A 72,089-nucleotide genomic window follows, 5' to 3' on the forward strand; every position below is an offset into this window, starting at 1 on the left:
ATGGGTCTCCACTTAACACCTAATTGTTAAAGGATTTTTTTCTACTACCTCAATCCTCACACCATCAGAAAAATCATCTAAGATGCTTTGGGTCAAACTTTCTTGTGATTATAATAAAGAAATATTAAAAATAGTAACCTCAAAGGCAAGGGAAGTAAAAGCAAAAAATAAATAAATGGGATTATATCAAACTAAAAAGCTTCTGCACAGCAAAAGAAACCAACAACAAGACAAAGAGGCAACCAATTGAATGGAAGAAGATATTTGCAAACAATGCCTCTGATAAGGGGCTAATGTCCAAAATATACAATGAACTCATACAACTCAATAACAACAGCAAAACAAATAATCTAATTAAAAAGTGGGCAGAGGACCTGAACAGACACTTCTCCTGAGAAGGCATGCAAATGGCAAACAGACATATGAAAAGATGCTTGACTATACTAGCTATTAGGGAAATGCAAACCAAAACCACAATAAGATACCACCTCATACCTATTAGAATGGCTATTATTAACAAGATAAGTAATAACAAGTGTTGGAGAGGTTGTGGGGAAAAGGAACCTTCATACACTGTACCAATGTAAATTGGTACAGCCACTATTGAAAACAATATGGAGGTTCCTCAAAAAATTAAGACTATAATTACCATATGACCCAGAAAATCCTCTTCTGGGTATCTACCCTCGAAATTTGAAAACATTTATCTGTACATATATATGTACCTTGGTGTTCATAGCAGCATTATTCATGGTGGTCAAGACATGAAAACAACTGAAGTACCCTTTGATAGATAATTGGATAAAGAAGAAGTGGTACACATATATAGTGAAATATTACTCAGCCATAAGAACGGATGAAATACTGCCATTTGTGACAACATGAATGGGTTTTGAGATTATCATGCTAAGAAAAATAAGTGAAAAAAAATTGAAAAGCATATAATTTAACTCATATGTGGAATATAAAACTGAAAGCAACAAATAAATAAGACAAACAGAGAATCATGGACGTGAATGACAGTTTAGTTGTTACCAGAGAGAGAGGGAGGCGAGAGGTGGATAAGGTAAAGGAGGTCAAAAACATCTAAGTTGGAAATGTTTTTATAGAAGTTGCCATATTGAAGGTGATAACTAATAGATAGAATTACCAGAGATTTGTCTCCTGGAGGCAGTATATGGTTGGGTTTTGTTTTTTGCTCCATTCTGTAACTCTGTGTCTTTTTATTGGTGAGTTCAGTCCACTTACATTTAGGGGAATTATTGAAATGAGATCTTCTTATGGCCATTTTATCTTTTGCTTTATGGTAGCTTGGTCTTTCCATGATTCCTTGCCCTCGTGTTTCTGTTTTTTTTTATTTTGGTTGGATTTTGTGGGTTTTCCTTCTTGTCCTTGTTTTGTTACGTACTTTGGTTCTGAGTCTTTGGCATGTGGTTACCATTACGAATATGCAAAGTATAGTTATATATTTATACAGTCATCCCTTTTCTTCCGCACTTACCTTATCTCCATTCCCCTTTGGGAATCTGGATCTCTGAATTCCCTTTTTCATGCATTGTTTTCTCAATTGGTCCCTATGTATGCTGAACATTCATTACTATCTTGCTATAGCAATTCTCTTCTTATTTTTTAAGCTTTAATGCCCTGTTCTTAATAAGGATTGCACTCCTCTGCTTCTATTTGCCTGATAGTCACTTTACTCCTAATTGTGTATTTTGTTGTTGTTGTTGTTACTATTTTACTTTAGGTGAGCTGACGCTTTTCAGTATTTCCTTAGTGCAGGCCTCGTAGTGGAGAATTCCTTCAATTTTTGTATGTCTGGAAAGGTCTTAATTTCTCCTTCATCTAAAGGAGAACTTAGCTGGGTACATTATTCTTGGCTGGTAGTTCCTTTCATTTAATATTTTGATTATTTGATTCCACTCCTTTCTGGCTTCTAAGGTTTGTGCTGAGAAGTCTGAGGATAATCTAATGGGTTTTCCTTTATAGGTTACCGTCTTCTTTTCTCTGGCTGCCTTGAGAATTCTGTCTCTGTCATTGATTTTTGATAATTTTAATACAATGTGTCTTGGTGAAGGCCTTTTTGTGTTGAGATAATTGAGTGTTCTATTGTCTTCTCGAATTCCAAGCTCTAGTTCATTCTTTAGATTTGGGAAATTCTTGTTCACTATTTGTCTGAAAATGCTTTCTCATCCCAGATTCTTTACCTCCCATTCGAGAATTCCCATTATTCTTATATCTCCTCTCCTGAAGGTATCAGCAAGTTTTTGAATTTCTCTTTTATTATTTTCATTCTTCGTTTTCTCTCTTCTTCCTTCTGATTTATTTCTAAATTTCTGTCTTCCATATCACTGATCCTTTTTTCTATTTAGTCTACTCTATTTCCCAAGCTTGTTAGTACATTTTTCAACTCCTGCAGTGTGTTCTTTATCTCCAGAAGGTCTATTTGGTTCTTTTTGAGGGTTTCAATCTCCTTGCTAAAGAACTCATTCTGCTCATCTAGTGGTTTTTTCAATTCTTGAAATTGTTGATATGATTCATTTCGGATCTCACTGAGTTTTTTCAGAAGTACCATCCTTAATTCTCTGTCATTAAAGTTGCACATTTCTATGTCTGTAAGCTTATTTTCTGGAGATTTTTCTCTTTCTTTCAGAGATGCCTTGTCACCTTGGTTGTTCATGGTGTTTAATGGGCTATTTCTCTGCCTGGGCATTAATGGGAGTGTCTTCTGCTTTTTTTTTTTTTTCCCCAGAAAGAAGATTTATTATATAATGGTCCCTAACCTGTTGCAAAGAAGGTGTTTTTCTTTTGGTTCCCAGTAGGTGGCATCTAAGCGTCTTGGATCTCTGCTTTATACAAAGTGTTAATAATGTCTGTTTCTTATAGATGTTTAATCATGCTCGCTACCCTCAATCTCAGTTCCTGTCAGTATTAGCGACAGTTTCATTAGCATTTGCTCAGATTCTCTTGGGGTTCTGTAGTGTTCCATCTTGGAAGATATGGGGGGAGGGGCCCTCTGGGGCAGGGGGGATGGGGGCTGTAGCTCATCCTTGGTTTTGCAGCCGCGGCTGGTAAAAGTCAACTATTATTTCTTTGCCATCCCCGCTTTTCTGCCATCCCCGTTTCTTTGCCTTCTGCCCTGATGACTGGGCACTGCCGCCAGCCACAGGGAGCTCACAGCTCTACCAGACATGACTGTTCAGGGAACTCACCACACCTTCTCCCTTCTCCCTCCTCCTACAGGTAGCTTCAGCTGCAAGAGGCAGATTCTGTTTCTCCCAGTCCACCACCCGACACCCGGGATTCTGACCTGTAGTAGCTCTTATGCTATGTTGACACTAATAGGCATCTTAAGCCTAGAGTCCATGTAGTGCTAGATTGAGATTTTATTCTGTGCCAGGTATGTTGTCGCTATGACCGAAAATTCCTTAATCCTAATTTCATCAAATCAGAACATAGCATCCATGAGCCCATGTACATTTTCCTAAGGATGCTAGGAATCACAGATATTGGAGTTGGTACCAACATTGTGCTCAAGACGCTTGGAATCTTCTGGTTTCATGTACCAGAGATTTATTTTGATACTTGCTTGCTTCAAATGGGGCTCATCCACACATTTTATTGCATAGAATTGGACATCCTGCTGGCCATGGCCCTGGACCATCATGTGGCCATTTGTTATTCACTAGGACTGCCATTCTAATAGCTCAATCCCTAGTACTGATAAAGTGTCGGTTTTAATTTTATTATACAACATTAGTCCCAGGTTAACAGAATCCGTGGTTTGTTTTTGGCCTTCATTATTTCAGGGTTTGACCTCATATTCATCACAATGTCCAATATACAGATATTTATCACAGTTTTTGATTTGCCCCAGAAGGAGGCTAGGTTGAAAGTATTTAATACTTGCACTGCTTACATCTATGTCTTCCTTTAGCTCTACCGCCTTGCCATCTCTTCACTCAAAGGTTTGGTTCTCATATCCCTCCTTATATCCATATCCTCTTTTCTAGCATTAAGTGCTGGTCCCTCCATTTCTCAATCCAATTGTCTACGGTGCAAAAACCAAGCAGATCTGCATTCCTGTGGTAAAAATGTTTTGTTTATAAAATTCACTGTGATTAATACTTCCATGCTTTTCTCTCTATGCAATAGTAAGAACTGTTTGAAACAAAATAAACACCATAATATTAATGTTATTTCAGATGCTTGAATTTTTATTTAATTGCTTTGTAAAATTTGTGAAACAAAGTAAACAACATAATACTAATGTTATTTCAGATGCTTGAGTTTTTATTTAATTGTTTTGTGAAATTTACAAGGATAATCATTAATTTTCAGATTAACATATGATGGATAGATATAGAGGATATTATGCTAAGTAAAATAAGCTAGACAGAGAAAGACAAATACCATATGATTTCACTTATATTCGGAATCTAAAACAAACAAAACAAACAGGCTTATAGAAACAGAAACCAAAGGGATGGTTGCCAGAGGAGAGGGAGATCGGAGTACCAGTGAAAAAATGAAGAGGAATATAGTTAGTAATATTATCTCAAGTTTGCATGGAGACAGATGATTACTAGAGTTAGTGGGGTCATCTTACTGTAAGGTACAGAAATGTCAAATCACTGAGTATACACCTGAAACTAATATAACCAATATAATATTATATGCAAACTATATTTAAATTATGAGAGATAAGTAAAAAAAGAATGGCCATGGACACTGTGCAAAGTTGTTGAATTTTTTCTGAAAGCTATAATGTATCATCAGAGAGATTTTCTTTATATGAAAGGTATCAAATCGTATACTTTAAACCTATATAATTTTATTAACCAATGTCACCCGAATAAATTTAATTTAAAAAAAGGGGAAAAAAAGAAAGGGACACGTGTGTGTTGAATGTGTGTGTGTGTTGTGTATCTATTTGTGGCAACATATCTTCTCAGTGGTGGTAAAACGTGCTTTTTAATCAATCAAGGCTATTTCACTAATGAAGAGATGGAGCGTTTTGTCTAAGATTAATGACTTGAGAACTTAAAGCTAGTAGATTGTTCCTGAAAACTTCAGCTCACTGAACACTTTGTTAAAGATTATAAAAATGTTCACATGTGCAAACATGTTCATTCTTTCATCTATAACATTAAAATAACTACATATATAAAAATATTGGACTACATGTCACATCAATGGTGGATACCCTGGCAGGTTTTATGAATTGGGCCTTATCAGATGACTACTGAGGATGATTATTTTATCAATCTAGAGGCTACATTGAGGCATATTTTGAGACTGTTTTAAATATCAATATATATTAAATATGATTCGATTGAATTCAATGAAGGGTTGTTGTTCTTAAATAATATTATTTTCTTAGGAACAAAACTAAAATAATGTCAGAGGTAATTACTTAATGTTCTAGCCAGTGTTCAAAAAACTTATGTTAGGGCCAAATAAATAGCTTAGGCTTTGTGGGAAAAGAAGCAATACAAAAATATTGTGTAGGTATTTATATAATAAGAGACTAAATGTATTTCTATGAAATTTTGATGAAATTTATATGTAATAAAAATAATAATCATCATCATAATTATGTAGTTTTTCTATAATGTAGGTCTACTAATTATAAGAATGTAATTCATTTATTTTTCCAAGGAGTGACATTCTGCTTAAATTGCCTAAAAGTTAGATTTTCTCTAATATCAAATTGATTGTAAAAGTTCATCTGTAAAAACTATTCTTAGCTAACGGGTTATAAAAACACAGACAGTAGGCCAGCTTTGGATGGTCCACTGTAATTCTAAGCTTGTTTGGAGAAGTTTGAAAAGTCTAACAATTATTAGTTCTGGCAGTTGTCCTGAAAATATGTGGAAATATAAGACTGACAAGAGACAGAATGTGAAACTAGAAAGTTTTTGCACCATGTTCAATTGTTAGTATTTCATAAAATATCTAAAGTCCAGATTGTTCAATCATTGTGATTTTCAAATTATAAGGACCAGTTCTAAAGTGAGACCTACAAATAGAAGATAGAAAATAACTGAACATTGCAAGGACAAAAGGATAATCAGGACTCTCTTTCCTCCAACATACTTGAACCAGGACAACTATAGAATAAATTCTTGACCATAAAATGGCTTGGAAAACAAAAAAAAATTTGTAAAGAGTAATTTTAATAATTTTTAGAAATTTTGAAATTAACTTTCAAAGGGATAGTAACAGTTTCAAAATGACTAAAAGAACTATTTGTCTGAATTTTCAAAGACACTGGTTATTATTGACATTTTTAACCTTCAACAGTTCGATAGGTGAAATATGATTCTCCTTATAATCAGAATTTAACAAAGACTAAAATATTGTTGCTAGTTTTTCCATTTGTATATCCTATGAAGTACTTTATAATGTTTTTTAACATCGTTTTTTAAAGGTGTTCATTTTTTTTTTCTTGTGTCAACTTCACTGGGCCACAGTGTGCCTAGATATATGATCAAATGTTATTCTGAGTGTTTATGCAATGATGCTTTTTAGGTGAGATTAACATTTAAATTGCTAGACTGAGTAAAGGAGATAGCTCTCCATAATGTGGTGGGCCTGATCTAATCAATGAATAGAATGAAAAAGCTGAGACTTCTCCAAGTAAGAAATCTTCCTGCCTGAGGGCCTTTGAATTTACATTGACCTTTTTTTCCCTTATCTTTGGACTTGAAACATTGGCTCTTCCTGTGTCTTGAGTTTGCTGGCCTTCAGACTAGAACTCCATCATTAGTTCTCCTATTTCTTAGCTTCAAACTCAGACTGGACCATTGGCTCTTTTAGAGCTCCAGCTTGATGACTTACCTACCCTACAGAACTTGGGATTTGCCAGCTTTCATAATTGTGTGAGCCAATACCTTTAATAAATTTTTTTCCTTGCTATATATGTTTCCTACTGGTTCTGTTACTATGGGGAACATTAATAAAATAATTTTTAATAAAAGACTTAATTTAAGAAGTGAAAACTAAAATTAAAAGTTATGATGAGATTATGATATATATCTGTGCCCCGTGTTTAATGATTTTATACCTTTTAGGTGATGAATCGAAGACCAGATTATTGAAGCAAAGAAAAGTGATATTGTTTCTTATGTGCAAGGCCTTAGGCTAACAAACACAATGCTAATTTTCAGATTTTATTTGTAGTGGATATAGTTTTTTTCTAACATAAAAAATTTTGAGTATATCAACAAAGTTGATATTATTAATTAAATGATTTTAGCAAGACTGTAAGATTTAAAATTCATATAAGTATTGTTTTGTAAATCTATGTACTGAAAACATTAAATGAGAATTTAAAACATTACAAAGAGTATAAAACCATAAAACATTTAGGATACATTTATGTATACAATAAAATAAAAGAATTACAAAGATTCTATACTGAAAAGTATAAAATATTTTTGAGAGAAAGACCTAAAAAAATAGAGGCCATACCCCATTCATGGCTTGGAGATCTCAAAATTTTTAGAATGTCAGTTTTTAAATTTATCTAAAGATACAAAGCAGTCCTGAATAAAATTCGAACAAACATTTCTGGTGAGAATGAAGAAGCTAACTCTATATTTTATATAAAAATTCAAAGCAATTAAATACAAAACAATCTTAAATAAAAAATAAATTATGAATATTTGCAATATCTGAAATTACTACTTAGTATAAATTATAATAATTAAGAGTGTGGTATCAGCATGAAGATAAAAAAATAATGAAAAAGAATAGAGAACCTGCAAGTAAACCCACATTTGTACAGTCAGTTAATTTTCAACAAAGGTGCTAAAGCAATTCAATGGACAATCAAAAGTCTTTTCAAGGACCTGTACCTAGGTCACGGAAAATGGTAGACTAGGTAAAAGCAGGGTTCGCCTCCTCCCAGGTCCGCATTGAAATTACAACCAAATTATAAATAATCAATGTAGAGAATCATCTGAAGTCCAGCTGATCATAACACTTATGTCTGACAATATAAAGAAGGAACTACATCAAGCCGATAGAAGGGGCAAAATCATGAATCAGAATGGACCCGTACCTGGGGGTGATGGAGGATCACCGAGAGGGAGAGCAAGGCTGCAGAGGCTCCCCTAAAGGCCAAGAGGGTTCTGGCCTCATTTGGAGCCAGCCCAGGGAAGAGGAAATTTCAATAACTGACTATAAAAACCAGAGGGGATTCTGGCTGTCTGGGTGAGACCGAAGGAGAGAGAAACCTAGAAGCCCCTTTGAAGGACCTGCACACAGATTTTCTGACTTGCAGACACTCACCCGAGTCACCAGTGGTGGATCAGAGGCTAGCGGGGAATCCATACCGAGAAAGTCTGCATTACCTGACGCCAAAATGAGGACTGGAAGAGCAGCCACTATTGTGCCTTAGTCCATCCCCCCTACAGGGCAATCTACAGACCAGGCCAGTTTGACTGTGCAGACTCCTCCCACAAGGCCATTAGGAAGCCTTGGCCTAAGGGGATCAGCTGCCCAACCCAACTTGCAGAATGCCTGGGGGCTTTTGTTGCTGGGTGGCTGCCACTCCCTGCACCTATTCAGGACCAAACATTTGCAGCTGGCAGCCAGCACTGTGAGCACACATTTCTGAGAGTTTCAAGCAGATCACTGCTGCCAACATGAATTTGGACAGATCTCAGGGACCTGTGGGCCAATCCCAAACAGCAGCTGGTCTTGCTGTGATCTAGGACTTCTGCAGGAACACTCGAACAGTTACTGAAGTTTTAGCAAGACTGAAGATGTATTGATCTAACTGCTATTGTCTCCCTGAGACCCAGTCCCATCCTTCCCACAAATTGCCCCAGGTGACCCATTGACTGTGAACCAACACCACCCTGCCCCTCCAAACCCCAGGGATTCCCAGTCCACACAGGCAACAAATTTAGCTAGCACAGAGCAGGCACTGCATGGAAATCAGTTGCAGGCAGACCTCTGCTGCCTGTAAGAGTTACCATATTGCATCCGGTGAGCTAAGGGGTCAATGGGACCTTCCCAGACAGCAGCTGGTCTCACTGTGATCTGTGACTACAGTGGGAATGCCTGGGCACAGAAGTTGCAGAAAAACTGAGGCTAAATTGGCCTAATGGCCCTTGTCAACCAGAAATTCTGCTTCATCTAAGCCACAAAGTGCCTGCAGCCCATTGACAGTTAGCCTCCCATGCCCTGCTTGGCTCTGGGGTTGTGCATTCTGCACAGACAACAGACCTTAGTTAACACAGCAAGCACATTTTTGAGAAAACAGTTTGGGGAAAACACTGCTGCCAATAAGAGCTGCAATATCTCTTGAGGAGATCACAGGGGTCTGTGGGACTGCCCTAGACAGTACCTTGTCTCCATGTGATCTGTGACTACTGCGGGGATACGAAGACACAGAAATTGAAGAAAACTGAGGCTATTGGCCCTTGACTCCCTGAGCTCCTACCCCATTTGATACACAAAGTGCCTGCCTGACTGTTGATAGGCAACTGCCCCTGCTCTGAGCTGGCGCATTCAGGCTCAAGGTGGGCAGCAGCTGACCTTATTACAATTGGAAACTTGTACAGGGAGCCACAGACACAGTGCTAGCATGTAAACTAACACTGCAGTGGCAAGGAGGAATTTACTCAATAGACCCAGGATACTCCCAGGGTCCCTGTGCCACTCGACACACATATCACCTAGATGTTGTTCCAGTTTCAGAGACTTATGGGCAACCGACAGGTATTTTCAGACCTGAAGGAGCACAGGTCCCTCTGCTAAACTACCCTAGGTCAGAAACGAGAGATAACTAGACTGCTGCCTACAGTGTTGCATCTTCTACTTACCTATAGATCCAGCATAGGCAACAACCATCTGTGGATTGCTTTGTAGTTCCCACCAGTTAGCACTGAGCAATCAAAAGCAGCAGCTGACCTTGGCCTACTGGGGATCTCCTCCCAAGGGGCCACAAAACTAACACATCCAGAAGCTGGCATCAGCCCACAACAGAGCAACTCCTGATTAGTCCCATTAACGGTACACACAAAGGGTGGTTGCAACAAGTACACAAACCTGTTCAGGCAAATCCCACTCAGTGTGGTCAGCCCCCACACAGCAACTCTTACCCTGTGGGTGTAGCTAATTCCCACAATTAGTCAGCCTGAGCGTTAGTCACATCCACTGAAGAACTAACAATAATAAAGCCTTGGCGACAACAGAAGATCACCCATTACCCACACAAAGATCATGTCCAAAGCCCTCGGCATTGGGGATCAGGGAGAGTGTGCCACTGAGCCACACAAGACACCTTCCACATTAGGCCATATGACCAAGGCTGAGAGATGAAACAAATATTCCTGACACATAAAAACAAACACAAGAGGCTAATAAAATGAGAAAACAAAGAAACATGCCAGAAATGAAACAACAAGAGAAAACTACATAAAATAAGCTAAATAAATTGGAGGCAAGCAAGCTACCAGGGACAGAATTTAAAATAATGGTTATTAGGATGCTCAACGAACTTTTGAGGAGAACGGATGAATACACTGAGAACCTCAACAGAGAGATAGTAAGCATAAAAAGGATGTAGAAACCATAGAAAAGAACCAGACAGAAATGAAGAATATAATAACCGAAATGAAGGATAAACTAGGATTCAACAGGAGATTGGACAAAGCAGATCGAATCAGTGAACTGGAAGACAAGGTAGCAGAATATACCCAATCAGAAAACAAAAAGAAAAAAGAATTTTAAAAAATGAAGATAGTTTAAGAGAACCTCTGAGACAACATGAAGCGTAAAAACATCTGGAGTACCAGAAGGAGAAGAAAGAGAGCAAGGAATTGAGAATTGGTTTGAAGAAATAATGAAAGAAAATTCCCTAACCTGGCAAAAGAATTAGACATATAAGTTAAGGAAGCACAGAGTCCCAAACAAGAGGAATTCAAACAGACCCACACCAAGACACATCATAATTAAAATGCCAAAGGTCAAAGACAAAGAGAGAATCTGAAAAGCAACAAGAGAAAGGAAGCTAGTTACTTGCAAGGGTACCCCCATAAGAATGTCTGCGGATTTTTTTAATGGACATTTTTCAAGGAACTGGCAAGAAGTATTCAAAGTTATGAAAAACAAGAAACTACAATGATGAATACTCTACCCAGAAAGGCTTTTGATGAAATGGAAGGTGAGATAAAGAGCTCCCAGATGGGGAAAATCTTAAGGAATTCATCACCAACAAGCCATTATTATAAGAAATGTTAAAAGGTCTTCTGTAAAAAGAAAGAGATACAAAGGAAAACAAAAAACAAATACAAATAATAAAATGGCAGTAACTATGTATCTATCAGTAATCACTTTAAATATAAATGAATTAGATGCTCTAATCAAAAGACATAGGGTATATGAATGGATAAGCAAACAAGACCCATGCATACGCTGTCTACAAGAGACCCACTTCAGATCAAATAACACTCACAGACTGAAAGTAAAGGGATGGAAAAAGTTATTTCATGCAAACGGAAATGAAAGAAAATTTGGGATAGCAATACTTATATCAGATAAAATAGACTTTAAAATAAAGTCTATAATAGGAGACTAATAAGGGCATTACATAATGATAAAGGGATCAATAAATCAATAGCACATAACTCTAGTAAACACATATGCACCTAACATGCGAGCACCTACATACATAAAGCAATTATTGGCTGACATAAAAGGAGAGATCAACAGTAATACACTCATAGTAGGAGACTTTAAATCCCATTCATTCCAATGGACAGATCTTCCAGACAAAGAATCAACAAGGAAAAAATGGGCCTAAAACACACACTAGACCAGATGGATTTAATAGAGATTTTCAGAGCTTTTTACCTCAAAGCAGCAAAGTATGCATTCTTCTCAAGCACACATGGAATCTTTTCTAAGATAGACAACATGTTAGGGTACAAAACAAGTATCAATAAATTTAAGAAGATTGAAATCATATCAACTTCTCCTCCAATCACAGTGATATGAAACTAGAAATCAACTATAAGGAAAAAAACTGGAAAATATATGAACACATGGAGGCTAAATAACATGCTGCTAAACAATGAATGGGTTATTAATGAGATCAAGGAAGAAATCAAAAGATACCTAGAGACACATAAAAATAAAAACACAACGACTCAATATCTATAGGACACAGCAAAAACAGTCTTAAGAGGGAAATTCATAGCAATACAAGCCTACCTCAAGAAACAAGAAAAAGCTCAAATCTAACCTTACACTTAAAAAATCTAGGAAAAAAAAAACAGCAAAAGAAGTCCAAAGTGAATAGAAGGAAGGAAATAATAAAGGTTAGAGCAGAAAGAAACGAAATCGAGTCTAGAAAAACAGTACAAAAGATTAATGAAACCAAGAGCTGGTTCTTTGAAAAGACAGATTGACAGACCCTTAGCCAGACTCATCAAGGAAAAAAGAGAGAGCACTCATCTAAATAAAATCAGAAATGAAAGAGGAGAAATAACCATGGACTCCACAGAAATACAGTGGATCATAAGAGAATACTACGAGCAATCATGTGCCAACAAATTGGACAATCTGGAAGAAATGGACACATTCCTAGAAACATATACTCTCCCAAAATTTAGTCAAGAAGAAACAGAAAATCTGAACTGGCTGATTACCACAATGAAATAGAATCAGTAATCAAAAACCTCCCCCAAAACAAAAGTCCTGGACCAGATGGCTTCATAGGCAAATTTTACCAAACATTCAAAGAATTAACACCTTTTCTTCTCAAACTATTCCAAAAAATTCAAGAAGAGAGAAGGCTCCCTAACTGATTTTATGAGGCCACCATTACCTTTATTTGAAAACCAAAGACATTACAAAAAAAGAAAACTATAGGCCAATATATCTTATGAATATTGATGTAAAAATCCTCAACAAAATATTAGCAAACCAAATTCAGCAATACATTAAAAATATCATACACCATGATCAAGTTGGATTTATTTCTGGAATTCAAGGTTGGTACAGTATCCATAAATCAATTAACGTGATACACCACATTAACAAATCGAAAGATAAAAACCATATGATCATATCAACAGATGCAGAAAAAGCATTTGACGAAATCCAACATCCATTTATGATAAAAACTCTCAGCAACGTGGGAATAGAGGGAACATACCTCAACACAATAAAGGCCATACATTGTTGTTGGGATTGCAAATTGGTACAGCCATTATGGAAATCAGTCTGGAGGTTTCTAAAAAAATTAAAAATTGATATACCTTTGACTCAGCAATTGCACTTCTAGGTATTTATCCAAAGAAAACCAAAACAATAATTGGTAAAGATCTATGCACCCCAATATTCATGGCAGCACAATTTACAATGATATGGAAGTAACATAAATGCCAATCAACAGATAATTAAATAAAGAAATTATGATTCAAACATACAATGGAATATTACTCAGCCATTAAAAAAAAATGAGATTCTACCATTTGTGACAACATGGATGGACCTAGAAGTTATTATGCTGAGTGAAATAAGTCAGACACAGAGAGATAAATACCATGTGATTTCAGTTATATATGGAATCTAAGGAACAAAAAGAACAAACTAATCAAAAACAGACTCATAAATATAGAAGACAATTTGGTGACAGACAGAGGGGAGGGGGTGTTGGGGCCTGGGAGAAAGAGGTGAAGGGTTAAAGAAGTACAAATTAGTAGTTGATAGATGCTCATGGAGATGGGGAGCATGGCATAAGGAATGCAGTTAGCATTAATATATTAGCTAGGTGGAAAACCAGAGGAGTGAAGGAGCGATTTGGGGGATCATTTTATAAACTATATAAATGTCTAACCACTGTACTGTATACTTAAAAAAAATGAAAAAAAAAAAAGAAATAGAACTGTAACAACTAGTAAAAATTGGTATGTATATATTTTTATCTTCTATTACATATCATACAAAATAGTAATGAAGTGAAGTATAGAAACTAAATATAAAGCTTCGGCAAAGAAAAAAAAAATAGAATTTCTACATGATTTGGGGTTAGGAAAAGATTTTCTTATGAGGACCAATAAAGCTATAAGATACCATGCTTTTAACAATTTTAACTTCAACAGAAGTATAATTTTGAGAGAATTAATAACCGAGATTATTATTATGTGCTACATATATGTATGTCTGTATTTATGTATATGTGTGTTTGTGTATATTCTGACAAAAGATGTGAACCTAAAATAACATACAAAAAAATTGTGCAACCATCACTACTAATTCCACAACATTTTCATCACCCAATATAAATATTTCATCCTATTAGCAGTCACTCCCCATTCTGTCTTGTCCCCAGTCTACAGTAACCACTAATCAACCCTCTGGCTCAATTCTGGACATTTCATGTAACTGGAATCATATAATACATGCCTGTTATATCTAGCTTCTTTCCAAGAGTATATAGTTTTCAAGGTTCATCCATGTTGTAGCATAAATCAAAACTTCATTTCTGTTTATGCCTGAATGAAATTCCATTGCATAGATGTACCTCAGTCTACTCTAACACATGGCAGGGAAGACTCTGGCCAAATAAGCTTTTTCATAAACCCTCTCTCTTCCCCGTAGTGACTCCCATCTTAATTCGAACAATTACACAAATAATATAGGCATGGCCTGGCCCTTCTATTTTATATTTTCCATATTTTATTTAAACATTTCTTCTCTTGATGAATTTTATCACTCATCCATAATGGGAAAAGCTATTCAACATTCATTGTGAACTCAGTTCTTTTTTTTTTAATGAAATGATTTGTTTTTGTTTTTTTTCTGAAAAATGTGCAGTCTCTTCTAAAAATTTACTGTTTATATTTCCTATTACATTTCACAATAAAATATAATTTCCTATTACATTTCCATTAAAATGCTTATGAAGATAATTATTTTATTTAATATTAGGAGTTCTGAGGAACTATACCTTTACCAAAATAAGGAGTCACATCTTTTCTAAAACATTTTATTCTCCTATTGTTCTAACAGGTTTTAAATAGAATCTAAATTTTTTTTTGTCCCAACATTCAATAACATTATGATTCATTGAGGTTTAAACATTTTTTGTACATATCAAAAGTATCCTGGGAGTTATTCAACAGGTCTAATTTTTAGTTACATTCTATATGAGGAGTAGTGTACAGATTTCAGAGCCCGCTGACCTCACATGTGTCTACTTCATATTCTATCTGAAAAGCATTCATCTTACTTTCCCTGAAAATATTTCATTTCATCTGCTGTTACTTTGGTGGGTGGCAGCAATCTGATATACATTGTTTGTTCATTTTTCTGGTGAAAGTACCCAAACTCTGGCTAATTTCAACCTGCCAACGTGAGGTCACTGAGTGCAGACCTGGGAAAAGATACATACAGTGGTCATGGGCCAGTATGAGCTGGCTCCAGTGAATAATCGCCCTAAAGTTTATACCATTAATTTTCTTAGAATGAATATAATTTTAGAACAGTTTAATGACAAGATGGGGTCAGATAGTCTTTTAAAGCAAAAAGAACAGGTTTATTAAATAGGGCCAGATCTAATGACAAAAACGATGTGACTATAAGTAAGGTCATCATATTGCCCAAGCAGATGTAATTAATGTGTCTTTGAATACTTCTTATACTATGAAGGAAATGGGAGACTATTTTTCCTCTTCTTGATACCAAAGCTTAACGTTCCATTTCTAAGGCACAAACCTTTTTCTTTTCAACTAAGTAAATATTTGCCACGAATAATAGTTCCCAGCTCAGAAGCTAGTATAGATATTGTGACTGGCTCTAATTTTTTTGAAAATACATATTATTTCATCAGAATTAATTTGATGAGAGCTGGTTTGGATACAGGAAAGATTTGTGTCACCAAAATTCATGTGGTAGAAGCTTAGACAATAAAGGTGATTGAGGCTTTAAGGTAAACTTTCCAGTTAGCCCCCTTTATGAGCCTAAGTAAGAAATCAGCGCTTCTCCAACTGGAATTAGATTACAGAAAGATTCCTTTTATTTTTCTATTATCATACCTACACTAACTAGTCTCAATATTTCAAAATGTTTTTATTTTTCTGTATTGGCTCTTTTTTTATGTAAATAAGTGTCACTGACTTGTTTTGTATTGTCCTAGGGCACTGTCTTCTCTTAGGAATATTTAGAAGGGTGATTATTTTGTTCCCAGTCCTAAAGAGAAAGCAGCATTTGAGAATTGCTTTAATATGAAGAACCATAATTAGAAAATGGATCTTCTAAGTTCTGAACCATATTCTACCTCTTTTTTCACCTTTGTCCCAGGTGAACCTAAAAGCTCACTAGAGATTGGTAAAAACCAACCCTCCAGGTGCCTCCTATAGTACAGAACTGTCATCCTTAACTCAAAACGTCAAAAAGATCTCCACTCTATGGCTTTTACATGTATTACCACAGATAATTCCTGGTAAGTCTTTGGGGTTGAGATTCTGCACTGGGTTTGGGGAAATGGAGGATTAGTTTCAAGGAGAACACATATCCTCTTTGCCAGGACATTAAAAAAGCAATAGAATTTTACAGTAGTTGAATGATCAAACACTAGAAAGATTTGTCTCATGCTTTTCAAAATATTTCTAAGTCAATTAATGCACTCTGAATGACACATTTTAAAGCAAGATTGATAAATAGGAGGCCCTCGAGAGAATGATATCTGAACGGATAAATGAATGGAAAGCTTTTTTGTTAACAGGTCAGGAAATTATACATGTTTAAACTGGGAAAGATTCAGGTGAAATAATATCCTTCAAGATATTCAGAAAAATGATCATTTATGTGCAATACTCATCAAATATGTGAAAGCATTTATGGAAAGGAAAGGATAAGTGTCTGTGGATTAGTAGCTGGCATTAATTGACATTTCAATTCATTTTAAGTATCTTTATAAATATTTTAGATGGATTATGTATTCAATCTCAGTAACCTATTATTATATTTTTATCCATTAACTTTATTTTAGCAATGAGGATAATTGAGACATAGAAGTTTTATAACTGGTTGAAGAGCATGCGAAGCTAAATAATAGCATCCTGATTTTAAACTCTTTTGACTGACTTAAGTCCTGTGCATTAACTGCCATGACCCATGGCTGATGTCTATCACTGGAACTTGGAACCGTATTCCATTACTGAGAAATTAAGAGGGAGGCAAGTTGAGCCTCAATAGAAAGAAGACCTATTTGGCATTTGGAACTGTCCTGAAATATGGCAAGTTATCTCAGAAAACATAAGAGTTCTCTACCACTGGAGGCCTTGAGGCCGAGATCAAAGGGTAAGTGTCAGAGATTTTATAGAGGAATGAGATTTCCTAAGATTGTAGGGATGGTGAATTTAGGCCCTAAATTTCCTAAATTTTTTAGATTCTGGGAATCAGCCTGAGTCAGAATTAGAGCTGTAAGTTATACTAACAGTTCAGGATTTATTATATGTCAGACCTATGATTCTTTCTTGGGCCTATAAATTTCAAGGGTTTAAGATATTTTTCTTCCATCTTCTAAACATCTATATAATAGTGCTTCCACTTTGCCTTTCGTCATCCAGTGCTGTAACTCTCAACCTGAGAACATAATTTCTTTATCCGCATCTTTCTCAATTTCCCCTACATCAAGTCAGTGAGTCATATAGATATTGCTTCCTTGATATTCCTCTTATATTGCCAAATTCAAAATATCCTATCTGAACTATCACACATATCTTTTCAACTTAATCTCCATATGCCTAGTTTTCATACCCTTCAAGCTACTTGCAGATTGAATTTTTAAAAGGCAAAATGCATTTAATGTGTAGGAATCATGAATAATGCTAAACTTCCTACAATATAGACAATAACCCCCCACAAAAAAATATTTAACCTAAAATGACAGTTGTGCTGAGATTAAGAAACTCTGCCCTAGAAGAATATCAATTAGGTCTCATGAAGTTGGAAATGTAAATCTATCATGAAGAAAAGTAATATGATATATGTGATATATGGTCCTTTAGACTGAAGACATGCTTTTCTATTTTATTTACCTGCTGATTTACTTGCTTCCTCCTTCTCTTTTTGCTCACCTTCCTCCGATCATTTATATTATATACTTCTGTAGAGCTTCAGCTTCCTTGTTATTCTCCAAGGGTTCTCTAGGTCAAATGTTACTGTGTGTGGCCATGTTTAATTTCTCAAATTAATGTTCCTAGTAAAGCCAGTAGCATACATTTTTGATCCAAATCACAGAGATTGTTGGCAAGTATATAGATCATATGATGTTACAAATGTGGTCCTATATCAGACATGTATCATCTAATAAATGTGTATTATAATGTATGTATTATACCTATTTGGTGAATTAAGAAGGTAGTATAGAGGTTGTTTCCTTCAGAATCTGAAAATGCACAAACTGATTAAAATCTTTGGTAGTACATTTTTATACAACTCAACCTGATTTATTTATACATTGATGTGTGTGTGTATATAAACACACACATACACATGTATATATATATATATATATACACACACATACACACACACAAATACACATGTATACATACATATATGTATGCACGTGTGTGTATGTATATATATATGTGTGTGTGTGATTATACATACATATATATATATGTAGATTATACATACATACATATATATATATGTATGTATAATCTCCTTACTGAATTATAAAATCTGAGAGGACACTATTTTTGTTCTTTTTGGATGGATTATTATGCCATGGAATTTGTATGCAAGTAGATTTACCTATAACAAGTCTTAGTTTTTCATTAATGTAATAGAGTAATTATGGTGATGTCATAAACTGAGGAAAATAAAATAATCTAAATGTTTAAAAATCTTAAGTTGAACGACATAATACACATTAAATACATGATAGATGCTACTTTTTGAATTCTAAGCACTCAGCGCAATGTAGATGCTTCATAAGTATAAAATAAATAAAAGTATCTTTGTTCCCCAACTACTTCTTGCAAACGGTGTATATTTAATTAATGCATATTAAAAATCATTAGAAAATACTTGAAAGATGATGGAGAGGACATGATTGTGATATTTTCTTGTTCTCAATATGTTGATTTAGGCCTTCCTTACTATCTTTAACTGTTTTATACTTTGTTTAAATAGTTTAAGAAAATGATCTTTGCAAATAAGAAAAGAAAATAGTATAATTTGTAAATTAATATTTCTCATGTACTCCAGTGAAAATATTTTCTTGAAGAAAATTAAATACAGTTTGTAGGAAAGCAGCAGTCAGGAAAATTGCAAAGGCCTTTGGGATAAAGCAATGCCACTCATAGCAGGCTCTTGAGGCAAATAGTGTTATGTGTTGAAGCAACCAGTGGAAGGCAGAGACATAAAGAGTGAATCTAATCCTATAAAAAATGATGCATGGAGAAAAAATTTCACCAATACATAAGGCTATAAGTAAAGAAAACATTATATATCATAAAAACTTGTGTTATTACAAATACTTAAGAATAAATAACTGTTCAGGCTCGGGGATATAATAATGGTTATTGATAGGGAGACAAAAAAGATGACATCAATTGGCACTTGAGATCAAATATGAGGTGCACAAATAAGGCATATTGAGAACAAGCTCTGAAAGGAACTGCTAAGGTAAGAGCCATGGATTCAAAAAGAATAAATTTGTTTTCTCAGAATATAAGTAAGAAAAGTTGTAAGACGTGTGGTTGTGTTTTGGGAAAATACAGCAAGTTTAAAAAGTTAGGTTGGAAGTGTGTTGAGAAAGTTTATTATAGAGGGGCCAGACTATGAAGAGACTAGCCTGAGAAAAAAAGTGAGCTGCGAAACTGAAAAATATGTTAAACAAGTCTTCTGATTATAATCAACCAGAATGGTCTACCATTACTGTGAATCCTATATGTCTAGCTGAGGTGGAGTCTAGTTCTGAAATATCATTACCCTTCATCAAACTTTTTTCCCTTGATTCCAATTAGGAGGTTACCCCAAAGCACTGCTGATTAGCAAATACAAAATAAAGGGAATTGGTTTGGCCCATTAGTCATGGACCGGAAAGAAGCCATCCAATCCAATTAATTTTGCTCATTGAAAATGATTAAGACATGAAGAAACAGAATTTGATGGTGGACTCTCAATGACTTTGCAAAAAGAGAAAATTAGGAGTAGTTTGAAAGAAAAGATAAGATGGTATATTCCTACTATAATTAAAGTATATTTTATTAAAAGAAATTAATTAAAAAAAATTTTAATTTATAAAGTTTTGGCAGGTGATGAAAGATGAAACAGCCATACTACTACGTGATTCTACTGGTCAAATCACCACGCTCATATTCAATGGCTCAGTCTTCACGCCCTCTGTACTAACTTTTGTCGGGATTCCTGGCCTGGAGTCAATGCAGTGTTGGATTGAGATTCCATTTTTTATCATGTACCTCAGTGCTGTGATTGGAAATTCCCTAATTTTAGTTATAATCAAATATGAAAACAGCCTCCATAAACCCATGTATATTTTTTTGGCCATGTTAGGGGCGACAGACATTGCACTTAGCACTTGTATTCTTCCCAAAATGTTAGGCATCTTCTGGTTTAATTTGCCAGATATTTCTTTTGAAGCCTGTCTTCTGCAAATGTGGCTTATTCACTCCTTTCAGGCAATTGAATCAGGTGTCCTATTGGCGATGGCCCTAGATTGCTATGTGGCCATCTGTGACTCCTTGAGACATGCCACTCTCTTTTCCCAACAACTCTTGACTTACATTGGAGTTGAGGTGACACTCAGGGCTGCCATTCTTGATAAGTACCATGCCTGGTACTTATCAAATGTCATCTTAAACTCTACCGAACCATAGTTATCTCCCACTCTTATTGTGAGCACATGGCCATTGTGAAACTAGCCACTGAAGATATCTGAGTCAACAAAATATATGGTCTATTTGTTGCCTTCACTGTCTTAGGGTTTGATATAATCTTTATCACTTTGTCCTATGTTCAAATCTTTATCACTATCTTTAAACAGTCCCAGAAGGAGGCACGATTCAAGACTTTTAATACATGCATTACCCACATTTGTGTCTTCCTACAGTTCTACCTCCTTACCTTCTTCTCTTTCTTCACACATAGGTTTGGTTCTCACATACCACCATATGTTCATATCCTTTTATCAAACTTTTACCTTTTAGTCTCACCTTTTCACAATCCCATTGTCTATGGAGTGAAAAACAAACAAATCCGTGACCATGTTCTAAAAATATTTTTCTCCCCCCCAAATCTTGATCATTAGTGGCTACTTATATAGAGATTTTAGGTTGGTTCAATGTAGCAACATGGCTATGGTGAAAAGTTATATCTTCTACAAATATCTTTATCTGAAAAAAAACTTTAAATTTTAGATACTCATAATTCAGGTTGGTATTTAACAAATCATAAATAATTAAAAACTTTAGTTTGCTACTCATATAGGAGTAAAACTTCCTTATGCTGAGATTTCAAATTATTTCCTATTTGAAATTATTCCTCTGTTTTTGGCCTATCTGTTTAAACTTAGAGATTTCTCTCTGGCAACACATAGACATTTTTTTTTTTTAAATTGCAGAAAACTACACAATGCCAGGGAACTTTCAAGGACCATGTCACATACCAATGTTCTCAAACTGCTAACTCAACCCATAGCTGTAATTCTGGCTACATATCATTTTCTGATATTTGTTTGTGAATCTATATTTTTCGACAAATTTGGAATCACATCTATTTTTGTCCACTTTCTCTGAAAAATTGTTTAACATAAAAATCATATAATACCAATAACAGCAACAAAAAAAAAATACAGTGCATACCATAGACTATAAAAATGAATTTGTATAGGAAAGAATGTACAAAAAATATAGATAAAAATTAGGATATTCACAAATATATTTTTTTTGGAAGCAAAAATGTGATCAGTACTTAAATAGAAAACATCTTTCCAGAGGCACACATTTTAATGATTTCACCCAATTGAGTTTTACCCAACTGAAGGTTGAAGTTCCAAAATAGAATACATAAAAGAATAATCTGACTGCGTTTTGTAATTGGCTACTGTAAGTATCTTGAGTACGAGACCTGTGTCTTATTTATACTTGTATCAATAATGTATAAGACAATGCCTGAGACGTCTTAGAATCTCAGTAATAATTACATTGAATAATGAACAATTTAAATGTCTTCCTGATTTTGATCAATGGTATTCGAAAGCAACAAATCTGGAAGTTTTAAGGTTATAATGAATATCATCATACAGAAAATCTACATATTAGAAGGTTTATTACAATATTAGTGAGGTAAACAAAGATGGAGACTTACATATTCCTGAAATAAAGTATAAGCCAAACACAAAACTGGCATACGAGAAACTGACTCCTAAAACAGAGACTTCAGATTTTTCTTCACTCTTTGCCTATCCACTGTCCACATACCTTCATCCTCTTTCAAGATGCTGCATCAATAGAGATCGGGCACCCTGAGATAATCATGCTAAGCAAAATAAGCCAGACAGAAAAAGTTGAAAACCACATGATATCACTTATATGTGGGATATAAACCTAAAAGCAACTAATGAACAGGACAAACAGACTCATGGACATGGACAATAGACTAGTGGTTACCAGAGGGTGGGGAAGGAGGGGATAAGGAGGAGGTAGATGGGGTAAAAGGGGTCAAATATGTGGTGACAGAAAGAAATCTAACTATGGGCAGTGAACATACAATGCAATATATAGATATACACACATACATACATATATATGTGTATGTAATGTATATATACACATACATACATATGCCTTACTGTTAATTGTACACCTGAAACTTACTGGATTTTTTTAACCAATGTGACCATAATAAAAATTAAAAAAATTTTTTTCTCTGATTTCTCAAATTTTCTTTAATCAGCTTTTAAGACTGAGAACCTTTATATGTGGGATATAAACCTAAAAGCAACAAATTAACAGGACCAACAGAGACTTAGGGACATGGACAATGGACTAGTAGTTACCAGAGGGTAGGGGGCAGAGGAGGAGGGGAGAGGTAGATGGGGTCAAATATTGGGGGTAGGGGAAGGGTAAAGTGGATAAAGGGGATCAAATATATGGTAGCTGAAGAAAACTGGACTTTGGGTGGTAATCATACAATAGAAATATAGATGTCCAATTACAATGTACATCTGAAAATTATATAATCGTATTAACCAATGTTACCCCAATAAACAATAAAAAAAGACTGAGAACCAATAAGATGATTTTTAAAAAGAACCAAGTAGACAGAGAGAGACACTTCATTCTCTAATTTTGAACAGATTCATTGTCAAAGAAGAACAAACCCAAGAAAACATCTCACTATAAAAAAAGGAAAAGACAATATCATTTAATATGCAGAGGTAGGAAATAATTTGGGGAAAAAATCTTGTTAAATAAAGCAGTAATAATTCTGAGTCATATGTTTTTGGTTTTCAATAAAATGTATGTAAATAAACATAAACCCTGTAAAGTAAGAAATAAAAATATGGTGACAGAAGGAATAAAACAACATGTTAATGATACGAGACATGAATACATGTTTAAATGAGATAATAAACAATTAACTTATTTTAATTTTGTATTAGATCATTAAATATTTTAGGAAGTTGTGGTATCCATAGTACATAGTAAATAATTGAAGAAGACATCGTCCCCTCAAAAGAAAGAAAAATGGCAAATACATGAACTATTTCCAAGAGGTTATCATACATAAAGAATAAAGAATAGATATAATAATTGTGATATTCCTGAATAAGAAACCAAAAGAAATATAATACATTGATACAAACAGATTAATCTTGAGCGAATTGAGGAACCATATTTCAAAGAATGAATATAAAATGAACCAAAATACATAAATGAAATGAGAAAAACATCTATATTTAAAATATATATATCAACCTAGATTTATGAATAAAAAAAGAAAACACATTCTGCGTGCTTTCAAATAAATAGTTTAATTTATCTTCTGGAGTAAGAAGAAAGGTAAACAAAGACCTTAAAATTTATATATTATGAAACAAAAAATATAATTTTATATAAAGAATATAGGGTATAATACAACTGTACGTTAATGCTATTTAAGCTTATAATTAAAGAAAATAATAGCAAGATGTCTTAATTGAGCAACTATTATTCATATCTAAAATAGAAGGTTAGAAATAGTAAGAGTAGAAAGTTAAGTTCCACTTCTGGGTGCATATTTATCTGAAGAAAACAAGAACAGTAATTCAAAAAGATATATGTACCCAGATTCCGGTTAAGACGGTGTAGTAAGTAAATACTGTGCTTGCCTCCTTTCCCAACCACATCAAAAATACAACTAAAATACAGAACGATCATTATTGAAAATTATTTAAAGTCTAGCTGGACAAAAGTCCTACAACTAAGCACATACAGAAGAAGCCACCTCCCAGCCCAGGGTTCCACTGTTGGGAAGAGAAGTCCCCACAAAATCTGGCTGTGGGAAAACCGGTGGAGATTGTGGCTGAGTGAGGTACAGGGCTGTGGGAGATCCAGGCATTTCTCTTAAAAGGCCCATGCACAGTCTTACCTGCTGATAGACTCACTCACTCTGAGCTTCAGCGCTAGGACATCAGCTCTAAAGGCACCGGGGATATAAGGGGAGAATCTGAATTGTGTGGATTCAGGGTAAGTGTTGGAGGGGCAGTTTTCTCCCAGACAGAAGTACTGGTAGATACCATTGTTTCTTTGTTGAGCCCTCCTCACTCCTGGCATCCTGACGCAAGGAGCCACCATATCTGTGTCTCCAGAAACCTAGTGGTCTCATCCTGGTGATTTCCTGAGAACCGCCTCACCCAAATTGCAGGCCCACCTAAGCCATTTCCAGTGGTGGTTTTTTTCATGTAAATGGCCTGTCTTGGCTGTTGCTGCAGACTTTCCTAAAGTATCTCAAAAGTTTATAAAACCCTAACAATCAGCATCTGGCCTCAGCATGCCCCATACCTCTTGCTCAGTAACAGCAACAGCCAGCCTCGGTTCACCACTTGGCTTCTCGAGGTACCTCCAAGCCCAGCTCAAGTGGTGGCCATCTGTGGATTGCTTGGTGGCCCGTGCCAGATGACCCTGGACAGAGCACAAGCTGTGGTTGGACTTGACCTATAGGGGTGCCCCTCCTAGAAGGCCCTTGGGCCAGCATACCTGGTGGTCACTTTGGACTGAGCCAGACCTTCACCTGGGGCTACATCTGAGGACAACACACCCAGAGGGCAGACTGGGCAAGCACCAGAGCTCTGCTAAAGTGAATCCTGCTCTGTGCAATCAATTCCTGCACAACTCCATGGTAGTCACCAGCCAATCTTTAAAACCAATCAATATGAGGGTAAGTCTTTCCCATTGATGCTCAAAGAGCAACCAAGTCTCAACTACAACAAAAGGGCACACAAGACCCATACAAGGAATATACCTTGAACACCCAGCTCAAGTGACTAAGAAGATTGCACCACCAGGCCCCATAGGACACCTACTACATAAGGCCACTCTACTAAGACTGGGAGACCTAGCAGCTCTACCCACTACATAAAATAAACATAGGGAGGCAGCCAAAATGGGGAGACAAAGAAACATGTACTAAATGAAAGAACAGAACAGAGCTCCAGAAAAAGAACTAAACAAAATAGAGATGAGCAATCTACCAGATGCAGAGTTCAAAACACTGGTTATAAGGGTGCTCAGTGAACTTAGGGGAAGAGTAGATGAACTCAATGAGAACATCAATAAAGAGAGAAAACATAAAAATGGAGATAGAAAACAAAACAAAACAAAACAAAAAACAGTCAGAAATGAAGAATACAAGGACTGAAATGAAGAATACCTTAGGAGGTAGATTAGGTGAAGCAGATGATCAAATCAGTGATGTAGAAGATCAAATCAGTGATGTAGAAGATACGGTAGTAGAAGATACCCAATTAAAACAGCAACAAGAAAAAAGAATAAAAAAAAATGAAGATAGTTTAAGGGGACAACATCAAGTTTACCAAAATTTGCATCACAGGAGTACCAGAAGAAGAGAGAGAGCAAAGAATTAAAAACCTATTTGAAAAAATAATGATGGAAAACTGGAAAACTTTCCTAACTTTGTGAAGGAAATAGATAGACATACAAGCCTAGAAAGTACAGATAATCCCAAACAAGATGAACCCGGAGAGGCCCACACCAAGATACATTGTAATTAAAATACCAAAGGTCAAAAACAAAGAGAGAATCTTAAAAGCAGCAAGAGAAAATTAATTAGTTATCTACAAGGGAGCTCCCATAAGACTGTCAGCTGATTTCTCAACAGAAACTTTGCGGAGCAAAAGTGGTTGGCATGAAATATTTAAAGTGATGAAAAGTAAGATTACTCTACTCAACAAAGCTATCATTTAGAATTTAAGGACAAATAAGGAGCATCTCAGATGAGAAAACCTAAGGGAGTTCATCAACACCAAACCAGTTTTATATAAAACAGTAGAGTCTTCTTTAAGAAAAAGAAAAAAATATTAAAAATATGAATAACAATTTCTTAAATTTAAATGGATTAAGCACTCCAAACAAAAGACAGTGTGGCTGTATGGATAAGAAAACAAGACCCCTACATATGTTGTTTACAGGAGACCCACTTCAGATCAAAAGACACACACAGACTGAAAAGGATGTAAAAAGATATTTTATGGAGGAGCTGAAAAAAATGGCATAGATAATAGAGGCTCTGTTCATCTCTCTGGTGACCAAATCAAAATAGTGATGGCAACAAGGAGCAAGTAGGAAGAAAAAATCTCCTGGGATCTTGATGAACAAGCCATACAACTAGGGAGAAATCCTAAAAAGCACTCTGTAACGGCAGAAAGTAGGATGAGGAAAGGGTGCAGGGACGCTTGGTCTCGAGAGGCTGAGTGAGGCAGACGCTGTCACAGGGTCAAACTCCTCTTAAAGGGGCCACATCTGCAAGTGGATTTTCACTGTGACAGACCTGCTCGCTCTGAGCACCAGTGCCGATTCGTCTGCACTCAGGGGGCACCAGGGACTTACAGGGAGACATTGTCGGAGTGAGGGCCAAGGCAAGACTCTCTCTGTACAGAAGTGTTGGCGGTATCCATTGTTCCCTATTGGGCCCTCCCCGCTCCCAGTGCACGGACACAGCAGCACAATAGCCATGAGATCATCAAACTGGATAACAGAGGTCACTCCACTCAGAGGATTCCCTGAAACCCCACCTACCTGAACTCACTGCCCTACCCAAGCCATATCCAGGTAGATTCTCAGAAAGTCAGGTGCTCCTTGCTGAGCAGCAGCTAGACTTACATTGGAGGCAGGTGGCCTCAGTTTCTGGTGCTGCCTTTTGAGGCAACTATAAGCACAGCATCTGTGGATCACTTGCTGAATCTCAACAGATGGCCCTGGAGGGGTAGAAGCTTGGGCTAAATTTGGCCTGCAGATGAATCCCTCTCAAGCCTGGACACTTACTTCAAAATTCCACACTAATAAGACCAGGAGACTTAGGAGCTTTGCTTAGTACATAGAAACAGACACAGAAAGGCAGCCAAAATGGGAAGACAAAGAAGCAGAAACCGTATGAGAGAACAGAACAGAGATTCAGATATAATGGAGTCAAGTAATCTGACAGATGCAGAGTTCAAAACACTGGTTATAAAGATGCTCAATGAACTTTTGGGAAGTGTAGATAAATTCAGTAAGAATTTCAACAAGGAGATAAAAAACATAAAAATGAAAATGGAAATTATAAAAAGGAACCAGTCTGAAATGAAGAACACATTATCTGAGATGAGAAGTACATTAAATGGAATAAACAAAAGAATAAAGAAAGTGAATAAAGAAAAAGTTCAATTGCCCTATCTAGAGGACGGGAAAACCAAGGACACTCAATCAGAATGGCAAGAGTTAATATGCCAATACTATAAAAATAATTTAAGGAGCATACAGGATACTATTAAGGGTCCAAATATCTGTCTGATCAGTATATTTGAAGAAAATCAAGATGTTTAACAGCTGTTTGAAGAAATAATGATGGAAAACTTCCCTAACTTGGTGAAGGAAATGGACATAAAACCCCAGGAAACTCAGAGAATTCCAAAAATCAGGGATCCAAAGAGGCCCACACCAAGACACATCATAATTAAAATGCCATAAGTTAATTACAAAGAAAGAATATTAAAAGCAGCAAGAGAAAAAGATAGTTACCTATAAGGGAACACTCATAAGACTGGCAGCTGATTTCTCAAAAGAAACTATGCAGGACAGAAGGGCTTGGCAAAAAATATTCGACATGATGAAGATCCAGGATCTACAACCAAGAATATTTTGTCCTGTGAAGCTATCATTTAGAGTTGAAGGACAGATAAAGAGCTTCCCAGACAAAAATAAGCTAAAAGAATTTATCACCACCAACTCAGTAGTACAGGAAATGTTGGAGGGACTTCTTTAAGAAGAAAAAACGTGTATCAAAAACAGGAATAAAGAATGGTAATAACTACATTCCTACCAATAAGTACCTTAAATGGAAAAGAATTAAGTTCTCCAACCAAAAGATAGAGTGGCCAAAAGGATAAGAAAACAAGACACTTACATATGCTGCCTATGAGAGACTCACTTCAGATTAAAAGACACACACACAGACTAAAAGGAAGGGGATGGAAAAAGATATTGCTTTGGTGGAAGGTATTTAAGTCAGACAGAGAAAGATAAACACTATAGGATTTCACTTATATGTGGAATCTAAGGAATACAAAGACAAACTAATCAAAAACAGACTCACAAATATAGTGAACAATTTGGTGATAGAGAGGAGGGAGGTTTGGGGGGCTAGGAGAATGGGGGTCAAGGGTTAAAGAAATACAAATTAGTAGCTGAATGATGGTCATAGGGATGGGGAGTGTGGCATAGGGAATGCAGTTAGCATTAATACATTGGTTTGGTGGAGGTTCAAGGGAGGGAGGGAGCAATTGGGGGAACTTTTAATGAACTATATAAATATCTAACCAATGTATTGTATACTTGAAACTAATTAAAATAAATAAATTTTAAAAATATTTTATGAAAATGGAAACAAACAAATTAATAAAAACTGGGGAAGCAATACTTATATCAGACAAATAAACTTTAAAACAGATGCTATAGCAAGAGACTAAGAAGAACCCTGTAATCAAACTTCTGGATATTTATTCGAACAAACCAAAAACACTACTTCTAAGGGACCTGTGAATCCATATGTTCATTGTAACATTATTTACAATAGCCAAGATACAGAGGGAGGCAACCTGTTGTCCATCAATAGATGAATAGATAAAGAAGAGGTAGTTCATATATACAATGTAATACTTCTCAGCTATAAAAAAAAAAAGAATGAAATCTTGCTGTCTGCAATAACATGGATGAACCTAGAGGATATTGTTTTGAGTGGAGTAAGTCAGACAGAGAAAGACAAATGCCATATGATTTCACTTACATGTGGAATCTAAGGAACAAAATAAACAAACAAAACAGAAACAAACTCACAGATACAGAGAACATTTTGAAGATTGTCATGTGGGAGAGGGTTTGAGAGGGTGGGTGACAAAGGAGGAGGGATTAAGAAGTACAAATTGGTAGTTACAAAATAGTCATGAGGGTTAAAGTATAGCATAAAGAACATTGTCAATAATATTATAATCTAGGTGTCAGATGGGTACTAGATTTATTGGAGTGATCATTTCATAAGATATAAATGTCAAATCACTATGTTGTATACCTGAAACTAATATAACATTGTATGTCAATTGTAATTAAAAAATAAAAAACATTAAAAAGAAAAAAAATACGTACCCCTGTGTTAATTGTAGCATTATTTACAATAGTCAAGATATGGAAACAATCTAAATGTCCATTGATGAATGAATGAAGAAGATGGGGCATATATATACAATGGAAATTACTCGGCCATAATAAAAAATGAATTCTTGTTATTTGCAAGGATGAATCTAGAGGGTATTATGCTAAGTGAAAAAGTCAGACAGAGAAAGACAAATGCTGTATGATTTCTTTTATGTGTGGAATCTAAAAAACAAAACAAATGAACAAACAGAACAAAACAAAACCAGTCTTATAGATACAGAGAAGAGATTGGTGGTTAAAAGAGGGGAGGAGGGGTTAGGGGTGGCCTGGGCAAAATGAATGAAAGGGATCAAAAGGTACAAAGTTTTGGTTATAAAATAAGTCACGGAGATTTAATGTACAGTATAGTGGTGATGGCAGAAGACGGCTCCAGGCTGAACCAGTACTACCTAATGGGACAGACGGTGGACATGGAGAACATCGGCACCAGCACAGGTGCATATACCATCATGATAGTTCATTGCCACCTGAACAGAAAGATCAAGTACTTTGTCATCCAGACCTACCTTCTTTGCATAATGACTATGACCTGTCAGAAGTCTCCTTTTACCTGAACTGAGAATTTGCCTCAGCCAGGACCATGTTTGGGATGACTACAAAGCTGACTATGATAATCCTCAACATCAGTGCCCGGATCTCTCTGCCAAAAGTGGCTTATTGGACAGCCATGGACCGGTTCACTGCCATGTGCTATGCTTTCGTGTTCCCCTCACTGGTAGAGTTGGCCATAGCACATATAGCCCAGGAATCAGACAGACCAGAGCTTCTCCACTGCCCTTCTCTCATCTTCGCACGTACTCCTGGGCATGTTATTTCCTCTTCTCTAAAACAAGGCTCGTGATACCCACCTCAGGGACCTGCTGTGAGGAATAAGAGAGAATGCTCACCAAGCATCTTGCAAAGGTCCCAGCCCCAAACATATCTTAAATATTCAAGGCCAAGTGTGAACACACCTGGAATTAAAGTCCAGAGAAAAAATCACTACAGATTCAAATGCAGAGAGGGAGAAGGAATAGAGCAGAGAGAGGAAATTGCTGCACAGCTGGCTCCTCTAGCTGGAATCAGCCCAGTGTCTTTGGTAGGCTATGTGTTGGGAAGCATGCTAGGTGGGGCAACAGAATGCTCTGGTGGCCTTTTAGTTATTTAATCATTTATTTTTATTGAGTCATAGTTCAGATACCATAAAATTTGTCAATTTAAAGTACACAATTATGTGGGTTTTAGTGTATTATAAAGATTGTACAACCTTCACCAATATCCAGTTCCAGAATATTTTCATCATCTTAAAAGAAACCCATACCCACTGACAATCACTTTCCATTTCTTTCATATCCTCCCACGTCCCCACCCCCAGTCTTAGCAACCACTAATCTACCTTCTGTCTCCATGGATTTGCCTCTCTGAACGTTTATTGTAAATAAAGCATGTGACATGTGCAATACATCCATGTATCATACCAGTACTACATTATTTTTAATGGCTGAGTAATAGTACATTATATGGATATAGCACATTTTGTTTCATTATTCATTGGTTGATGGATTCTTTCTACTTTTTGGGTATTACTGGCCATTATTAAAAAAGCATCACTAAAGCTCCTGCTCGAGATTGTTTCTCATCAATTTCGAATAAGACCAGTCAGCATTCTTATGCATTTTTCTTCAGTCATTTCATTTTGCAGGGGAGAAGGAATGTACAAAGTGAACATTCTGATTTACTCAGGTACCAGAAAAGATATGATGAAACTAGAATGTGGTAAAGAATTCGAGTATATAGTAGGTAATCACATTTAGATGGGATATAAACTAAAAAAGGATGAAGAACAGTGGAAATAGGGTAAGATTAATAGTTTAGATGTACCCCCATCATGTTAAAGTATTGTTGAAACCAGAATGAGAGTGTGTGCGCTGGCGAGAAAACACAAAGGAGACAAAAATCAGCAGATATAGAATGTGTCTTACCTCTGGAAAGAGCATTGGAAATGCTGTTGAGGTGGAAGAAGTGTGATTAAATTACATCTATACTTCCCACAGTAAACAACTAGTGTGTAATATGGGCTTTCATTTATTATGCTTAATTTTGTGTGTGTGTGTGTGTATCTTTCATTATATAATACTTCTGGACAAAGATAAATGTGAATACATTTGGCACTTGGCAAACAAGTTAGTTTAACATAGTATATATAATGTTTTGATATTCAGAGTAAAGCTATCTTCTAACGTGTTATAATTTTTAAACAAATATATATTTCAAGTATTCTACATTTTGAGTTCTATGATTTGAATTTGAGATAAGGCAATGACCATAAAGATACAGCCCCATTTCATACATTCAAGAGTACATCCTATGCATAAATATCAACTTCGGAGATTTTTTAAAATTTAAATTAAAATGCCAGTATCTCCAGTATTCCTGTGTTCTGTTAATTAAGGATTTCTCCATGACAAAATATGTCATCAATAAAGATATTTTGGATATTTTTTTGCAACCTGTTAAAAAAATTACAATGTAAAGAAATGATGTATATAATGTAACTGTTAGAAGGTAACCAATGAAAACTACTAATAATATTTGACTTGGGGTATTAAGATTATAGGTATAGTTTCCCCTCTTCTGCATTAATTTTATACAATAAGAAAATAAAAGCCAAAATGTATATATATTTTTAATTAAACTATATATCAAAGATATTTAAGAGTATAGACATTCCTGTGATCCAAAAATTGTGAGAAAAGTGTAATGATCTCTTCCTCTAGGAAGAATTGTCTTCATCCTATGTCACTACAGATAGGAAATACATCATCTATGCACTGATGTTTTTTTCCATCTATGCTTAGCAGTCTTTGTTATGTACAGAACTTAAAATAAACCGTGTCTTCCCAGCTATGTGTAACATACTCCCTCCTGGGATCGCCGAATACATCTGAAAAATTTTTTAAGTTTCCATGTGATGGCCAAGAATAAAGAAGAGACAATTTTTTCCCCAATTTTCTTTCCCTAAAAAGCATGAGATAAAGCTGATCAGTTTTCTCAGAAATAAATATATTCACATGCTATATAATCCCCCACTTTGAGTTCCATTTCTGTCATGTACATGAGAGCATTCCCAGTCTCTAGTGCTGTGAAACACAACTGCACTAAGAAAAGATGCTTCAACACTACCACCAACTGGCTAGACTAGATATATCAGGTTCCCTGAGAATTAAGTGAGCAGATAGTCTTAAGAAATGATGTATACTCTTTAAGCCCTAAACCTCCTTCTTTGACCTAGGTAGTAAAAAATATCTCTTAGGATTTGTAAGAGGCGTATAAAGTTTGGTCATCAGGGAATAAGATGTTAGAAAACACAAATCTTCCACAGCTGGTACCAGTAAAGAGCAACTTTCTCCTATGTTAGTCACTTCCCACTGCTATTCCTGGATAAATGAGTAAGTGAATAGTTAGAAATGTGTACCAGGTCAAGTGGAGATGAAGTTATATACCCCGAGTACAAACACAAGTACAGCTAATATATGTAGACTCCAGAAACAAAATTCCAAATTATAAAACTAAAGAGTATAAACGTTATTTTGAGAGTCTAACTTGGAACTCTAGGAACTATTATTTAAGAACAGTCATAATTAACTGGAGAATCTGCTTTGTAAGATTGAGAGATTAAAGGCAGCTAGCAGCATGCTATTGAAGAAGTTGGGTAGATTTGAATATGCTATACTTGAAAAAGAATAGATTCTGAGTGACTTGAATCTTTGTGTTATATCTGAAGATATATAATTCCCAAAAGGAATGGTGGTTACCAGGAACATGTTGGCTCAATATGAGGAGATCTTTCTGAAAGTGAGGGTTGTACAATAATTAGACAGACAGACATGGAAAGGCATCAACATAGATATAGTCAGCTGCTGGGAAGCTATGCTAAAGAATTCTGTTTCGGAAGGGTGATTTCATAGAATAGTTTCCAAAATATTCCAAATTTAAAATTATAAGCAGAATTTAGGGTTGTTAGAGGCCGGCGAAGAACTCAGAAAAATATTTAGAGGTGATGGCTTGATTTATGGAGAAATGTTTTAAATGTTTAGGCTAACAACAATACAAAATGTATAAATCAGCTTGATTTAGACTTAGGCAACTAGTCATAAAGGCAATCTCTCTGCTGTCACATAAAAAAATTCATTGGTGCATATTCTTTTCAACAGCAAAATTCAATTATGGGTTATTGCAGGTACTTAGTTACTGAAAAGTGTGAAGCATTCCTAGCAACAGTCTTTGTATTGCAATAAGAATTTCATTCTGGAGTCTTTTCTTTCTGTCTCCGATGCCTCCCAGGGCACTTCTACCTGAATGTACCTATGTGTTTGTTGATTATTCTCCATGCAATATCTTGGACAATTCTTGAAGAATACCACTCATATTTTTCTTGATTCAAATTTCACAGAGCTAAAAAATTAGAACTTTCTGCTTCCCTTCAGCAGTAAGAAGCTCTGATTTCTATATGAGGTGTATCTCTGTCAACACTGCTTCCATATGGAGACCTAGGCTTCCAATCTCATTCACTTAACATTGACCCTAAACACTTCAGCATCTTCCTCACTGCTCTCCTGGTGAAACACACAAGGTCTCTCTTACACCAGGTACTCTTTAACCTTCTTAATTTTATTAACTAATATTTTAAAACTCTCCATGCTCTCTAATGTATGGAAAAGAGACTGTGTGAAGAGCTGTGTTTTTATCTGAGGAATTTACGTATAAGACTTGCTTCCTGAATCAGAATTGCATTAGTAATATAAAAAATTAAGCAGCTGCCATTCTTTATGTTCATGGAGTTAGGGCCCGGCAGCAATGCCATATTTGAAAATTCCTTGGTGAGAAGAAAGTTCAAGGTGAGGATAGGTAGTTATATCAGTGGAGTCAAAACTCTAGAAAAAGCCTTAAATCTATAATTTATCAAAAAGTGTTGGTATATTTTGTAGAAATACCCAGCTCTGACGGTCTAAAGTGAGTCGAAGGAAAAAGGGAGAGGGGAAGTGGTGAGGAGAGAAAAGTGAAGCTCAAGGTATGATAGACTTTGGTGTTTTTCTATCTAAATATCATTCTAATGTTTTCTTTTTTCTTTTATTTATTTATTTTTTTGAGTTCCATGGAAAGGTCAGAAGAAGAAAGACAAGATAGAGTCAGGGAGGAAGAACTCCATGAAGCAGCCTGATTATGTAGCCCCATCACTGGCATGGTGTCCAAATACTCAGATTTCACACTGTGGATATCCCTGAATGTAGGTTGAATGATTTTGCTAAAGTGTATACTGGCAAAATTTTCTGTGGGGCCAGTATGCATTTCCTCATTTATTTAAAAATGATAAGCTGATGAAGTTTATTCTCCTATATCTATCATGCAATAATTGTGTGATAGTTGAGATTAAGACATAGAAAAGTACAGAGAATCACAGTTTGCCAAACTTTGCTCCCTTGCTAAGAAGGATTCTGAACTGCCATGCTTGTTACAAATGGCACCATATTTATGCCTTCTGTGCTGACCTTTATTGGGATCCCTGGACTGGAAAATATACAGAGTTGGATTGGGATTCCATTTCTTGTGATGTACATCATTGCTTTGATGGGAAATTCTCTTCTTTTAATCATTATCAAATCTGAACCCAGTCTCCATGAACCTATGTATATCTTTCTGGCCATGTTGGGAGCCACAGACATTGCACTTAGCACTAGCCTTGTTCCTAAGATGCTTGGAATTTTTTGGTTCCACTTGCCAGAGATCTATTTTGATGTTTGCCTTTTCCAGATGTGGCTCATCCACACATTCCAGGGCATTGAATCAGGAGTCCTGCTGGCCATGGCTCTTGACCGCTATATTGCAATCTGTTATCCTCTGAAGCACACTACAATATTCACTCAACAACTAGTCATTAATATTGGAGTTGGGGTGACATTGAGGCCTGCCATTCTGGTAATCCCATGCCTATTGCTCATAAAATGTCGTCTAAAACTTTACCGAACAAAGTTAATATCCCACACTTACTGTGAACACATGGCCCTTGTGAAGCTTGCCACTGAAGATGTTTACATCAATAAATTCTATGGTCTCCTTGGAGCTTTTACTGTTGGTGGCCTTGACTTCATTTTGATCACCCTCTCCTATATACGAATATTTATCACTGTGTTCCACTTGCCCCAGAAAAAGGCACGTCTTAAGGCATTTAATACATGTATTCCCCACATATGTATCTTCTTCCAGTTCTATCTCCTTGCTTTTATTTCCTTTTTTACTCACAGATCTGGATCTTATATCCCATCACATATACATATCATGTTGTCCAACCTTTACTTACTGGTTCCTCCTTTCCTCAACCCCTTTGTCTATGGGGTGAAGACCAAGCACATTCGAGATAAGGTAGTAAAAATGCTCTGTTCCAAAGATTAGGCTTAATATTTGATGGAAATATTTCCTCTTATAGATTTAATAGCTCATCTATTATTAGGCTTATGTCATCTGGAAATCCAGTTAATGGTTTTGAATACCATCATGCTTAAGTGAATAAATTAATAACACGTAAATGATTGTGTTAAAAATGTCCACAGATTATTGATCTTAAGTCAGAAGCAGAAGAAATTGAAGGAAATAGAAGAGCAAATAAAGTGCTGAACGACTAAATGCTTGGCTATAGGAAGAGTCAGACACAGGACTCTCCTTATCACCTGAGGCCGGGTCTGGTGAAATAGACAAATGTAAAGATCTTTCTGGAGATCACAGTGGAAAATAATACTTATATTGATTCTTTTATACTTAGAGCACTAAGATCAACCTCCTTTATGTAAAATACAATTCTCTCCACATTCTTTTTCTAACTATTCTAAAATGTTCTTTAGTGTTTCCTTTCCCCTTAAAATTCATCCCTTGAATATCTCCTTCTTGTCAAATATAATCTAAACTTTGCCTGAGATAAATATCTATAAATATCTAATTCTTCTTGAAGACTATTCCTATTAAGCAATTCATGCTATAATCAAATTGATGATTCCCATATGTGAAATATGTTTGCTACAACAAATCTAAGACTAGAGCATACAATACTGTGCCTAACTTTATTGTTCTCAAGTGTTCATTTAATTTATCCATTTGTATAAGGAGCAATTTGAAAGAAGCTCTGGTATTTTTTTTTTTTATGAATGTAAAGACAAGATTTAGACTTATTGTGTATGCTTTGTTCAATCATTTTCCTGAATCAACAGACAACTCTTTGACTTAACAAGGATGGAGGTCTGAGAAACCTGGACAGAGTTTCTGGAGGCTGGGATCCTCAGTATATTAGTTTCAAAAGTTGTTGTTGTTGTTGTTGTTGTTTAATGTAAAGCAAACTTAATTTTCTTCTGCATTAAGATGCTCATAATGACAATATTTCATAAAGAAACTTTATTTTGCAAGTCCATCATAAATGAGGACAAGTAATCAAATGTTTGCCAGAAATATATGTTAGAAAAAGCACTTTCCAATTTGGTAGGAAAAAATTATTGAGGAAGTTGGTTACATGCATGAGTTCTGGAGTCAAAATGACCTTGGTTCAAAACTTTATTTTGCCATATTTTGCATATTTCTAACTATATGCGTTGGAAAACAATTTATTGTCACAAATTCAGCTGCCTAATATATAAATCTGGAAGTATAACATATGTCTCATTAGAAACTAGTAATGATGGTTGTGGTTGTCATAGTGTACTATAATGAATGTAATGTCCTTTACATGGGACTTGATAACTGGTAATGACTCAAAAAGATTAACCTGGTCCTTGTCATCATCATTATTATTATCATCATTGTCATCATCTCTGGTTTCGTTATCAAATCCTTATTACTCTTGTTGTGCTTGAGTAAAATTATCGTGTCATTACTTTTCAAATAGTTTGTTAATATCACACTAAAATGCATTAAAAATACAAATTTGTTTTATTTTTTTATGAGCCAGACTGAGGTCACTTTTTGTTGACCTGTACTTGTTGAGTGCAGTGTTATTTATATTTCTATCTATATCCATGTCTATATTTGTGTGTATATAGTCACATTTAATTTTATGTGATATTATTATTTCTAACCGTACATTTGTTTGCTTGTGTTTTCAGCTTCTGATAGATGTGTGTTAAAATGTCCCACTATGAATGTGGATTAGTCTATTTCTTCTGTTAGAACTGCTGATTTTTTAAATTTGTGTGTTTTTGAGCTCTGTGTAGTTAGTTACACATTTTTATTTATTGAGTGCATAAAAATTTAAAGTTAATGTATTTTCCTGGTTACTGATGTTTTTATCTTTGTAAAATATTTCTCTTTCCCAGTAATGCATCTTGCCTTAAAGTCTCAGTTTTATATTCTATTAATCTTTATTCTAGTTTATTAATCCTGTTTTCTACTCTGTAATTCTGCTTTTCTGAATCATTAAGTTTACCTCTAGTAATTTATAGTTTTTAGATGTCCATCTTATACACTTTATTTTTCTATTTCTACCTTTATTTTAATTTTTAGTATATTCTATTTCTCTGGTGAAAATCCCCCTTTTCATTTTATTCATTCATTTTTCTTCTGTTACTATATTTCTTTGAACACATTAAACATCATTACTTGAAAATTCTTGACTGATAATTGCAATAAATACATAAATACCTAAGAGATATTGTGGGTTTGGGTTCAGATCACCATATAGAATGAGTCTTAATTATTTTGCTGGGGGAGAGTGTTGCCTTCAATTTGTAAAAAGTACATGTGTGAAGCACAATAAAGCAAAGTATACCTGTACAATGACTGCAGATCTCTTTGTAGTAATTGTTTCTGTCCTTGATTTTGAACTTATGTTTGTGTCTCTTGCCAAGCCTAGTAATTTTTGATTGGGTATCAGAAACACACACACACACACCCACCACACACACATAACATAGCACATATTTATGAGACATATAATGTTGTGTCTGTATCATATATATATATATATACACATATATATATACACACATATATACACACACATATATACATAAATTATAAAGGACAAATGAAGTTATATTTTCCTCCAGTGAGAGTTTCCTTCTTACTCAGTGATAAGCCCCATACAGTATTTATCGATGTAACCTAATCAGGGATTTGAGTAAACTGGAACTTCTACCAACTTATTGGCCGGCGGCAGTCCTGCATGTAAGGCTTTTCCTGCCAGGACTTTTAATTGTGAGCTAGGTGTACAATCCATACTCTGGACTATAATCTTCATGTGTCAAGCAAGACAAGACTGCCCCAAATTCCCTATTTATCTTCCAGATGTTCGTTGTTTACTTTTTTGGCCTCCCATTCCATGAAGTTTCAGAGTTTAGCAAATGTCTTATGTGAAAACTTGCACATTATCAGTTAAGATCTCTGTTCTTCCTTTCTCACCTGGATTGAAATCCTCATGTTGTCTGTTGCCCCCCTACTCCATGCATTGCCAGAATTTCAAATTCTCTGTTTTGCTGACCTTCAGAACTGGGTTTCTTCCGGGAAAATTGTCCTTCTTGGACTCTTGTTTTATCTCTAGAAATGGCAGATGGCTCTTGGTAGATGTGGCTTTATAAAGTCAACTTTCTCTGTCCTCTGAAGTCTTACTGCTTCAGAATGTCTCTAATGCATTTAAATCTCTTTTTTAATGTAATATACATTACTTACTCATCAGGTAAACTTTTGCTTCTGGTTATTCCTTTTGACTGAATTGTAATTGGGTTTTATACACAAAACATGTTTTATCTTTTTTTGTCCATTTTAATACATTTCTAGTTATGCTTAGGAAACTTTGCCAATCACAAAATTTATATGTTTTTTAATATATACAAAATTGTTTGTTATTCCTACATAAATGAAAAATCAATTAACAAGTTAAAATTATGCCACATTCCATGAAAAATGCATAGAATGCTCTCCTTTGAATAACTATATATGTATTTAAATTGAAACAATATCTTTTATTGTATAAAATTCAAACAATGTGAATTGCTTTTGCTTCTGTCCTCTATTCCCACTCCTTCATTACAGTTAATTAATAAATGTGATATTCAGGCATTTTGATATATGTAGAATTATTTTAAGTAAAAATGAGATAATATCATGAATATTATCTGTAGTTTTTCATCTACAGACATAATATAGACAATACTCTAAAACTTTTGGACTTCTTTCATTTTTAAAATGCCTATAACATTGAATATTAGACAAATATCATAATTCATTATTTTTATATAAATAAAGTTTTTTCAAACTTATCAGTGATGTAATAAACATTTATGTGTTTATATGTATGCATACATGCCTAAATTTTCAAAACCATATAAGCGTTTTTGCTGTATATATTAATAATAGAATGTTTGAATCTACATACAGTCTATTCTCATTAATTGTTATAATTATGTTCTGTGAAGTCACTGAAAACACTATTAATAAATTGCAACCATTTCTCCTCTAGAGAAATACAGCATTAAGTTCTTTTGAGCACGTGGTCACATTTTCACCAACCAATTAACACATAACCTATTTTTTGTCTGTGTTTCTATTAAAGACACATTTTAACATATATTTAAAATTTTAATATATATGTCTGACAAATAATTCCTTACATGCAGTATTTCATTACAATAAAACACTAGCTGAGAAGGGTTTAGTGTTTCCTTACCCTGGGTGATGTGTCTGTAAATGTTTGATTTCACCCTCACAACAATATAGTCTACTATACTTTATTTAATTGACCATCATCTCATGAATCTACAAATTTAGTCATTTTTCCATTTTTTTCATAGCTTCATCTCATATTATACATGTATTTTTAGTATTTATCGGAGAGGCCTCATACATAGATTGGTAAATTTCCTCTTCCTTTTTCTACATGCATAGTATTTTTGATTCATTAACATTAAACTCACAGACAGCAACACTATAATTCATACCTAAAGGAAACTTATCTAACACATGTATTTTCTCTAAAGGTCATATCATTGCCTTGTGTTTAGAAACACTACACAGCACTTCAGCACTATACTTGGGTCCATTTAAAACAGTGGAATTAACAACAGCACAAAATGAGAAAAACATAACATTAAATAGATTGCAAAAACAGATACTCATTTACAGTATGAGAACTGATACAAGAACACAGAGCGTCGTCACCTTGCCCAATCTCAGCAGTGTGCTGGGCAACATAAATTTTTTGCTACTTTGCTCAAGTTCAGTAATGATGCTGAAAATGCTGTGGGTATTGATTTGGGGTTTTAATATTTTGTAACAATTAGGTGAATTCACAAATTTAGAATCTGTGCATAATAAAAATCGACTATATATACATTATATATAAACACAAATATGAATATATACATATATATTTATATATATTGTATTGCTGGCTAATTTCTTTTTTTTAATTAAGTAAATTGGGGTAACATTGGTTAATACAATTATATAATTTTAAGGTGTACATTATAATTTGACATCTATATAGTCTATTTGTGTTTACTACCCAGAGTCCAGTTTCCTTCAGCTACCATATATTTGATCCCCCTTCACCCAATTCACCCTCCCCCTATCCCCATACCTTCTGGTAACCACAAGTCCATTGTCCATGTTCATGAGTCTCTGTTTGTTTGTCCTGCTCATTTGTTGCATTTAGGTTTACATCCCACATATAAGTGATATCATGTGATTTTCAACTTTTTCTGTCTGGCTTATTTTGCTTAGCATGATTATCTCGAGGTCCATTCAGGTTGTCACAAATAGTAGTATTTGATCTCTTCTTATGGCTAAATAATATTTCATTGTATTTATGTACCACAGCTTCTTTAGCCAATCATCTGTCGTAGGACGCTTCGGTTGCTTCCATGTCCTGGCCACTGTGAATAATGCTGCTATGAACATCGGTATGCAAATATCTTTTCAGATATGGGTTTTCAAGTCTTTAGGGTAAATACCGAGTAGAGGGATTTCTGGATTGTATGGTAGATCAATTCTTAGTTATTTGAGGAACCTCCATACTATTTTCCATAGTGGCTGTACCAATTTGCAGTCCCAACAGCAACGTATGAGGGTTCCTTTTTCTCCTCATCTTCTCCAACATTTGTTATTACTTGTCCTGTTGATTACAGCTATTCTAACAGGTATGAGATGGTATATCACTGTGGTTTTTATTTACATTTCCCTAATAGCTAACGATGTTGAGCATCTTTTCATATATTTGTTGGCCATTTGTATGTCTTCTTGGGAGAAGTGTCTATTCAGGTTTTCTGCCCATTTTTTGAGTGGATCATTTGTTTTTTGTTGTTATTGAGTAGTATGAGTTCTTTGTATATTTTGGATATAGAAGACGTTGCTTGCAAATACAGTTTCCCATTTGGATGGTTATCTCTTTCCCTTGATAACAGTTTCTTTTGCTGAGCGGAAGCTTTTTAGTTTGATGTAGTCGCATTTATTTATTTTTACTTTTACTTCCCTTGCCTTTGAGGTCAAATTCATAAAATCCTCTTTAAATCCAAAGTCCTTGAGTTTAGTTCCTATGTTTTCTTCTATGCTTTTTGTAGTTTCAGGTCTTATATTCAGGCCCTTAATCTATTCTGAATTAATTTTGGCGTGAGGTGATAGACAATAGTTTAGTTTCATTCTTTTGAGGGTGGCCTTCCAGTTTTCTCAGCACCATTTACTAAAGAGGCTTTCTTTTCTCCACTGCATGTTTTTGACATTTTTGTCGAAAATTATTTGCCCATATACATATGGATTTACTTCTGGACTCTTGATTCTGTTCCACTGGACCGACCGTGTGTTTGTTTTGTTGCCAATACCATACCATTTTGATTACTGTCGCTTTGTAGTATAATTTGAAGTCAGGCAAAGTGATGCCTCCAGTTTTGTTCTTTTTTCTCAGGATGTCTTTGGCAATTCGAGGTCTTTTGTGCTTCCATACAAATCTGATGATTTTTTGTTCCATTTCTTGAAAAACTGCCGATGGGATTTTGATGGGGATTGCATTAAATCTATATAACGCTTTAGGTAATAAGGTCATTTTAACTATGTTGATTCTTCCAATCCAAGAACACGAAATGTCTTTCCATTTCTTTGTATCTTCTTTGATTTCTTTTAATAGGATCTTGTAGTTTTCATCATGTAAGTCCTTCACATGTTTCATTAGATTTATTCCTAGGTATTTTAATCTTTTTGTTGCAATTGCAAAAGGAATTATTTTTTTGACTTCTTTTTCTAACACTTTGTTCTTAGAATATAGGAACGCTATGGATTTCTGAATGTCGATTTTGTATCCAGAGACTTTACTGTATTTGTTTATTGTTTCTAGTAGTGTTCTTGTGGAGTCTTTAGGGTTTTCTATATAAAGAATTGTGTCATACACAAATAGTAACAGTTTGACTTCTTTGTTTCCTATTTGGATACCTTTTATATCTTTCTCTTGTCTGATTGCACTCTCTAGGACTTCCAATGTTCTATTGAATAAGAGTGCGATAGTGGACAGCCTTGCCTTGTTCCTGATCTTAGAGAGAAAGTTTTTAGTTTTTCACCATTAAGTATAACGTTGGCTGCAGTTTTGTCATACATGGCCTTTATTATATTACGGTACTTTCCTTTTGTACCAATTTTGTTAAGTGTTTTGATCATAAATAAATGCTTTATCTTGTCAAAGGCTTTTTCTGCATCTATTGATATGATCATAAACGATTCTTATTTTTTAATTTGTTTATGTGGTGTATCACATTAATCAATTTGCGCATGTTGAACCATCCCTGTGCCTCTGGGAAAACGCCCACTTGATCATAGTGTATAATCTTTTTAATATGTTGGCTATAATTGATTTGCCAGTATCTTATTTAGGATTTTTGCATCTGTGTTCATGAGAGATATTGGTCCGTAGTTTTCTTTTTTGTGTGTTATTTTTACCAAGTTTTGGTATCAGAGTTTGGCCTCATAAAATGAGTTGGGAAGTATTGCCTCCTCCTCAATTTATTTGACATTTCAGTTTGGACTTGCTACATTTCATATAATCAGTAGCCATTTGTAGCTCATGGCTACTTTATTAAATAGTGCATTTCTAACCTTGATTTCTTCTTCTCTGAAATGGAAATAATAGTATTTGCTTTCATTAAGTGTTTCTCTGCGTCTTTCACTATTCTAAATGCTTTACATATTCATCTAATTTAATTTTCAGGACAATCCTATGAAATAAGTAATGTTACTATCCCCATTTTAGATGAGAAAATTGATATGTTTAAGTATCTTGCCCAAAGCCACAGTACTCAGAAATGTTGGAGAAGGATCTCCAACCCAGAAAGATTGGCTTTATAAGCACATTCTTTATCTCTGTGTTCTACTGCCAATTAAAATAAAGATATGATCTTCAAATAATTCTAGCAATTAAAGTAGATAACACAAATACTCTCTGAAAATTGAATAATGCTGATTCGTCGCACACGGTAAATGAAAAAAATGCTTAATCATATTGTTATGAAAATAGAGGTTCTGATTTCAAACATCTTGTAAGAATTATCATCAACTTTATACAGAACTATATGACTCATAAAGAATGTTTTATATTTACCAGCACATAAACTTAACTACTTAAGCTGTGAGTTCAAAAATAAAAGGGGGTAACTTGTAGCTAAAATGAAGAGAAACAAAATAAAATTTTATGTTAATGATAATAACCTGTTTCATATGGGATATATCTACTGCCCTTCAAACAAAAGGTAAAGACCAGTCCAGGAGGAAGCAAATTACTAGAGATTTCTGGATCTCTCTGTCTGATGCTCATTTCCAGATCTCTCTGGATGAAAGAATTATTTTTATAATGCTCACTTGTAAGAACATTCAAACATTGGTGGAGTGGAAAGTCTGCTATGCAGACAGTGCCCATGGGTTTTCCCTAATTTTCCCAAAGGAGCACAGGTTGTTGCATCACTCAACACAGCATCTCCCAGGTTCTAGGATTTACCCTAGTGACTTATATACTTCTAGCATCTGCATAAATCTTGCTTCCTTTAGAATCACAATGCTACTGTGACAAAAGAAGAGCAAGCTCTATTTTAAAAATTGGCAAGAACATCTCTGCCGTAAGTGTCAGTTGATCTTTAAGGCCCTAAACACAGATGTCAGAATGGACAATGTGACTACTATATAACTTAGTGTTTTATGTAACGAGCAAAGGTTAATCTTATACTACGCAGCAGTAATTTGAAATTTATTTCATAAAGCTTTAAATGTGAATAACCTGAATGTATTTTTCTTTTCTACTTTGTATGCTGAAACTTCATTATTATACCTTCGCCAACCAGAAATCATTTTTACTGTTATTTTAATGTGAAGCATTGAGTGTGATACTGCTGATATGGACCTTCTCCCTCATTCTTTTTCTACCTCTGGAATAGAATATATTTCCATCATGTTCTTTGATATAAGCTTGACATATTCTCATTCTGTTTGGTTTATGAAGTATAATGTCAGACTCTTTAATGGCAGAAAGTAGCAATAATCTAATAACAAGGAGGTTTATACGTAGGCATAAATTAATTTCAGCTCTGTTTCACAACAAATTAAACTTCTGAAAAAATACAGGCACTGCTCTTATATCTAATGAGTTTTTGTGCTAATCCAACTATTCTTATTATAGCTGTTACTTTAGACTTTCTACTAAAGCAGCAGAAAATACATACGAATCTTAATCAGCTGTTAGATACATTTTTTCTTGAAAGGTTTCTGTCTTTATATAGATCAATGTCTGTTCGACCTGATTCGAAAATCAGTAACTCCACATTTCTTCTTACGGGTTTCCCTGGCCTGGAACAGGACTATCCCTGGCTATCTGTCCCCTTCTCTGGCATCTATGCTATGATTCTCTCAGGGAACTGCCTGGTGCTGCATGTGATTCGTACTGAGCCAAGCCTGCATCAGCCCATGTTCTACTTCCTGGCCATGCTGGCCCTCACCGACCTGTGCATGGGGCTGTCCACAGTGCACACAGTGCTGGGGATCCTGTGGGGGCTCAGCCAGGAAGTCAGTCTGGATGCCTGCATTGCACAAACCTTCTTTGTTCATGGTCTATCATGCATGGAGTCTGGAGTTCTTCTTGCCATGGCCTTTGATCGCTTTACAGCAATTTGCAATCCTCTGAGATATACATCCATTCTCACCAATGCCAGAATCATCAATATTGGTATGGCCATTTTAGGGAGGAGTTTCCTGTTCATTACCGCTCCCATCGTCCGCCTAAAGTTCTTCCATTACTGCCGCCCCCATATCCTCTCCCACTCTTTCTGCCTGCACCAGGACCTACTCCGGCTGGCCTGCTCTGACATCCGCTTCAATAGCTTCTATGCCTTAGCCCTGGTCATCTGCACACTGCTTTTGGATTCAGTGCTCATTCTCATCTCCTACATCTTGATTCTGCATTCAGTCTTGGCTATTGCATCCCGAGAGGAGCGACTCAAGTCCTTGCAGACCTGTGTCTCCCATATCTGTGCTGTCCTGGTTTTTTACATCCCAATCATTGGTCTGACTATGGTGCACCGCTTTGGGAAGCACCTCTCTCCTGTGGTCCACGTCCTCATGGGCAACATCTATATCCTTTTCCCACCCTTGATGAACCCCATCATCTACAGTGTCAAGACCCAACAGATCCGTAGCAGGATTCAGAGGTGGTTATCCAGGAAGAAGGAGTGAAAGAAACACTAGATCAAAAAGGTGTAAGTGGCTTAGATGCGGAAAACTTTAGGTAGGGAGAGGGAATGAATACATTTATTTAAGTAAGTTAAATATAAGGTGACTGAACACAAAGATTTTATATGATATGCTATTAGTTGAAAGTTTATAGGTATCAAGAATGGTAATAAAACCATGTGTCACAATTCAAATATAATGTTGGAAATTGTGAAAATAGAATCATTCATCACATGTTTCTATCATTTTCTGTCCAGGAAAAGATAATAGTAACAATTATCTAGAAAAATTATCTTGCAAGAAATATCTACAAGAAAGTTATCCATATGCCCAGTTCATATTAACGGAGGCACAGTTTTATCACCACTTTGTATGGTTGCCTTGATCAACATAGAAGTTACAATTGGTCTCTAACCTTAAATAATATTTTCAGACGGGTTAATAGTTTGTTTATGAGGTATTCCAAATCATTATTGCCATTCACTTCTCACTGATTTATTAAGAAACTCTGTTTCTGGTTTCTCAAAGGAAATTTTATCACTATCTTTTACATATCTATAAACGACTACTAACTTTGCAACCTTAACTCCAGTCTTACTGTAATTGATGTCCTTTACTGTCCAGAATCAATGCTTGACATATCTATTTTATTGGATTTTCTCTTATCTTTTCTGGATTTGACAACTATCAGGAAGACAAGCCCTTTTTTGTAGAGACATTTCATATAGATGGAGAATACATATATTACTTAAAAATTAATAAGAGATCAGATGACTAGCCATTTAAGAAAGTAATAAAACCTAGTCTGTACTAAAAAATTTGTGGAATTATCATTCATGAGGATATTCAAAGGAAGAAGACTTTATCTTTTTTTTATCTCTAGCAACAAATCATCTTCATCTTCCCCATCTTTATCATCAAATTAGAAAAAAATACTAACATTTATGCTACTAGATAAAGCAAATCTTAACAACTTCGTAGAACTCTGTCTATGAATTTCTGAGACCAAACTTGGTAAACATTTTATCTTTATAAATAATTTTTCTAAATATTCTAATTCATAATCATCTCCCTTCTTCTATACTAAAGACTGAATTATTAATCTCATGACTCAATCTTTATAGCATATATTCTTGAAGAGGCAGTACTGTTTTGACATAAATGTAAAATGTATTAAGGCACATGGATAGCTATGAGACAAGCTGACTTAGCAAATATGTAGGTATATAAATTAGTAAGCTCTTCAATTTTATTTTATTTTATTTTTTTAAATTAAGTTTATTGGGGAAGCTCTTCAATTTTAATCTTAGTCAGAAAATGTACAAGTAAAGATAGAAGATTAGATGAAGAATGAAGAACTGTACCTAGGGAAAATGTGGTTTTGGTATTAGATTCTTTTGGAGTCCTTACTTATATTTTGAAAATTCAAGATTTGGACAAATCATAAATGGTGTAGTGGACCGATAATAAAAATAACTTCCAATCTTTAAGGGTATTATGGCATCCAGTTAATAACATTTCTACCTTTTTTCCAACTTCCCAATAAAATGTACAGACACACAAAACAATAAATATTAAACTATTAAAATATTTGCAGTTCAACACATGATAAGAATTAGTTTATTTAGGCAAAATGTTTTTGCAAACAAATATGGCAAAAGACGTAATAAGGCAATAGAAAGAACACAGAATTTAAATTGTCAGTATTTAGAAAAGAATTTAAAATGGCCAATAAATATTAAAAGATGTTCAATCTCATTAAAAATTAAATCACCAGAGAATTTTTAAAAAGGAGGTCGAATACAATCTCACGTTTGGTATTAAATTGGAAAAATAAAATAAGATAATAAACAGAGACTCATGGAAACAACAACAGTTTAATGGTTACCAGAGGGAAGGAGGGGGTGAGGAAGAGGTAAATAAGGGTAAAGGGGGTCAAATATATGGTGACAGGAGGAAATTTAACTTTGGGTGGTGAACACACAATGCAATATAGATATGATGTATTATTGAATTGTACACTTGAAACCTATAAAATTTTATTAACCAATACCACTCTAAAAAATGTAATAAAAAAGATAAATAAAATGTTATCATTTGGAAGACATGTCTTAATTTGAAAAGTATAAAAATGTGAAAAAGAGCGTGTGTTAAAATTGATGTAATGCAATATAATATGAAGCATAATCCAATCGTCTGGAGGACTGTTTCGCAAATTCTTTCAAAAACACTTTCTACTATTTCTTGAAGAAGAAACTTTTTTTTAAATTTTAGATGCAATAATTTAAAAAATTTTGTCCTATTTCACAAGATTGGAAACATCACCTCAAATTAATTCACTTTGAAATTTCTTATATGTATAATAGAATAAAGTATTTGGTTTGGGGGTTACCCTTAAAACAATTTAAAAAATAAAGAGAACTTCAGTGGAAATATAAAAGATACACATTTTATTAATTAATTAATTTAAAAGACAATCGACTTTTCTAAATTATAAAAATATGTTACTATGATTGTGGTAATCATTTCACAATGTATTCATATGTCAAAATAGCAAGTTGCACATCTTAAATATGTACAATTTTTATTTGTCAATTATATCTTAATAAAGATGTTAAAATTTTTTTAAATAAATAATTTATAAAAATATGACCACGATACACAAAAGATAAAGACAGTAAAGAGAATTATATGGTTCCAAAGTTTTTATAACCTACTAAAGTATTATAAAAATAGTTAATATAATTTTATATATGTTCATTGTATACTAAAGTAATAAACTATTTTAGCTGTTTTAGAGTTATTTCTAAAATGAGTTATTTCTAAAATATAGAAGTATAAAAAGAGTTATTTAGAGTTATTTCTAAAATATAGAAGTATAAAAAGCCAATAGAGAGGATCAAAATGGAATATTAAAAGTATTTTTATTCCAAAAAATGTAAGGTAGTAAAAGCAACGAAGAGAGTTAAATAGAAAATAAATTTTAATGTAGTGGAATTAAACCCAAGTATACTAATAGCTACACTAAAAACAAATGGACTAAACATTCCAATTCAAAGACAGAAATCATTAGAATAAGAAAGAAAAATTCCAAAAGTATTTTTTGTTTGTTATAAACAAGATGGATGTTACACAATAAAGGCACTGACAAGACAAAATAAAAGAGTAAAAAAGTTATAACCTGAAAACACTGATCACAAGAATGATGAAGTTGCTATGTGAATATTAGTAATACAAGAGATACAATAAAAGTGTCTCATCATTAAGACAAAGTAACACTAAACCTATGTAATAATATATTTCAAAAATATATGCAACCTAAACTGATAAAATTATATATCTTGAATTTTTCAGATCTTGATAGCCTTATTATTTCCTGAGTCTTATATTTATTTTACATCTGCATGTCTACACAAAACTCATTTGCAAATCTTGGTCTTCTTAGAGCATTCTTGGTGGGTTAAACATTTGAATCAACACGGGGTACTGTGAGTCTGTCTCTAGAGGTTGAATTTACTAAAGATGAACTCAAGTCACCATGTTACATAGCTCCCTAGTCTTAATATATTTGTGCATAGTCCTGGACTAGTCTTGTTTCCCTCCATTTTTATGTCTCCTTTGTGTATAATTCAAGAACTGTCGAACCTTCCAAAACCCGATGGGACTCCTGAGCATCATAATATCCCATTACAAGGCAGTCATAGCTACCAGTTTGTCTACAGAGGTCTCAATGCTCCCAAAGCTGTCTCTTGTCATATATTTCAACCATTCCTAGGTAAGTTGCTTTGTCTGGACAATGCAATGAAAAACAATCATTTGCAGATTTGCAGAGAGGAGCGATTCATGTAATTATGTGAGGTATTACTTGAGAAAAAGCAGGTACAAGTCAAGTGGGGAAGGAAGATTTCTAGATTAAGAAATAAATACATATTTATAAGAGACATAAGTAGTATTTAAGTAATGTGATTTGGTACTAGAAAATAAGAAAGAAATATTGTCAGAATTTTTAAAAAGTGCTGATTATATTATCTTCCTTTTTAATGCAAGAATCTAAGAAGTTCCTATAACAGAGTGGTTTCTGGTTGTATAAGTCATGGTAGTCACACTGTTCAAAGAATATATCCTACGAAAGAAATTGAAGAAAACCAAGAGTAGAAAATGATGATGGAGATGCTGTCCATCTCTGGAGGGCCAGAAGCCTGAGCTGGAGGATAGTATACTAACAGATAGTATAGAAAACAGCATGTGTTTTACTAGCACCATGTTCTCTGAAGTGGCAGATTGCAGGCAAGGGACTGTGCTCACTGACCTAGATGTAAGTAAAATGTCAATCTCCCTGTGGCAGAAGGAACACTATTTCTGTGTTTCAGAAACAGATTCAATGACAGAGCAAGGGAAAACTAAGAAGGTATGGGCAGGTGTTCTAATTTCCCTGGCCAATGTCTGATCGATTTTATTCAAAATAGGCCTAGGATCCAGAAGACTGTCTAGCAGGCCAAACTCTTGGAGTTGTTCTCTGCAGTTCCCTCCTTGTGTTACACATTTAAGTGACCCAAGAGTCTGGTCCCTCTTTAAGTCAAAACTACTTAATCACTTTTTTTTTTTAGTATTACCCCATAAATACATTTATTGACAACTAAAGGCATAAATTTGTCGATAAGTAAATGTTTGTATCACAAAGCAATTAAGCTTATTTTTTATCCTAAGCAATTTTCTTAGATAGAAATCATGTTTATATATACCTGTGTATATTAGTTTGCTTTCTGTATACCTAGTTTTCTGCCAGTCTCTTGAGTTTTTGTTTTTTCCAAAAGGAGGAAAAATCATGGAACATGGACAAACCAATAAATATATCAAGTACTCTTTTTAATAAGCGTAAAAACCTTCCACATTTTAATTGTTCAATATTCTTAATTTCTTGCCCAAGTTCTTATCTCTATCTGGGTTTATAGGACTTACCTCTGTTGTAGTGATTCCCTAACTCTGGGTTTCTATATTATGGATAAGGTTTAAAATTTGAAATCTTCTAAAATGTTTTTAATGACTAATTTAAATTTGAATTCTCAGCTTCTTACAGGGAAACACCTCTAATATTTACTTACATAGGCCTAGAGTAGTATATTTTAATAGGGGAATGCACATATCATAACCAGAAAGTTTTTCCCTACGCAGATAGTATTTGGAACTTCAAAGAGGAATTATCAATAGGAAAATGTAGTAGTATTTTTCAAGCTTTCATATCTGGTTTTCAAGATCAAGAACCTAGATATTGGAGGCAACTAGAATTTTTTTGAAGGCATGTTATGAAGACTTGGGTGTACATTTCAGAATTATACTAGGAGGAGACTGCATCTTAGGAAGGTTATCGGACAATTATCAGAACAAAAGGACAAGGTCAGAGCAAGAATCACTGGAAGATATTTGTGGTAATGACACGTGGAGAACTGGATTGTGGTTGCTTTGCAGAATAGAAACTGAAGCCAGAGGCAAGGCAAGGACTCAAAGGTGGGCAGAACACCAAACAGGCTTATATTTTCCTGTTAGCTGCAAATATAATTATTTACAACAATGTTTGAATTATCCAAAACAATGAAGAAATAAAATTTTTAAAGGATTGTGGGGGCAGGTAATTTATTTGCAACTTTTTCTTCACTTAACATGTTAAATTAATTTGCATATAAATCTTTTAAAACTAATTATGTATGGTAACTTTATAGATGTTGAATAAAATGAACTCTTCTTGGATGAACCAGAAAAAAGAAGCGTAAAAACCTTCTACATTTTATTTGTTCAATATTCTTAATTTCTTGCCCAAGTTCGTATCTCTATCTAATATATGATTTAAAACATAATATATGATTAATAAAATTGGATGGATTAATAAATTTAGTTGCACATATAGTTATTTTTGAATTACATAGAAAAGGGCAAATTGTGAAAATATAACTATTACAAAAAAACTGTGTATAGAGAATATGCATTTAAAATTCTAACGGATGATTTGCATTATTCTGTTGTTTTCAGTGAGTATTCTTCACTGAATATTCAGTGAGTATTTCAGTGAGTATTCAGTGAAGAATACTCACTGAAAACAACAGAATAATGCAAATATTCTGTTGTTAGTGTATTACGCTAACTTCTGATTATCTTTAAGAACTTTTCTGAAATAAGAATACATTCATCAGGAGTGAGAGTAAGAGATTATTATTTTTAATGATCACAAGAATTTGGTTACATTTATGGTACTTAAATTTTTTATCCTTCATTCGTGATTTTTTGGTAATTTGTCTGTGGACTAGTATATAGTTAAAATTACAATTGCCTTCTGTATAATCTGCTAATTATTGTATACATGCCTGTATGTGTGTGTGTGTATTACTGCATATATTTCCACACTTGATAAAAAATTCCCTGCGAACAGTGGCTTTTTGCCTTCTTAAGACTCTGTATATCACACAAACCAAAAAAGTCCTAGGCGCATGCACGCGTGCGTGCGCGCGCACACACACACACACACACACACACACACACACACACACAAACAGATTTCATAACAGCCTTCTTACTTAGTATATAATAAAAATGATAGAGTAGAATAGAATAAAACTACAAGGGAGAAGTTTTTTAAAAAACTTAATTCAATCTTCTTATTTGCAGATGAAGATATTAGGATTTAGAATGGTGAAGTGATTTACCCAAGGGCTTATGGAAGTTTTAGAGAAGAGCCAGCTCTTTACAAAGATTATTAATACAGAATGTCTGGACTCTCCATATACAGGACTGTGGAAGAATCACTCTGTCATCCAGATTTCTGCTCATAGGAGACTTGACTGGCTATTTTGTATCTGAGTATGGAAACTCTCCAGTTTTAACATGGCAGACAATGTTACACATAGCTACATTTCATCTTTCTTCCTGGTTGGTATTCCTGGTTTGCAAGATTTTCACTGCTGGATTGGTATCTCTGTCTGCCTCCTGTTTTCCCTGACCCTGCTGGGGAACAGTGTAATCATTGTAACCATTAAACTGGAGCCAAGCCTCCACCAGCCTATGTATTTCTTCCTTTGCATGCTGGCAATGAATGACATGGCTCTTGCCTCTTCCACAGCCCCCAAGATGCTTGGCATCTTCTGGTTGGAATCTCACAGTTTTGAGTTTAATATCTGCCTAGCACAAATGTATTTCATCCACACGTTCTGCATAATTGAATCAGCTCTTTTAGTTGCCATGGCCTTTGATCGCTATGTAGCTATTTGCATCCCACTGCATTATACGACTATCCTGACAACACCAATGGTCATTAAAATGGGTCTGGGTGGTGTGACCCGAGCTGTCCTTATGGTTTTACCTTGTCCTCTTCTCATTAAGAGGCTACCATACTATACTAAATATGTCATCAATCACACCTATTGTGAGCACATGGCTGTGGTGAAGCTGGCCAGTGCCAACACTCTCATTAACAGAGCATATGGAATCTCGGTAGCCCTTTCAGTGATGATATTGGACCTAGGGCTCATAGCGACATCCTATATCAAAATCCTCCAGGCAGTCTTCCGGCTCCCTTCCCAGAATGCTCGCTCTAAGGCACTGGGCACCTGTGCTGCCCATGTCTGCACTATACTTGTCTCCTACACACCTGCACTGTTTAGTTTCCTAACTCACCGCATTGGCAAGAAGGTACCTCCAAGCATCCACATAATTTTTGCAAGTTTGTACCTTTTGGTTCCTCCCACAGTCAATCCCCTGGTATATGGTGTGAAGACCAAGCAGATTCGGGACCGAGTGGTGGGTCTCTTCTTCCCAAACAGGAAAATTTCTGAAAACTGAAATATGTAAATACAAATTCACATTGCTAGAATCTGTTTCATGAAGTCCTGGTGTGTTAACAAAGGTTGCGACCTTGTCCCTAACATGCTGTTCCTTGATTCAGCTATGTCATTTAACAGAGATATTTGATGCTGTGCATTTACTTTTTTTTTCTTTTAGAAATAAAGGAATGTCTCCTGATTGGAAACTTTCAACAAATGTTAGCAACAATCGTTATCTATTGCTGACTTTATTTCATATTCTGTATTTATTGATTGTATATTTAATATCCAGAAATGTGGAATGACTAGGCTAATTACTGTCGCACACACTAAAACTGAATACAACAGACAATAGAATTTATAAAAACAGTTTTCTTTCCATTTTTATCTTTTACGTGCTTGTTTAAAAATTCTCAAGTAAAAATTATTTTCAAGTTTCTTTTTACATATTATTATAGTAATGATAATGCCTTAGCATTCAAATAATGATCATTGTTTGTTTGTCTGTTTACTAAGCACTTTACACTTCCCAAGGAGCAAACTGTTAGTCCACAAAACTATACTGTGAGATACGTGTTGATTATTCTCATTATATCATTTAGTAAATTGACACACAGAGAGGTTATGTAATTTTCACAAGGTGAAACTCACCTAGAAAATGGCAATGTAGAATTTGACCCCAGGGACTCTGGCTTCAGAATACATGCTTTTTATCATGGTATACTGTTCACCATGATGGAAGTCTTACACTTATTATTCACTTCAAAAACATAGAAGTTTATTTTTTAAACATTTTATATTTTATTCTCCTACATGTGATCTTTTTAAAGATACTATGGTAAACTTCTTGAGTCTCCCTCAAATCCTCTGTATCTGATACATTTTATTATAATGTTCAGGAATTGCTTCTATTTTCCTAGATAAATGTCCAATCAATGCCACCTTGTAACATTATGACTATGATTTCCAAATTGGTATAAAATTTCCAGAGTTTTGAAAATTCTACTTATTAACATGCAGTTTCTTTTTCTTTTTTTAATTTTAGAGAAAAAAAATTGGGTCGCATTCATTAAGTGCTGCAATTGAAAACAATTCTTTCCTTAATTAATGATATTAATTTTATTATGCATGGAGTACAGAGGACACTATTTTGGGCATATTTAGAAATGCTCTGTGAAAAACACTCTTTTATATTTAGTACATTTCATTGGATGAAGGTTCATTGAGTTGGAAATTGTTGATTGTTGACCAAGGTTGATACACATTTTCCAAGTATTTAATGGGTGTTTGTGTGTTTTCAAATGAGTTAGCTCTGCAAAACTTTGGCTTTTTCCGTATTTTGGCTAAAGCTGTGTTCCTGTTTGTTGATAACTATATATGTATTTTATTAACTTTTGTGTGTATTATATTGTAAATAGTTGTGTTTCCTTACAATAATACAAGCCTTCCATTCATTCAAAGGGTATATATTAAGTGATTCCATCAGATATTTTACAGCTAGAACTGTAAGGAGAGAAAAGTCAAGTTCAAACACTACTTTCATCACTAACTGCTGGGCGAGTTTCATTTTTAAGTTTATAAATTCTGAATTTCATTATTGATTACATATAGAAAACAGACTTTACATTTTATAGTGTCAGGGTAGGATTAAATGAAATAATGAATGGAACACAAGTATCACAATATTCAACAAACTCTTCTTCCATATATACCAGTGTCAGTGCCATGATAGGCATTGGAAATATGAAGAACAATCAGCAAAAGTATTTTTTCTAAATGCCTAAATAGAGCTCTCAAGTGGATATCTCACTTGGAAATCCTGTTTCTTTATTTAACATGTCCAAAAGTAAACATTTTGCACTTATTTACCCACCTACACCACCCTATAAAATATCTTATCTCAGTGAATAATATGCCAAGTCACTGAAATCAGCAATGGAGAATCAGTGTCATAGAGTATTTATTGTCAAATATATGCCAGAAATATATGAGAAACTAAGTGGTAAAAAAATGTTAAATAATTAAGTAAAAAGGAAAAAAAAAATCCAGCATCTATCCCAGATAACGTAGAAAATCATAAATTCAATGCAATATAGTTTAAAATTATGTAGATGATTATGGAACACCAAAAATAATACTGTATCTTAGAAAAATTCTAGTTAAGGCATATTGGAAGAGATGCCAAGAGAAGGCTAAGTTGATAAAATTACCAGGTAACAGGGCAAAGATTTCCAAGTGGAGGTAACATCACAATAAAAGTGAACAGACATAGGAAGAAAAGTGAAAATACATCTAGAAAAAGTAATGGCATAAAAATAAAAAAACAAATCTTCAAAGAAAAACATATAATTAGAAAAGCAGCAGGGACATCTAATAAGGAAAAATCTTTGTGGCACTATGAAGTTCATTGGTCACCTTGGGAACTAAAGGACGGTCAGGACAATGGGAATGGTGAAATGCCCATACAATCTTGTATGTAATTAATAACTTTAGCTATAGGTGACACATCTAATCTAAAACCTGAACTTATTTAACTATGGCTACACTTTATTTTGTACTTATAGAATCTAACGTTACTCTTGATCAGCCACAGAGAATATGGATATGCCAGGTTCATGGAACAATTTATAGCGCACAGGCTAAATACAGCTTGCAGCTTCTTCCTGTAAATAAAATTTTATTGGAGCAGCACTATATCCATTAATTTATATATTGTTTATGGACCATTTGTCCTATACAGTAAGTTCTCACTTAACATTGTTGATAAGTTCTGAAACTTTAAGTTAAACAACATGTAATTAAGCCAATTTTAACCATAGGCTGATTGACATAAACCAGAGTTAAGTTCACATGTCATCTCACCAACCTTATAAGAAAACGACATTGAATGAAATGGCAGTATTTGAAGACCTGCTGTAGTGATAATTAGGACAGAGATCCCATGAACATAAGAAGTTAAAATATTTACTCTGTCCCTTTACAAATCATTTGTCCACAGATGAATAGGATAAAGATGAATAGGATAAAAATCATGAGATTTTGGAGAGTAATAAATTTCTATTGTATTTATATTATGCATTTAAAAAAAAACACAGAAATTTAGAACATAGAGTGGATCTTAAATTAAATATTATTGTTTAGAATGTTGGAGGATTACTAGAGGATTACAGACTGTAATAAAAAAAGAAATCTAGCTGTATTGCAGATGTATGATATAACTTCACTAAGAGGGTAGTAGGAAAAGGTATTGACTGACCTAAGTAACTTTGGAAATATGTAGAGCATAGAAACAACGGCAAAAGGGACTGTTTATAAACCCTTTAGTTGATAAAGTTTTTCTCACAGGAGTAATGATTCACAAATCCTACAGGGCTTTCCAAGTATACTAGAAATTAACAATTAAATAAATGAGTGACAGATGGTTGAAGCCAGTTTTTCACTCATGGAGGAGGAATTTTCTGATAAGCAAGAAGAGGCTAGAAAGATTCAAATTGTAATAAATTAAAGTGGCAGATATTAGTAAAAACTGAAAATTAGCTTAATTTAGATACAAGTGGTTACACATAGAAATATTTATGGATATGTGTGTATACATGGGTTAGCATACACACAAAATTCCTTGCTCTGTCAGATGAAAGAACCTAAAAGAAAGACACACGAGTAGCAATGAGCATACCTATACCATGATTCAGGAAATATCCAAAATGAGCCTGGAGCAATTTATAATGTTATAAAATAAGAAATGCTACACATACACACATACACATACACACGGAGGCACACACATAAAATGAGATGTATGTCTGAGAGGAAAATAAGCCAAATGAATGAGCTCAAAATGGTCGACTTGTGCAATAAAATAAAGTAACATTGGATTATAACCCAAATTATAATGAAAATATTAATAAATCCATACTGATATAAATAAATGATTGAATAAATTTTAAAAATGGGAATAATATTGCCATCTGCCATGTAGTAGAATTCCAAATAATTTATTAAAATATAGCTACACCATGATCGAGGAGGAGAACATAAATTCCTACTCCTTAAATATGGATTGCATATAGTGACTTTCCTCCAAAAAACAATAACTTTACAGTGAAGAAATCTGACAAATACTACTTTAGACAAGTAATCACGGTCAGACAACTCATGTATGCACCCTTGATATATGATCACAATGACACTGTGACATCTATGGTCTTCCTCCCCAAAATAAATAATTTCAATCTAATTATGCTAATAACATCAGTAGTCCAGTAATATTTCAGCTGGTGTTTGATGAGGATGAGACATGGAGCCATAAGGAGAGCTGCTCTGAGTGTCACTCCAACACCAATCTGTGTGAGAAGTTAGCGAATAAAAATGCTTGCATGTCTCAGAGGATCACAGATTGCCACGTAGCGGTCCAGGGCCATGGCCAGCAGAATACCTGACTCAATACACTGGAAGATATGGATGATACACGAGCTCTTATACATTATGATTCAGTTAAATTCAATATTCTTTCACTGAGCACTTCTTATACAAAAGACATCATGCCAGGGGCTGAGTAAACATACATTAAATCTGCAGAACTTACCTGCGGCCCAAAATCAGACTGTATTCTTTTTGACTTCTTTATATTGCAGCTCAATTTTCCCAACAGAACATTTGGCCCTGAACCTAGATTATACCATACATTCTGATCCCATGCCTTTAACTTAAAAATGTTGTTGATCTTTAACATAAACACCAAACATTAGCTTGTTTTTTCTCATTTATAATCATGAATCTTGATAGAAATGATTCAAATGAGTCAATTTCTGGTTCTTTGGTCCCTTGCTTTTGCAAAGCTAATTCTACCCCAAGAAACTACAAACAGAATGTAAATATATAAAGCCATCTATACAAGTCATCCCCTTGTTTATTTAATTTTAACACATACAAAATACTAAATCTAAATGCATCTTCCTATGAAAGGAGGTGAAATATACATATACGCAAAAGGTTAATGATTTCTTTCAAGATTATCTTGGTATTGAAGAATCAATTCCTTTAAAACTCTAGTAAACTGCATCATTGGCATTCTTTGATGCCCTAAATATTTGCTTCGGTGATTACTGGGTAATCCAGGACTCAGATAAATCTGTTATCGCTGTTAACTAAGCAACTTTTCCATCAGTTTAGCTCTCAGATATGCCTAGAATTCATGAACTAGAACTTCTTGTTGTATCTATGGATTAATCTAATTATTTTGTTCCTGGCTCTAGATATTCCTCGGACACACTCTTACCTCCCTAACATAACTACTTCATTACTATTCCATCACACACACATATACAGACATGCAAGCACACACATACACACATGCACATAGATACAAGCATTTTTTTTTAATCGTCTAGTCAAGTGTTTTGTCTGGTAATGTGTATAATTCTTTTCTCTCCAGTGTGAGAAGGAAAATGTTTGGTCTCCAGGGAAACTGTCTTCTCACCTGCTCATCTTTAATTTTCTACCCTTGTCGATTACTTTCTTTGGTATTCTCTACTAGCTGTGACAGAGCCAGAGTTTGTCTCTGACCACATCACACAAGACTCAGAAGCACCTGAAGGAAGCTTTGTTCTGAGGATGACTTACTATCTAAGGGAGAGCTGATTTATACTCTGATGAGGAATTATTGGATTTTAGTACCAAGAATTCTACACATAAAAAAAAGACTCAAACCTACAACATTCTTTATACAATTTATTATAAGAACCTACAGTTTTGACCTCCTGGTTACCTTGTGCTATTAATTCTATCAACAGGTAAATATCTATAGAGTCAGTTTAAATTTTTACCAAATAATTTAGAAAGATCTAATAAATGACTGTTTTTCCAAATAGACTATACAACACTAATTCTACTCTGAATGGAATTTTATTTTTTTACTTGTGTTGGTAGCAGTAGATTTTCTTCTTTTAATGGGTTGTGTAAAATTTGTTTCAGAAGTAGCATGAAGTTTTGATTGCAAATGAACCAAAAACATAGTCTACTATCGCCCTTAGTCCTTTAAGGGCTATTAAGAGCTGCAAATACAAAGGAGATTGTTTGACTTGTATTTTAATTCATCACTCATCCTTGCTGACTAAGGAACATGCCAATCACCCTGACTATGTATCTCTGTCATTAATTCTCACACCTTCATAAAGGTCATTAATGAGAGGCCAGTATCCTTAGTTTACCATCATTAGCTCTTCAATCATGCTAATTCCTTTGTATAATACCAACCACTTAAGTCACCTTCTACCCATTGATGCTTAAGATCAATTTATCTTGTATTTCTCCTCAGAAAAAGTTATTGATCAATATAGCCCATAAGTCATTTTCTCCTTATCCATCTCAATTCTTTAAAAATTTTGTTCCCTCTGGAATAGTGTTGATATATCATTTAACAAATGCTTTTAGAATTTTCCTTACTTGGAGTTATAATTTACTAGATAAATAGAATTATTGGCTTCTAAATTACATTCATTTAAATTTTCATAATTAAAAGAGGTAAATAAAAAGACACAACATTTTATAACTAGAGTATAGAATTAACAGGCTAAAAGAGACAAATGTTCATGTAATTGAGTTTTATTTTTAAGTCCTGCCAGAAATACTAGTATACTAATTATGGTTTAATAATCAGGATAAGGAAAATAGGCATTTTGTTTTGTTATGTTTTGTTTTGTTTAATCTCCATGAATAAAATTTGTGTTTATGCTTCACATTAACTATCTCTTCACAGAATTATAACATAAACTTGGAATTTGTCTTGAAAATGTGTACAACTACTACTCATATACAAGTTACTTATGCCTTGTGCCCTGACAAATATCTCATTTTTATTTCCAGCATATTGTGGTCACATTATTATGTTTTATTTTATGCAGGACCATTATCTCATCTTCCTAATTTATATCTTTTTCTTGCTTTTTATTTATGACATAATACATTAGCTACTCCTTTTTCACATGATACAGTATCTTTGCTCCTTTAATTATTCACCAGTCTTTGCCTGATAAACTCAAATTTTGATCAGTATATTCAAATTTTTCAACAGAGATGCTCAATAATATCAAAGAAAATTACAAATCTGGGTTTCGACTAAAATTTATAAGGCTCTGAATTCTCTGGCTGATTTCTAGACATTTCTAATCTTAAATTTCACTTCTCTTCAAACTTTCTGTGATAAACCCTCTCTCGACTATAAAATTTACTTCCAATATACAATAAATATATACAAGCTCTTACCTCTTCTTTACCTCATTCTCTCTCCTAAGAAGAAGAGAGCCTCTTCTCCTTTTTTAGGTTAATTTCCTTACCTACTTTCTGACTTTAAAATTTTTTTTATCCTACAAGACTACATTTTAAGCATTTGCAATGTACTTTTTTCTTCCTTACTGAAAACTATTCAGGTTTTAACAAATTTGTTATAGCAAAAACAGTGATCTCCTGCCAATATTCTCTCTCTCATTTTATTTAAGGTTATAAGCCTGATAGTAATCATTTTGACTTGCATTTTTCTAATCAATTTAAGAATATTTCAAACTGTAATAGCCTTTTGCATCGACCACTCAAAGTTCATCTGTCTGGAAAAAATTTAAATGATCCTCTATTAACTAAACACAATGAACTTTTAAAGGATTCTTCTCAATTGATATCTATGTAGTGCTCGACATTATTTTCTCTTCAAAATACATATTTTGTTTCTATAATCACATTATCCAGTTTTTATTTCTGTCTCAAATATCTTTCCTTTGCTCCTTTGTCTGACTCTATGCACACTGTTGATGTCATAACTTTCATTGACAACTATGTTCCTCTCCAGGGCTTTCTTTCTGCTTATTTTAGATGTCCTTTCCTGGCAATATTGCTCAGTCCCATAGTTAGGCTAATCACTTATAAAGAGTAAATAAATATGCCTTTCCATAAATCTAACTTGACCACTGAACTCATATAACAAACTGCTTTGTAAACAGTCCCACGTTATGAAAAAGAAATAAATCAGATTTAAAGGTTTTTTAATTAAATTTATTTTTCTCATCAGCATTGGCAAGGACCTTTTTCCCTATCTCCCTGATTTCTGTTGCCACATAGAGTACGAAATACCTATCTCAGAATGTTTGGGAAGGTAAACCCTGCCCCTAATTCCAGGTCACCACTCACTTTGACAACAAGAGTAAGAGGAAAAGTGACTCAGGATTCTTAATTGGAAAGAGTTTTAGTTATATGAGAGTCATGTTTTACTTTTGATGATTTCTCCCTCTCTAGTCTCTTGTCTCTCCCTAAGTCAACTTCCCTCTCTCTCTCTTATCTTTCCAATATAATAAAGACCAGTATGCTTGTCATCCTTCAGATGCTACATGGATAACCTCATTGTTATTTGACTGTGTTCTTCTCCTTCACTAAGAAGTAGTAAAAAAGCTTATTTTTGCCTAATATAGTAGTATTCTGATTTAATCTATCTTCATCAACCATGCGGCCAATATATTCCAATAGGCCGGAACAACTATTATTATATCTATTATTGTGCATAATTGTATATGAAAAAATGATTCTCATTTCTTTTTAGAAAAAATAGGTAACCTATCATTCCCTTAAACTTATTCATACATTCAGTGACTAAATGCTTAACATGTACAAGACACATTTAGTATGTAATATTAAATTATTCTTTTGGTTACTTGTAACTTAACTCTGCCGTAAACTTATTATCAGTCATAAGGCAATGTCTCAATTTCTCTTATATTTTCCCTTGCTTATCATCCTTTTTTTTTTCTTTAACTTGTTTTAATGAAAGATCTGAAGAGATTCATTATGGGTAAAAGAAGAAAAGAAAGGTGAAAAATGCTCATTAAATCAAGAGGTACTCATGTCCTGGATTAAATTCTAGCAATTGAATTACTATTTTCTTTTAAGGATTTCTGCTCAGACTCTTTATGAATAATAACAATGTGCAATTCCCCCACACTCCTTTTACATCTTTTCTAAATATTTCTCTATCTAGATCCCAGAGCTACCTATGAGAATACATGCTCGCAAGTTTAATTCTCATCTTCTTATGTCTATTCATCTACTCATATAGTGTAGTTATAAACAGTGCAGTAATTAACAAATAATTTTCAGGGAGACAAATATAGTACTAGCAGTTAGGCAAAACTATGATGCAATTCTCCTGAGGAACAGAGAAGTGATAAATTATATTTCCCATGGTCAACACAATTTATTCTTTCTGCTTTTAAAATTGTTTTTGTATGAAGATGAAATTTTAAAAAAATCATGAATCTTATAATCAGTACTTCTTTGGTTATAAGTTAAATGCTGGACATTTGGGAAAACAGAACTTTAGTCCATGGTTTCAGTTAATTATTGTATTTAGACAGAATTTTGTGTAAGTGAAAAATAATATAAAAATAAAACTTTGTAATATGTTTGAAAGAAATAGTATTAACAATGCATGAATAAAAGTAAGAATTCTAAATGAGAATAATTTAGTGTAATCTAGAATTTGCAAGGTGATATCTTCTTAAATTCTTCAGAGAAGGATATCAAATTCATTTGAAGAACTGGGGACAGTTTTCAAAGCTAGAAAGATTAGTCTATGGGATTTATGATATTGTTTGAAGATACTATGGAATTTGGGGAACTAGAGTTGTTAAGACCTTGCAGCAAACTCTGGTGATGTGCAGGCTCAACAGGTCTCATGGTCTGAGATCTGGGAAGTTTCAATGAAACCTACATGATTGGGTCCTACAGCATTGCAAACACATAGATTAATCAAATTGTTTTCTACCTTCAAGACAGATTTTATCTAGCTGTGGGAGAATAATAGAGACACGAAGAAAAATAGAACATATGATAAATCAAGACAACTGAAATAGAATTTGGCAGACCTATAGATCCTTAAAATTAAGTGTTCTACCTTGTGATGATACTTAGAATTTTCTGGCAGAAGGATGATGAAGGCATTTTTAGTATCATTGCTATTGGGAAATCACTGTTGTAAGGCCATCTCAGAAACAAAGTGCTAGAGAATCCAACTATACACACAGTCACACTCATATTTTGTAAATTATGTCTATATTTTTTCTCTATATAACAGCACATATTAAAAACCTTGAGGTTCACTCATGTCTTCAATAGAAATCTCAAATTACAGGTTTCATTCTACTTTTCTCCTTTTTGATATTTGTAGTTTCTACCCCAAGCTGAGGAATAGGCCTCCCATGAATCTCAGTTTTCAGGTTTATCATCTCTAACATGTACTAAATATTTTAAAGAGTTGGTATAAGGACAAAATTAGAGTATAAATGGAATTTTATTATTGCATTTGTTCAATAAAATTTTATTCTCTATATACCAGTGTCAGCACCATACTAGATGTCAGAGACATTACGATGAATTAGATAAGGTTTTTTTCCTGAGTTTATTTATAGTTGCCAAGTCGATATCTGTGCTAGGGAGTTGTATTCCCTTAATTAAACATTAACATAAGTGTTTTTTATGGAATGTGTTTCCTTACTCAGACCATCTTTCAAAATTTCTTCTCTCACTGATGCCACCTCAACTCAATGACCAGTGAAAGAAAGCCAGTCCAAGTCGTTGAATATTTAAGTGCCATATACATGATACAATGTGATGCATATTAAATTATTAGATATCCAGTATAATCCTCAAAGCTATAGATACATTTTAATAAAATATGGTTTGAATTATACAGACTACCAAGAAATTATGAAGAACACTGAGCCCAAAAGGAAACTTCAGTTAAGGCATCCTGAGAAAGACGTCAAAATCTTGAGTCTAATCATATAAAATGAAGGTTATATCATCAATATAGGAATGAGAAGCAGGGGCTATAGGTAGAGAACATATCACAATGAATGTGAGGAGAAAACAGTAACAGAAATGGCTACAATTCTTGAAGAGAATAATGTCTTAAAAGAAAAATTATTAAAAAATTCAATTGGAAAAATTCAGGCTGTTGGCACTAAACAGATCATTGATTAACTTTGTAATTATAGGACAGTGCAGCATTTATGGTAAAAACTCCACACAATTCCATGTGAAAAATCAAGTCCAAACCCTAAATATGTTAATATACTGAAACTGCTACATTCTGCCATTAAAGAGCCTGACATTATACTTCATAAACCAAACAGAATGAGAACACATCAAGCTTATATCAAAGAACATGATGGGAATATATTCTATTCTGGAGGTAGTAAAAAGAATGAGGGAGAAGGTGCAATTCTAAATCTCTAAATATTCTAAGTGCTAGCATTTGCCACCAATTGGCTGTATCATTAGAGCATGGTTACAAACTCTTTATATAGTTGTCTTTATTGGCCTGACCCTGACTTTTACATTTAAATTTAGTATTTAAGGTTTCTGTAAGAACTATTGTTCACTAATCCACAAAACCATTTATAGTAAAACCAATTTTAAAAATAACAGTTAATAAACACTACTGTGAGTTTCTATATAGGAATTCAAGTGTGATAATTATTTTGGAAATTAGTTCCAGGGAAACACAAAAATAACAAAATGATGAGCATAATTTTAAAAATATATGCTCTAACTTGTATGACTTATTTTTTTCTTTTGAGCTATAATTATAAAATTTGCTCTTTAAAACTTGTTGTACTTATCTCTAAGATCTTAACACAAAACAAGTATGTTAATTGCTAATCATTCTACATTTCCTTCATTTGTCTTTCATTCAAATTTCTCTACTGGATTTAATTTATATTAAGAACTCTATTATACATGCCCCTGTAGTAGGCTAATGAAATATTTTTAGGAAAAGAAGAAATTATGACTACAATTTGATGAATAATTTAACAATCTTAATCTGTGCTTAATGACCTTTCAGAAAAGAATTTTAGTATGATGAGATATGATAATAAATGAGATGGATGATAGATTTATTTCATATACATTAGAATTATAAGACATTAGACTGGATTTCTTATGTAGTCTCAAAAATGACAATTGCTGTTTTTAAATAGGATAAAATATTAATATTTAATTTCACTTTATAGAAATGTCTGTCATTAAGAGCTTGTTGAGCATCAATTTTTTTCATAATTTTTTACTTTTATGTCATGTGTGGACTAGATATGATCAGATTTGTGTGTTTTAACTAATTCTTTATTCAAAACAAGTGAAAGTGTTTCAATGGGAGTCAGAGCCTTACTATTTTGAATGCAAAAGTAGAATTTTGTATTTCAGTACACTTAAGATTGCAGAGACTCTTATCAAGAATGTTTTTCACAGTGTGTTGTTGTTGTAACTGGAAACAATATATGACAATGAGAAATCAAGAAGCATCCTTAGAGTGGAAAAACTTGAACACTTGATCTCGGATCTGTTTGGTCTTCACACCATAAACAATAGGATTGAGCAAAGGTGGAACAAGCAAGTAAAGGTTGGACAAAAGAATATGAACGTAAGGTGGAATATGAAAACCAAACCTGTGTGTAAAGAAGGAGAAGAAACCTAGGAGATAAAACTCAAAGAAGACACAAATATGGGCGATGCAGGTGTTGAAGGCTTTAAGCCTGGCCTCCTTTTGGGGCAGACTAAAGACAGATATAAATATTTGAATGTAGGAGAGTGTGATGAAGATTATATCAAAGCCAAGTATACTGAAAGCCACAAACAAACCATAGATCTTGTTAATTCGAATATCTTCTGCTGCCAACTTCACGATGGCCATGTGCTCACAGTAAGAATGGGAAACCACAGTGGTCCGGTAATATTTCAGCCGGTGTTTGATGAGGATGAGACATGGAGCCGCAAGGAGGGCTGCTCTGAGTGTCACTCCAACACCAATCTGTGTGAGAAGTTGGTGAGTAAAAATGCTTGCATGTCTCAGAGGATCACAGATTGCCACGTAGCGGTCCAGGGCCATGGCCAGCAGAATACCTGATTCAATACCCTGGAAGGTATGGATGAACCACATCTGCAAGAGACAGGCATCAAAATATATTTCTGGTAAATGGAACCAGAATATTCCTAGCATTTTTGGTAGGATGCAGGTACTGAGAACAATGTCTGTGGCTCCAAGCATTGCCAGGAAGAGATACATAGGTTCATGGAGGCTGGACTCAGATTTGATGATGACCAGGAGCAGGGAATTCCCAAACAGAGCGATGATGTACATGGCACAGAAAGGAATGCCAATCCAGAACTGCACAGATTCCAAGCCAGGAATCCCAATCAGTGTCAGCACTGAGGGCATGAAGACTGTGTCATTGAGTTTGGGCATGTTGGCTTACAACTCCTTGTTTTAGAACTTCTGATTCAAGTTGGTAGTTTGTGTTGAGAGTCTGTCTTCTATTTTCTGTTCTCACCTATATTTATACAATCAGAGGTTGAATGTGGTTTCAAATCACATTTTGTGAGATATACTCATTTTAATTGGGTAATTAAGTTGTTTCACAAATGCAGATACAGGCTCCCTGAACAATTTATCTTAAATTTCAAATCTCTTCTCTGTCTTTTCTCCTCTTTCTAGCCCACTTGCCCACCTGCTCTCTCTCTCTCTCTCTCTCTCTCTCTCCTTGCCTTGCACACACACACACACACACACACACACACACACACACACACACACGGATACTAACAAGCATATAGACACTATTGAGAGAAGACACATTCTAGTAATGTAAGAGCATATGGTTGTGTATTGTCAGTTAAAAACTATCCCATTGAATATCAGTTTGGTTTTCTTTGTTAATAGAATATGAGTATTTATGGTGATATATTGATATATTACCAAATATTCCACCCACCCCCCGCATCCTTTCTGAAGAAGCAATTAATCAAGAGCTCGAGCAGAAAGAAATACTCACTATTTCAAATGTTATAGTAAGTATTGGGTCAATAAGAACTTATAAAGTAGGGTCCTAAATGTCAAGGAGACAATCGCCTACTGGGCAATGTGATATTATAAGTGTCATGTTAAAAATATATACATCAAGCATAGGGAAGTGTTGTGGCACAGTATTTGAACCCTACCTTTATTCCAGAGGTGGATGCTAGGAAATTTTTCTTCAGAAACTTGGATAAAAGTAGATATTCTAGGGGTAGAAAATAAAAATGATGTATGAATCAAAATTTCTCATGAAAATTTAGAACTGAAAATTTTGATATGGGAAAACTTTTACTTGATAAAATAATGTAAAATAAAGTAAAATTCCTATATAGTGTATTTCTCCAGGAAAATTTTTTTATTATTAAATTTATAATCAGTAAAAAATATATTTGAAAATATATACAGAACAAAATGATCTTAATCACTATTATTTTAGCAAAACACATCAGAAATTATCAACATGAGAAATAAAAATATTTCAAATGCATTACAATATTGAAGAGGTGATTATATTTGTTCAGTATGATTCAATTTATGATATAATTTCTTGATAAAAACAACCAGTTTTCATCTATTTTCTATAAATATGGTTGCTATTATAGCATAGAGTCTAATTATTCTTTGCTTCAATAGGATGGGGTAAAATGTCTTGAAATTTTCATCTAACTCGACCTTGGATTAATTACAAAAAAAAAAACACAAGGTTTTCCTGGACAAGATAATACACAAAGGTGTTAAAATAATGCAGGAAATTCATATTATTTGGATTTATCTTTTTAATAAAAGTGTGGTGATTTTCCACAGCCTTAATTCGTCTCTTTCCTTTTTTATGTCTCCTTCAATTACCTTTTCCTATACAGGTTACCTTAGAATAGTATTACATAGCTCAGTTTCCTGTTCTTCAAGTCCATTCATTCTCTATGAAAGTGTTAGTTCATATTCTAATTTATACATTTGCTTGCAATTTCCATATAAAAGATGGCATAATCTAGTATTATAATCTCTTAGAAATTTATTTTTCTCTTACATATTGAGATTAATACACAATTAATTTAGACTATAATTTCCATATTGTTCAATTCCTTTTAGCATCTTTATCTACTTCAGAATCTCTATTGATGTCCCATCTAACAAATTCTTTAGAATTCACTTTCTCTTAGCAATAGGATGAATTTAGCTTGATGAATGAGATTCTTGGATTTAACATTTTATCTAAATTTTCAAAATTAAAAAAAGTATAAGTATAAAAATGCATAACCTATTTTATAACTGGGGTACAGATATAGCAAAGTTCGAGAAATAATTATAATTTCTAAGGCTGGATTCTACATTTGATTATGTACAGTGGGTGACCTCATTGTAGAAAAGTCAGGAAGTTTATGTAATTCAAGAGAAAGTTGTAAAAAGCTAATTTGAATTTATATTTGCTTAGTCTTTCTCAGTCCAACATTACCAACAACACAACCAATATATATCAGTGTGTTTAAGACTTCTGTAGAAAGAATTTTTATGTCTATTTTTGTAAATGGTTGCAAAATACCAATTTCTCTAGGGAAAAAAGCACTACATGTTTTTCTCTTCTTCCAAAATCTCTCATCCATGAAGTGGCTAATTCATGTACATTCAGCCTCTGAAAACCTGTCCATTTCCTTGATTCATCTCTGTGATTATTCTTTTCAGTCTCTTTTGCTCACCTATATTGCTGGAATATTATCCCCATTGTTTTCACTAACTTAGATCTTTCTGTCTTCTAATTCACACCTTACTATGCCACCCAAAGTTTTATTTTTAATGAAATATAAAAATTCATGTAGCTATAGTATTTAATACTTCCCAGTATGAAGGCTACATGAAACTACCTGGTATCTGTACTCTGTCCACATGGAAAACTTTATAGCGAAATGTTAAGATTACGAATTCTGGAAATTGAGTCTAAGCTCTAGCACTACTAGCACTGTGTCCTCTGCCAAGTTAGTTAATAAAAGTTTTCTGGACCTCAATTGCCTCAGCTAATCAATAAAATTAATAATCATCCTTCTTCATTAGAATAGGAGAATTACTTTAAAAACAGTGCTTGAAATCTTTATTTGAAAACAATATACTTATAAGCATCTTACACATACAAGAAGAACTAAGTGACTGTATGCTGTTAATATTATTGTCATTCACTTCAACCTTCCTTATAAACTTGTTACTAGTCATTAAGAATTGCATTTTGGAATTCTATAAAGTATTTCAAAATGCTACAACATGTATCTTATACTTTCCTATATTTATAGCCTGTTTCTTTCAGATTTTCTCCTTTCCCCATGACTTCATCTAACAAATATCTGCTTATTATTCAAATCTCACCTCAAGCATCACCTCCTCTATGAAAAATTCTTGATTTCCTTAAATAGAAGTCTGTATATTTGCTTTGTCCTCAGTGAAAGAGAGAGACTGTTTAATAAATATATCCCATTAAAAATTAATGAAAAAGAATTTAATTTCTCCTAAATTAATTAAATATCCAAAATATATAAATTTTAATTCAGATACAAATCCATTTGCCCTATTGTTTTCCAGGTGTACATCTGTGGGGCTAAATGGAGGGTGAAGATTAGGAAAAACATAGACTCAATCTAGAAAAATACTAAGAATCTTTGTACCTTGATTTATAAACTTCATTTGTTTTTATTACAGCTTTACCTTCCTCTGTTGACCTGAGCAAGGATACATACCTCTCTTAATTGCAGATTTGGAGAAGTTTATTGTTTCTGAGAGAAGAAAAGAAAGGGGAAATAACTACTGGACCAAGAGAAAATCAGCACCATTTTTTTAAGAGGCTTCATCTCCTAGCTCAAAACCTAAATGAAATATTAATCTCTTTTTCAGAATGTCTACTCAGAGCTGACACTTATTTGGAGCTAACCCTTTTATGCAATTAGAATTTCAATTACCTACAATCCTTTTGGATCCTCTCCAAATATGTCTTTCTAGATCTCATAGGTGCCTGTGAGAACATATGGAACATATGCTCACAAACTTAATTCTCTAATCTTATGCACATGCACTTGATCATGTTGGCATAGCATTCTATGCAAATAAAGGAATATATTCTCAGAGGCAAATACAGAACAAAAATATTATCAGCATTTGAGCAAGGGCTATGATGCAATTCTCCTGAGAAATGGACATGACGAAATCATCTTCTCTAAAGGCCGCAAAATTTATCAATCCTCCTTTTATTTAAATTATGACTGTTTTGTATGAGAAAAGCATATATCAGGAGCTTTGCAAGACTCCTGTATCTCTTTCCCTGAATCTTAGTGACCCCAGTTCTCCCCATAAAGTTTTAGTAGAATAAGTCTTGGTCTTAGACTGCCCCTAACACTTAAGTTCATAAATGAAATGTCAAGTAATGCCATTATAAACTATAGAATATTTATTCTGGCTTTGCATGACTACTAAAATGGAATGTATCAGTAATGAGAAGGGGTTAGCTCCAATTCCAGAACACCATCTCTAGTACATGCAGGGACTCAAAATTTAACTTCATGAAAGTAAAATTGAGATGGTGGAAATAAACTCTTCTTTCCAAAAACTGATCTAAATTCTCTTGACACTCCTGTCTGAACCCTGTGGACTTTTTCACAAATAATTATCCCTTATGACTATAAATTACCTCTGGTGGTTATCAGTTTTTAGCTAATGGATGATGCTAGGCAA

General features: G+C 34.2%; 5 protein-coding genes and 1 pseudogene across 5 annotated transcripts; 5 read left to right on the top strand and 1 right to left on the bottom strand.

Annotated features, from left to right (window-relative positions):
* The first annotated feature begins 3,329 nt into the window (after positions 1 to 3,329).
* On the top strand, positions 3,330 to 4,109 carry LOC120590481 (olfactory receptor 52A1-like; annotated as a pseudogene).
* Positions 4,110 to 20,303: 16,194 nt separating this feature from the next.
* On the top strand, positions 20,304 to 21,313 carry LOC120590482 (olfactory receptor 52A5-like). Its single transcript, XM_039848293.1, is given in 2 exon segments — positions 20,304 to 20,828; positions 20,831 to 21,313. Coding segments are annotated over 2 exon segments (1,008 nt in total).
* A 14,143-nt stretch (positions 21,314 to 35,456) lies between these two features.
* On the top strand, positions 35,457 to 36,401 carry LOC120590139 (olfactory receptor 52A1-like). Its single transcript, XM_039847773.1, has one exon. The coding sequence runs from the start codon at positions 35,457 to 35,459 to the stop codon at positions 36,399 to 36,401; it is 945 nt and encodes a 314-aa protein (XP_039703707.1).
* Positions 36,402 to 45,737: 9,336 nt separating this feature from the next.
* LOC120590483 (olfactory receptor 51V1-like) lies at positions 45,738 to 46,682 on the top strand. Its single transcript, XM_039848294.1, has one exon. The coding sequence runs from the start codon at positions 45,738 to 45,740 to the stop codon at positions 46,680 to 46,682; it is 945 nt and encodes a 314-aa protein (XP_039704228.1).
* Positions 46,683 to 53,552: 6,870 nt separating this feature from the next.
* Positions 53,553 to 54,506, top strand: LOC120590484 (putative olfactory receptor 52P1). Its single transcript, XM_039848295.1, has one exon. The coding sequence runs from the start codon at positions 53,553 to 53,555 to the stop codon at positions 54,504 to 54,506; it is 954 nt and encodes a 317-aa protein (XP_039704229.1).
* Positions 54,507 to 66,821: 12,315 nt separating this feature from the next.
* On the bottom strand, positions 66,822 to 68,041 carry LOC120590140 (olfactory receptor 52A5-like). Its single transcript, XM_039847774.1, has one exon. It carries the CDS (start codon positions 67,770 to 67,772, stop codon positions 66,822 to 66,824), a length of 951 nt encoding a protein of 316 aa, XP_039703708.1. The 5' UTR covers positions 67,773 to 68,041.
* Positions 68,042 to 72,089: the final 4,048 nt, after the last annotated feature.

The sequence above is a fragment of the Pteropus medius genome, unplaced genomic scaffold (assembly GCF_902729225.1).
Source record: "Pteropus medius unplaced genomic scaffold, Ma_sr-lr_union100, whole genome shotgun sequence".
NCBI lineage: Eukaryota > Metazoa > Chordata > Mammalia > Chiroptera > Pteropodidae > Pteropus > Pteropus medius.

Coding starts and splice junctions, on each gene's coding strand:
- LOC120590140 (XM_039847774.1), bottom strand. CDS start 67,772: ATGCCCAAACTCAATGACACAGTCTTCATGCCCTCAGTGCTGACACTG.
- LOC120590483 (XM_039848294.1), top strand. CDS start 45,738: ATGTCTGTTCGACCTGATTCGAAAATCAGTAACTCCACATTTCTTCTT.
- LOC120590139 (XM_039847773.1), top strand. CDS start 35,457: ATGCTTGTTACAAATGGCACCATATTTATGCCTTCTGTGCTGACCTTT.
- LOC120590484 (XM_039848295.1), top strand. CDS start 53,553: ATGGCAGACAATGTTACACATAGCTACATTTCATCTTTCTTCCTGGTT.